This window comes from Uranotaenia lowii, chromosome 2 (genome assembly GCF_029784155.1).
Source record: "Uranotaenia lowii strain MFRU-FL chromosome 2, ASM2978415v1, whole genome shotgun sequence".
NCBI lineage: Eukaryota > Metazoa > Arthropoda > Insecta > Diptera > Culicidae > Uranotaenia > Uranotaenia lowii.
The window spans coordinates 285,662,518-285,723,465 of record NC_073692.1 but is presented as its reverse complement, the minus strand read 5'-3'; the positions used below and the strand labels follow the sequence as shown (position 1 = coordinate 285,723,465).

The following is a 60,948-nucleotide window of genomic DNA, read 5'->3' as shown; positions in this document are numbered from 1 at the left end:
AGTATACTACCCTGAGGGACACCAGCTCTAATGGGTGTCCTTTCAGAGCATGAATTTTGATAGCTTACTTGTAAGGTTCGGCTAGTCAAATAATTTTGAATAATTTTGGTGAGATATACAGGAAAATCAAATCGAGCTAATTTAGCTACTAAACCTTTGTGCCAAACACTGTCAAAAGCTTTTTCAATATCAAGAAGAGCAACACCAGTTGAATATCCTTCAGATTTGCTAGCGTTAATCATATTAGTTACACTCAAAAGTTGATGTGTAGTAGAATGTCCATGACGAAAACCAAATTGTTCATCAGGGAAAATAGATTTCTGATTAATGTGAATCATCATTCTATTCAAAATAACTCTCTCAAATAGTTTACTTAAAGAAGGGAGCAAATTAATTGGTCGATAACTCGAAGGCTCTGAAGCATTTTTTCCAGGTTTTAAAATTGGAGTTACTTTGGCATTTTTCCATTTATTGGGAAAATAAGACAAGTGAAAACATTGATTGAAGATTTTAACTAAAAAATTTAAATTGCTTTCAGGCAACTTTTTGATAAGAATATAGAAAATCCCATCTTCCCCTGGGGCTTTCATATTTTTAATTTTTTTGCAAATCAATTTAAGTTCATCAATATTTGTCTCATGAGAACTTTCAAATACATTTTGTTTAGAAAGAATATCATCAAATTCAAGGGAAATTTGAACATCAATTGGACTTACAACGTTTAAATTAAAATCATGAGCAGACTCAAATTGTTGGGCTAATTTTTGAGCTTTTTCTGCATTCGTTAAAAGAAGTTTATCCCCGTCTTTCAAAGTAGGAATTGGCTTCTGGGGCTTTTTCAGAATTTTAGTTAATTTCCAAAAAGGCTTTGAGTAGGGTTTTATGTCCTCTACTGCTTTGGCAAAGTTTTCATTACGAATGAAATTTAAACGACGTTTGATCTCTTTTTGAAGGTCGCAATAAATAAATTTCAAATAAGGATCCCTAGTACGTTGATATTGGCGTCGACGAATGTTTTTCAGTCGTATCAAAAACTGAAGATCATCATCAATTAAAGGTTGATTAAATTTATGTTTAACTTTAGGTATTGAAGCGGCTTTAGCATCGACTATTGAAATTGTCAAATTTTCTACAGCCAAACAAATATCTTCTATTGAATTAAGTGGAACGTTTACATTCAAATTACGTTCAATAAAATTCATATATCGCTCCCAGTTAGCCTTTTGAAAGTTAAAAGCTGATTTTGAAGGGTTTTCAATGGGACTTTGGGATAAAGAAAATGTTACTGGAAGGTGATCTGAATCGAGGTCCGCATGAGTAACTAATTGACTACAATGCTCGCCTAAATCCGTTAGAACCAAATCAATTGTGGAGGGATTTCTAATTGAAGAAAAACAAGTATGCCCATTAGGATATTCAACAGTATAATAACCTGCAGAGCAGTCGTTAAATAAAATATTCCCATTTGAATTTGATGAAATATTATTCCAAGATCGGTGTTTTGCATTTAAGTCACCAATAATAAAAAATTTAGATTTATTTCTGGTGAGTTTTTGTAAATCTCCCTTCAAAAAATTTTTCTGTTCACCGCTGCATTGGAAAGGCAAATATGCGGCAACAATTATAATTTTCCCCATAGAAGTTTCTAATTCAATTCCAATTGTTTCTAAGACTTTTGTATTGAAAGAAGGAAGAAGTCTAAATTTGAGACGACTATTGATGACAATAGCTACACCCCCACCTTGTCGATCAAGTCGATCATTTCGTAAAATTTTAAAGAAAGCATTGCTTTTCAAGTTATTGTCTGGCTTTAAAAAAGTTTCAGTGATGGCAGCAATATGTATGTTTTGAGTTTTCAAAAATAAAAAGAATTCATCTTGGTTAGCCAGCAAAGATCTAGCGTTCCAATTCATAATATTTAAACATCTATTTGGATCCATGAGGGAATCGCAAAGTCATAATAATTTTGTTAGCATAATTAAAAGAAGTTTGGAAAGCTTCAAACATTGAATTTGCTTTCAACATAAGTCGCATCATTTCCATTAAATTTTGATGCAAAAATTTTAATTTTTCCTCAGTAATCTCACCCAAATCAACAAAATTGTTAGGATCAGAAAAGGAAGGAGAAGAAAAAGTATTTGAATTTCGGGGATTTTCCCAAGCCTTCGCATGAACGTTGAGACTTGGTTTTTTTTCCCATTTTTATTAGTTAAACCTGAAGAAGGCAACCCATTTTCAACCACCTCTGAGAACGATAAACAACGAGTCTGTGGCGCAGAATCAGCCCAGGTAACATTAAAATCACTTCGGGTATTACCCAGCCGTGATTCCAATGTAGGCCGAGGCTGACCGCGAACAGGCAGGTTGTTTGCCGGTCTGACGTGTGAAGACGAAAAAGTGGAAGGAGGAGAAGAAACTTTTTTGGAAACTTTGGGGTTTTTCCTAGAAGCAACAATTTTTGCCCTAACGGGACAATCTAGAGAATTCGAGGAATGATTACCTGCGCAATTCGCACACTTAAAAAATTCTGTTTTTGGCTTATCACCACCAAAAAGGCATTTAGATTTTTCATGATCGAATGAGCCGCAAAACATGCATCTGGCATTAATTCTACAATTTTTAGTGCCATGACAAAAAGCTTGACAACGACGACATTGCGTAATATTTTGAAGAAAATTGGTAGCAGATTTACGAAAAGGTTCGAATTTGACTCGACAATGAAACATAAGACGAGCCTTTTCAAGAATTTGCAAATTATTAACCTGATCCTTTTTAAAATGGATCAAATAAAGTTCAGGAGCAAAACCAACACTACTGGTATTATTCGTGTTGGTTCTTTTCCTCATTTGAATTACTTGAATTGGAGCAAAACCTAACAAAGAATTTAATTCAGATGTGATCTCATCCGGTGTCTGATCGCCAGTGAGACCACGAAGTACAACTTTAAATGGACGATCACTTCTAGTGTCGTACGTAAAAAATTGGTGTTTTTTATTATTCAAATAATTTAAAACCTTTTGAAAATCATTAAAAGATTCCGCCAATATACGAGCAGTTCCCCTTCGACCGATCTGAAAAGAAATCTTCACATCCTTGACGGAAGTGACGATTTCTTTTCGAAAGGCATTGAAGTCGGGAATCGTGACCGTAATTGGTGGAACCTTTTCGTTTTTAAGAGTATAAGAAGAAGAAGGTTTCTTAGTACTCTTATCAGAATTAAATATGAATATTTCCTCATCACCGATGTTATGAAGGACATCGAATGAATTGAAAATTTCAACTTTTTTGGGCGATGGACCTGAATTAGGTTCGGCAATCCGTTTTCTACCGGCCCTTGAGCCGGCCGATGACTTCCCCATGCTGGAAAGAAAAGAGAAAATAAGAATAAAAGAAAATGAAAATAATTTTAGCACTGAAAAGTGCTGATTGAAAAACAGGTAAGCAAAAAATAAATAATGTAAAAATGTTCCTGCAGGTACACAGCAACGATACGATGCTCCGGCGTACGTGTTGACGGCTCAACGGTACAGATGGAAGTCCTCTCTTAGACTTAGTTTTTTTTTTTCTTTTGACTTTGAATAACGGAAAACTGAAATATTGTATTTTGTAAAAATCGAATGAAAATATTGAGAGAGAGAAATATTGATTTTAGTCAAGAGTGTCAAATTGACACTCCAGGGACTGTAACGGGTATTTCAGGGACGAATGAGGTTTAAAGAGCCGCAGGTTGCCGACCACTGTTGTAGCTCTCTGGGTAAGTAGTGCCATGCAATATAAGTTTACCCACCGGCTGATCGGTTTTGTTGCACTTTGCTTAGCATTTCCAGTCATCTTCATTGGCCGCCGCGCCGCGCCGCCAAGATCTTTGAGACCTCAACCACGTGCAGCAGAGGCGACGCGAGACGTACCGAAAACTGTTGACGGGGGTCGGTCATGTGGTAGGTTGGATTCAATTTTCGGAACCAAACCACACCGGCAGGGGCCTCTGGAACTCTCAGTCAGTCAAGTCAGTCGCTAACGCGATTTGATAGCAAACAGACGCGAGCGCGCGCACGCTCCCACTAGACGCTAACGACGGTGTGCGTGTGCATGTGCACGTAGTGTGCGCTAAAGTCCGTAAGATTCCTCGAATTATTCCACGGGGAATTCGGTTCAAGGTTTGTGCGTGAACGTTTTGCGGGGGGCTTTAAAGCATCTTCAGCTCATATGGAAATCCTAGGGGAAAATTGCTGTGAGTGATGATGCTTTTGACGGCGCGTTTGTTTTTTTGGCACGGAAATGAGCCGGTCGGTTTGCCGCGTTCGTGCGTAGGCAGAAGTGTCGTTTGATCAGACTTTGCTTAACTCAAACATTTGGCCATCGTCAACATTCACGGCGCCCAGACGACCCAGGTTGTGTAACGGATTTAAAGTTCGGCTATTAAATTGCCCATTTAGGCGATGACTGTTGCAGAAATTCCAATTAAAAGTGAACCGTATTATGTGTCTAATGATCCAGGGTAACAATCGAATGACGGATCGCGATTGGCGGCGCAAGAATGAAAATTACAAACAGTGTACCCCAAACCCGTTTTTAATGTAATGTAGTTTCTTTGGCGACGTCATATGAGAATGTTGCGCACACAAAATAGGGGAATGCATTGCATCGGTGAGGGAAAAGGGCAACCAGCCAGGCTAATATGGCCGCAGAAAAAAAAACCGCTCATATGTGCAATAATGCAACCTGTTTCTGTGAGAATTGTGAGAAGTTTCGTGTGCTACCGGGTCCAAATCTGGTCGTTGAACTGGGAGGCATACATGTGGCTCAAGAATCTGCGCACAAACATTATACCACGATTACTGAATTTTTTGAGCCTGCGGTTGTTTGGTTGATCGAACAAATTTAAATTTGTTTGGGAAAATTCAAATATGTTTCCTAATTTTTTTTTCCAAATATTGCTAAAGTAGTGTTCTATTAATAAAAATTTATCATTTTCTCCAAATTTAAAACAACTGAAATTTTTTTACTTAATTTTTTATCGAACCAACCATTTTAAACTCAAATTTTAAACTCAAATTTTAAAAGTTATTGATGAATCAACTTGAGTTGAAATATTTAATGTTGTAGATAGGTTTTGAATCTAATGAATAGGTATAATGTAACGTTTCGAGAAATTATTATGGATATAGTGTTATAGGCTGCATTTAAGTTGCTACAAAATTAAATACAATCTATTTTGCTCAAAATCAGGAAATCATGTTACTAAGGATCGAAAACATGAAAAAATCTCGAGTACAATAGATGGTAGAGTTCCCATCTTCTACAGTTTGATTTTCGCTCTTCAACTGTTTAAATTTTCGAATAATTTATCAAATTTTTCATACAAAACATTAAACTCTCTTCATCCCTCCCCCCTTCGATTATTGAAAAAAATCGAAGGAATAAAATAAAAAAAAGAATTTGATATTGGTTCCGGCCTAAGTGAAATAATAAATTAACTCTTTCGATGGGGTTCATTAATATCAGCTCAAACCAAGACCAATAACACTGAGTAACAAAAAAAGATTTTTTTAAAAAAGTCCAGGGTATTCCAACTGAATTAGACTAATATTGACGCCCTGAGTCCGAAAATGACCATGGTTTTGTTCAATCAGGTCAAAACCCCTATTACTAGCATATTGAAACGTAGTTGACCTGATACAGCAAAATCAATGTGATATTCTAACTCAGGACACAAAAATTAGTCTAAATCAGCTGAAAAACTGAGACTATTTTTTGGCTGTCACCCAGTGTAATTATTTTTATTACTTTTTGCCTAGAGACTACAAATATGTTGATCTAACAATTCATACTGATGAAAATTTTTTGACAAGCAGTTGCCAAAAGTTACTAGAAATCTTTGGTCCAAGTATTTTTCAATATAAAAAAATAAGATTGATAGTAAGGTCTAAGAGTAACCAGCATTCTGCAAAAAAATATTCTAAGTTTGATAGGATAGATAAAACATGACCCTCGTGAAAAGGACAACAATTTATTATTTTTCGCTTGAGCATTCATAACGTCGTTTGAAAATAAATGTAAACAATGAGTTAAGATGTTTTATACGAAGTAATGAAAGCTCACGCGAGATATACTTTACATTTAAAGTGGTGTGCGAAAAATTAGTGGGTTCTATGCATCCCTAGTAAATATGATTAATTGTTATTAAATATTATGGATGTGTGCCACTAAAAAAGAAAAATTTCAGGGAATTGTTTTTGAATGGCTTGGTACACAAAATTACTGAGGCCGGAATTCAACAAAATTTTGCTCAAATTTTACCAGCTAAGAACTTAGCAATCAATTTAGCAATTTTTCATACTAAAAGCTTAGAAAAATACCAAATTGTGCCAGACTAAATGTTTAAAAGTAGTTTTAAAGTAATAAAACATTCTATTCTTAAATTTCGGCAAACAAATTTTTTCCAATAATAAGTAAAATTTTAGTATATTGAATATTTTGAATCATCCGTTGATCTTATAGAAAAAAATAAAATTTGGATTGTGATCTGTTTTTAGCAAATAAAATAATACCTTTAGTATTTATTTTAATTTTATTTTACACTGTTCACCGCGAATGCACGGTTTAGAACACCAGATAAAGCTTGAATTTTCAACCTCCTCCTAAAGTTTTTAGAAATATGGTAAATGATGGCGTTCCGTGAATACCGTAAAACGGGGTAACATTGATCGCTTTGACCAACATTAAATTTTTCCACATAATCATCAATAATTAAGTCTACAGATAAAATATCTTAAAACTTTTTTCTACCTTTCAAAATTTATAGGTTGGATTTCAAATTGGGAAAAATTGGGTTTGGTTTTGAAAATTTCAAATGTTAGTAACAATGTAATATGAAAATCTTAAAATATCTATTTTTTAAGGCTCGCAAACCAACACCCTTCCTGATGAAATCAAAACGTTTAGAAGCAGCAGGTTGATTCATGTGAGAGGTTAACATTTTTCCTTCGTAAAAGTTTATTTTTAGTGATGTTTTTGTTGTAGTTTGAGGTAAATTTTTGATAATTAGAAAATAAGGACATTTTCCCAGAGTAAGCTAGTCTAGGACAAAAGGCTTGAAACCCTATGAAATCGTAAAGTTTGAAGAAAAAAAATTAAAGGAGAACGGTGCGAGGGCCTAGGCAATTTAATGAAGGCAATATTATTTTTTTTGGAGTAAAAATTTTATAAGAAATGTTGAAAATTTAAGCCCCTTAATTTATGCAGCCTCACTGTCCATCTTTCGATTTCAATTGTTGTTCGGCCTTGACACATTAAAGACGGCTATGTTGTTTTTTTGGGCCGCAAAAAAATCTAAACCAAGAAACATCGAAATTCAGCATTGTATATCTCAGAATTCACTAGTTCAAAAGTTACAAATTAAGTATCTTTGAGCCACCGAAAGTGTTGTTTTCAATTTTGAAGAGTTTCGTGATTAATTTTATATCATTTGAGTTTGATCCGATCGGCCTTAGCAATTGATAAACTTGCATTTGTAAATATTATGAAGGTGTTTTGTATCTTTTATGATCCAGAAATCGTTAACACCGTCAAAATAGAGACTGATCAATATACCCCAAAGGATCAAATTCTAAACAAAGACGAAATCGATTTTCAAATCAAATTTAATGTAGTCTAATAAATTTCTGCAACCATGTTTTACATTCAAAGGAGTCCAGTACTGGTTTTAAAAATATGAAACATGGCACATTCTCTCTACAGAAAAAAAAATAATCGAAAAATATTGAAAAAATAGATCAATCTTACCCTGGATTACGGTACATCAAAACGTTAAGCCGCCGACCGTGGCCTAGAGGATAGTGTTCAAGTGTTCCGAGCCAGAAGTCATGAGATCGAATCCCGGTCACGGCATCTATAGAATATTTCTGTGGGTTGGTGGTTTAAGCATTTGTAAGATGCTAGCCATCTTATCTTTGGAAGAGAATCTTAGAGTTAAGTTAATTAGATCTCTTCAAAGAATCATGAAGTTTTACTGAGTGCTATATGTATGTATGTATGTGTCCGTTTTTTTTCCTTGAATATTGATGATTTGAATCCTGAATAATTCCGTCAAACGGGGCATCATACAGCAGCGGGGTTAGATTCAAAATTTGAAAAATCCATCAATAAACGTACAATTTTTAACATTTTTCGATACCGTAAAAAACTTTACCCAATATGATGGATTGGCTTAATGATAGTACCTACAAACTTTTTACTCTATAAATCATTTTTATCCAACTCTCTTAGTCTTAAAATATTTTTCGAACAATCACCAATTTTTTTTAAATATTTAAATATTTTTATAATTCAGTTACTTGGGGTAAGATGCAGATGCAACAAAATGCAAATAATAGAGACACCATGTAAATCTCGTTTTCATACATCCAAACATTTATTTTTGTGATTTCAGCTAGTAGAATTTTTTGTAGTATTTTTTTCCTCTGAATGTATGCAATATATTTTTGTTCACAAAATGTAAAAATTAGTTTCAACAGAACTAGAAATAACTGTAGTTGATGTTTTTATGCGTAATGGCTTTCATGGCATCAAACATTTATCTAAAATTGTCCATTTACATACGTTTACATTAGATTTTTTATTAAAATAGAAGTTTGTTGAAAGAAACAAATATTTTTTCTGACTATGTCAGCTTGATGTCCACTAACCTTAAAACTTTTGATGCATATAGGGTATGATTATCTGTGGACGTGAGTTTTTTTAGAAGCCGATGAAGTTGAAAAGTGTTGCAGTTGACCCCCCCATTTATGGTACCTTATGTTTGCCGTTGCTAACTTGAAAATTGGAATATTTTCCTGCTTTTTGGGGATTTGAACTCCTGTGCGTTTTCTGTACCGAGATAAAGGCATATGGGTATTTTTTCAACCAATTGAGTAAATTTTACCACAAAATGGGAAAGTGCTTACTAATAAGTAAACAAAAATTTTGCTAACGCGAAGAATCGACCTTTTCTTTGCTAAGTTGAGGCTCAGAAATTTTATGTGTGCATTTCTAAATGGTTTTGAGGAAAAACAAATCTTAACAGTTTTTTTTTAAATATAAAAACGAACACACACATATAGGAATCTCAGTAAAACTTCATGTTTCTTTGAAGAGATCTAAATTCTACTTAAGACTAAAGCGTACATCTTCCCAGGATATAATGGCTAGCATTTTACTAATGCTAACACCACCAGCCCACAGAAAGAGTACTATGTATGCCGTGAACGAGACTCGATCTCATGACCTCTGGCTTGGAAGACTTGAATGCTATCCTCTAGGCCACGGTTGGCGGCCAAAGTTTTTGAAACCATAGCAGTGCAGAATAAAAACTTAACAAAAAACTGAAATTGATTTTTTTTTAATTTTCTTACTATCATCTTTAAAAAGAGTGGAAGAATTGTTGAAACAATATTGAAATAAAATTTTGAAAAATCTACAAAAACATACAACGTTTTCTGGAAAAAAAACTGGTATTATTTTTACTTTTATCAACTTTTTGGTTAGTACATCTGTTGTTATAAAATGATTGTAATAATAATTTCATTGGAGAGATTTCGTACAAAACGCCACGTCCATGCTCAATTGATATGTTTCCAGCTATCCAAAACCAATTGTTGTTTAAAATTCGATAGATACTTGCACCGACAAAATTAAAAATTAGAATTAAAAAAATTTCCCCACATCCTTATATTTTTTTTATAATGGATTAAATTAATAAGAGCTAAAAGCTCTTAGTCATATACCTGGCGTTAAAATTTTTACGCACACTACTTTAAGTTGATATATCTCAGTTCTTTGTAATTCAGTTTCAACTAAAATTATACAAAAATGCTGCTAGGAGTCAGTCAAAATTCAGGAAAATATAGTTGTTAGTTGGGAAAAAATAAAACCGAAAATGTGTTTAAAGTCAAGTAACTCGGCCCATGTGGTATTGCAATTTTTTAAATGTCAAAATATAATAATACATTTGTAAAGTATTGGACCATGCCATTTTCACAATTCCGTTAAATTGATGATCAACAGTTCGTTAGCATAAAGTAAAAGCTTAGTTTGAAGGACAAGTTTTAAACGAATCTCATCAAAGACAGTGATGATTTGGTCAACATGTTTTGTTTTGTATAAAATCTCGTATTTATTTCAATTGTCATTTTTATTGTTCACTAGCTGACCCGGTGTGCGTTGCAACACCTTCCAAAAATAAATGAAATTTGAAGAAACTATTTAAATATTGTTTATCATAAAAGTTCGGGTTAAGCCAAAAAACTTGTATGGAAGCGCCCTTCCTACTCCCCATTCGCAACTCTTTTTTTCGTGCTCAAAAACTCTCATGTTAAATTTGGTTATATTGTTATATTAATAAGTTTCAAGAAATACATCACCATTTATATGGAATCCCCTCCCCCCCCTCTCCACACTGGTAGACAGAAGGGTCTGTAAAATTCCATAGAAATATATCATTTCAAATTTGCTTTTTTTTGCTAAACAACTTCCATACTATGAAAATTGTATTGGACCCCCTCCCCATTTCTTATGTACACACTGGAAAAGATTGTGTTTAAAATGATCATTGAACCATTTATCGTGCCCAAATGATTTTCCATGTCATATTAGGTTCCAATTGTTAAATAAGTTTTAATTTTATGCAAAACAATTTGATGTCAGTTCACCTCTTCCCTAACTTGAAGAAGAAAGGAGTCTCGAATAAGCATATAACCATTCATCGTATCCAAATGCTCTCCAATGTCAAATTTGTTTCTATTTGATCGATTTGTTCTCGAGTTATGCAAAAAATTGTTACGGAGTCCCCTTCTGGAAGGAGTTAGTAGTACCAAATATTCATAGAAACATTCCTCGTAACTTCAAAAATACCAAACGAAATTTGTTTCCGTTTGCTGGATAAGTTCTCGAGTGATGCAAAGAATTGTATAAGTGCACCCTCCTACCTCAAAATTTCCCCATTAAAAAAACAGAGGGTTCTCAAAATATCATAAAAACATTTCCCGTATTCAACCATCTTTCCAGGCCAAATTAAGATCCATATGATTTAAAAGTTTTCAAATTATACGGGAAAATTTAAAGGAGCCCCCTCCCTCCTTTCAATCTCTCCATGAAAAGGAGAGCAGGGTATCAAATATTAATAGAAACCTTACTCGTACCCAGATACTCCTCCAAGCTAAATTTGGTTCCATATGCTCGAATAGTTCTCAAGTTATGCTATAAAAATGTATGGAAGCCCCCCTCACTCCCTGTGTATATCCTCACTAAAAAGGAAGGGGTCCAAAGTGACCATAGAAATATTTCTTGTGTTCCAATACCCTCCCATGTCGAATTTGGCTCCAATATATTGATTAGTTTTCGAGTTATCCCTTCCCCCTTTTCTATCTCCCCACTGAAGGAAGGAGGAGTACCTTATATTCGTTGAAACATTCCTCGTACCCAAATACCACTCCATGTCAACTTTGATATCATTTGTTTGATTGGTTCTCGAGCTATGAAAACAATTGTCTTTTGTTTGGGAAGCCCCTCCCCCCTTCATGAGAGAGGTCTCAAACCTTGATAGGAACCTTCCCCTGCCTCCAATACCCCCATCTACCAAGTTTCTTGCAAATCGGTTCAGTAGTTTCCGAGTCTATAGGGAACAGACAGACAGACAGATAGACAGAAATACATCTTTAAATATATACATAGATTTATAACAACACAAACAATGAAAAAACGGAAACGTTTCTGTAGTTTTTAAGTTTAATTTTACGAAATGTCTTGTGTTCGTTTTCCTTTTGCAGTTAATTCTTCTGTAAACTGTCGTCCAAAAGTTGTTCAAACAAAAAGGAATTACTAACACGTTTTAAACATTCAATTATCTCTGTTTCAGGGTATTCATCTATTTTTAACCAGTTTAATGCTGTTGCAGGGTAATTTTCTTGTATGGAAATCTACTTTTAAACTAAGCTTTTGAGCATTTTACAGCAAAAAAATATTGGGGTTAAGAAGGTTAACCATTAAAAAGTATACATTTGATTGAATATCAGTAATTTTAAATTGAACTGTTTTCCTTTTCCACATAAGTATTGTTGTCTGATAACATTTCAAAACACATTAATTCAATATATTCATGCTTATATTTTTGATTTGGCTAATAATTGATCCTAGATTTTTTCCGTGTGATTCGCTTTGCAAGTCGCGTGCACTATGGCCGGCCTTCCGTTCTTGCGAAACTCATCTGACAACTGAACATTTCACTTTGCTTTTTGCATCACACCTACTATGTTCGTACCCTTACATCTTGAGTGTGAATTAGGGTGGCCCAAAATTGTACTATGTCTGGAATTTTGGGGGCTCAAGCTTCAAATGAAAGCTTAATGTGTAAGAAACAATATTTTATATGGCGGCGACTCAGAAAAATGATGTTTAGTAGCCGCACTGGTTCGATTTTTGGAAAAAGGCAATTTTTTCGACATTCTGTCCTAATAACATTTTCAGATCTTGAAAAAGTATCAAACATGTGTCTCTAGTATTTTTTTAAATTTTTTATATAATGTATATTTTAAACTATAAATTTATTGAGACTGTTTTGGACTGTATGAGTTTTGTTTGTATGATTTTTTAAATTACGCAATACTATGAATTTTTGTAATAAAAATAAATAAAAATAAACAAAAAACTGTACTTTAGATTAAGATTTGTAATCAACATTGAATTCAAAAAATGCGCGACGTTATGACGTGCAACTTTCCAGAAGAAAGTGTATAGCTATGACTTGTAGTTTCAAATTAATTCAAGTTTTACTGTGGAAAAAAGTCAAACTTTCAATTTTTTTTTCTTAAAATTGTTTTATATTATGCTGTGGATGAGTTTCGAGCAATCCAAACTTCTGATATCAAACTTTTTTATCCTTTTATCGATCCTTGAATCAGCCTAAACAAGCATGACTAGTTTCTAGATTTTAATTTTAAATTTATTTAGTGGTTGTAGCCATAACACATTCCTAAAACTGTTACCCAAGTATGGGTAACACGAACTTCAATCAATAAAAAATCTAGGAACTTGGAATGGTTATTTCTGGTGATTTAAGGATCGATAAAAGGATGAAAAAATCTGATATCAGGAGTTTATTTGGTTCTTAGATTGCTCGAAACTCATCCACAGCATAATATAAAGCAATTCTTAGCAAAAAAAAATTGAAAATTGTGAATTTTTTCCACAGTGAAACTTGAATTACTTTGAAATGACAAGTCATAGCTATACACTTTCTTCTGCAAAGTTGCACATCATAACGTCGCGCATCTTTTGAATTCAATGTTGATTACAAATTTGAATCTAAAGTACACTTTTTTGTTAATTTTAATTATTTTTTTTTACCAAAATTCATAGTATTGAGTAATTTAAAAAGTCATAAACAAATTGAGAGTCCAAAACAGTTCCAATAAATTTATAGTTTAAAATATACATTATATAGAAAATTTAAAAAATATTAGAGACACATGTTTGAAACTTTTTCAAGATCTGAAAATGTTATTAGGACAGAATGTCGAAAAAATTGCCTTTTTCCAAAAATCGCACCAGTGCGACCTCCAAACATCATTTTTCTGAGTCGCCGCAATATAAAACATTGTTTCTTACACATTAAGCTATCATTTGAAGCTTGAGCCCCCAAAATTCCAGATATAGTACAATTTTAGACCACCCTAGTGTGAATACTATTTACGAATGTACAATAATTTACATCTTGATGTTCATTTTGCGTTTGTAATAGTACAGCAATATGGAATAAACACCAGGTTAAATTTATGTCATTGCGTCTCTTGCAATTTACGTTCTTAAAATTTTATCTTTTTTGAAACATCTACTTGTTGAATTATATTTCTTTAAAATCATTAATTAAAAAAGCATTTATTCAACTGTTTACATAAAGTGATGAAAACAAAACAAGGTTTAACTAAAAGGTAAACTTTGATATTCTATAAGTAATGCAACAACACAAACATCAACTACGAGCAAAGTAAGAAAGCTTCATGAAATGAAAAACTTAAAAAAATAACTTAATAACTTAATTTCTTTTCATTCCTAAAATTTTTGGATTTCAATGAAAATCCAAAGTATGTTAAAATTCGATATCTATCATTATCACCAGTAAAGGTCGCGATACACCTCAGGTGAAAATGAAAAATCTTATTTTATCAAAAACTCAAAAAAAGTGACGCAAACTGGCTTTGTAACATGGTGGAATCGTTGGGGAATAGTTAAAAGCTGAATTTTGAACCGGTCTCAAAGTTTAAAAATTATTAAAAATGTTTTGATTTCGATTCCCCCATGAGGAAATTTCCGCGGTGAAAATCAGGAGAATCGAAAATAAATAAAAATTTTAAAGAGGTTTTGAACACCGAGACCAGTGCAAAATTCATCTTTTAACTATTCCCAACGATTCCACCATGTTACAAAGTCAATATGTGTCACTTTGTTGAGCTTTTGATAAAATAAGATTTTTCTTTTTCATTTTCACCTGAGGTGTACCGCGACGTTAAGTAAGTACCTACTTGATTTTACAAGTGTTTTTGACTTGGTTAATACGAAGGCTATACAAGGTAAACAGTGTTGATAACTGTTTTTAGTACCTACTATTCAGTTTTATATTAGGATGCTTAATCGCTTGGCGCACTTTACCCTTCCAAATAAACGCAATTCAATCAATCAATTAGTTTTGAATCGAATTATTTATTCTACTTCACTGGTAGAAATTTTTCAATACGAGGGTATTTGGTTCCGCACTGATGAAGGATATACATAAGATCCTACACCATAGTTTCAATTTCCTATTCAACGAAAACAGATATGAAAGAGACACCAAATATCACGGACAAAGAGATCAGTATCTCTATGTACCTGTGTAGAAAATGACGCAATTTGACGTTCTCAGGATTAATTCTACTCAGTGCAAATATCAACATGAAGTTCCTTTGGCATTTCACTTCTTAAAATCGCGAAACAGCGGCCCACCAGGTTTGTAACCACATTGATACTGGTGGGTTTCTCATTGTGGGTCCACCAACAACAACGAGTTTCAATGATTAATTAGACCTGTTCTGGGACCGTTAACACCTGTTTTGTTGGGCCGCCGATTGCCGATCTCGAGGCTGCCCATACTTATCTACAAGTCCAGCATCTAATGCAATCTTAGTCGGTAAAATTCACCAGCCGTGTGACACTTTCTTGAGAGGGAAACGATCGATTTCGTGCGATCATCTAATCTATCTCTGAAGAAATTGCCTCAGATACATACATTCACTTGAACCTCAATTAGACATTTTAATATATTATACCTCATGATTGCACCAGTCTGAATTCATTCACAAAAAGTTTCTGCTGGGTTTCTGAGTAGAAAGAATAAGAAGTTGTGCCAGTAATTACTGGCCAACGAGCGGATGTAGTTTGTATGATTCACTAAATGATTGATTTTTTTTGTCAACTTTTTAAACCTTCCGTCGATTTTGGAGACCAGTTTTGAACGTCACGACCATATAGGCTAATAACGATCTTGGTCAATACATGTAATGTCTCATGGGAATTTCTTTGCTCTGAGTAATCGATAGGTCTTGTGGATTCAGTTTAATGTTTTTGTAGAAGGTTATTGGCATGCTGCTCTATTGATTTGTGTGTTGAAGTTGGTTATATAGTGGAACATTATTCTTCCTCTGTTCGATAATTTTGTCAATATACTTGAATAATGTAAATTAGTTTCTATCAATACATAAGAGCCATGAATTTTTTAATGTTCTTTTTTGCGTTTGTCATGCACCATATGCAATATGCATGGTATATTTATGACGCATCACATGGACGAAAATATAGTATGTAATGAAAATGCTTCTCATAAATTTCTTTTTGCTCATTTCCAACATTATCATTTTCTTCAAATCTAATAAGAACCTTTTCCTGGCAAATTCTTAACTATTTTATCTTTAAACCTGACAATATCCAGATGCATGATTTTTGAATTTAGGCTCTCAGTGCGGGCAATATCCGAGCAGATTTGGCTAAGCCAGAAAGTATTCAATAAAAATCAGTTTGAACAGTGCTGTTTATAAAATGAACATTTCGAATCCGATTATTGGCTCTGTAAGCAGTAAACTGCTTCGTATCTTGTTGTTTTATGGATAGTCATATTTTTGTTTTGAATACTGTGGAAGTGTGGCCCAAAATTGCATTATATCTGGGATTCTGGGATTCTTATGCAAATGATAGCTAGGTTAAGTTTAGTTAAGAAAACTGAAATTTTGTGACTTTTTCAAACAGTAAAACTCAAATAATTATTTCAATTGATTTTCACAATCTTGCTCTTCTATTGAGTTGGTTGTTCATTGAAAAGTTTCATCACAGGGTAGCTTTATTGTTAATTGAGTTTTCTTTAAATGTCCAAACAAACCCTCACATCAGCTCCAAATAATTTTCAATTTGGAACTCACGTCAAAACAATTTAAAAATAATAAAAGAAGTGCAGCAGGAGATTGCAGGTTCAAGTCCTGTTGGTGAGCCGTTTTATATTTTTCGAAAAATTCATGATATTTACGGCTTATGTTCTTTCCTTCTTTGATAGCTCATGTCTCTTATTCTTTCCATCACCTACGGAAATGTGATTATTTTCAGGTACAAAGATGTACCAAGCGATTTCATAACATCACTATTGATTGAAATTCTTCTATAGCTATGCTTTAAAATATGTAAAAGGGACTGAGATTTTTTTATTACTACATATGAAAAAGAAAGGATTATCTGACCATCACGAATATTTCGAGTCACACTTTGAAAGTCTAAGTTGGGCAATTTCAAAATATTTTTCAAAAAGGCTGACTTTTCAGATTGAAGATTAAAACTTATCAGTGATGAAAATATTGAAATATGAAATTGAAGATAATTTTTTGATTTAGTTTTTTTTTAATCCTTTTTCCAATTCAACATAAGAGATAACGACTCTTACATTCAGCTAAGCTTAGTTTAGCTTGATTAACTACTCACATCCACCTTGAACCGTAAAACTCGAAATGCATGGTTGTAGAAAATTTCTGAATTGCTTGTTCCACCAAAAACATATTATGATAAACATCACTTCGAGTTCCACGATCGCTGGCGTGGCTCAGTAGAACAAGTTCCACATCGCCAATGGTTGCTACTCTGTGATTGACCGAGGCCATCAATTTTTTTCAGAGGTCAAATGAATGGTGCTTGGGATTAGCAGCTCATTCACACTGCACAAAACTGATGCTCTCTCTTTCAACGTCAATAACGGCGCCGGCCACGTCCTAGTAGTCAATGGATAGATTGGAAGAAAGAGGAAAGGATGAAAGATCTATTTTGTGCTTTAGGACCAATGTCTGCATTCTAGCAAAACTATTTTAGTTGGGAGAGTTTAAGGAATTGATTGGGAGACACTTTTGACTAGTGTTACGATGAACCATAAAAATTATTTTCCGAACTCCTATTAGTAACTCCTATCAAACTTAAATATGCTTTCATAGTTTTTTCCAACTCAAGCAAAAAACGTTTGAGCTTTAATACAAAAAAACTTGATGTGACTTGAATCGAAGTATGATTCAAAACCCCACAAAGTTTGTAGAAGGATCTTCTCAATAGCTTTAATGATATAAAAAACGACAATGATGCTAAATAAAATGCACAAACGAAAAAACGAAAATCACAGTTTTCGAATATATTAACCGTGCTACCAATATTTCAATTAACATGAAGTTCTCATCCTGCACAATTTCTGATTCCTACATTATTCAATTCATTTCGAACATCCAACTTTTAGTGTTTGTCTGAAATTCTCTAAAATGCATAAGAAATTGGCCGTACCATCAATTCTGGCGCATGATTCCCAAAAAGCAATAACAAACGCCTTTTCCGTTACTTCCGGGAGATGCTTGACCACGCAAACATTATCCCACTACATTCTTACAGTTTTTTACGAGCGACAAAATTTCATCTCACAACTACCTACCGCCTACCATTCGACAATCTCCTATGACTAGTATTATAGTTGAATGATCAAGCTTCTATGATAGATTCAAAAAAAATGTAGACCATTTTAAATTTGAAATCGAAAACCAACCAACTATGTTCATCATCGAAAAATGTGCCTCTATTTGTTAAAAATGTAGCTATAGCTTCAATTCAATTTCGCCCACAACTCTTTTATGTTGAGTGAAGGATAAGTATTTCAAGTTCTTAGAGATAAAGAGGTACGAACGCATGAAAGCTTTTTTGAGGAAACACGCATGAAAGTTTTCGTGATGAGTGATTCTCCATAAACATGTTTCTCAAAAGATCCAGTCATCTTTCGATTAAAGTAGTAGTACATTAAAGCCTTAAAAATCTATAATTCGCACCGGAGAGCCAGATACAGATAAATAAATCACAACCTTTGCCATTAATAACATGAAATCAGTTACCCATGCGTTTGTCTTCATTTGGTTTCTTTAACCACTATTATACAATGAGAAGTTGATATTGATTTAAAAAAAAAAATTCCAAACACTTACCTTTCGACGATCTAAAAAATAAATCAAACTTAAATTAATCAAACAGACTATGGGGCCGTTCACTAATTACGTAAGCACGATTTTGGAAATTTTCAACCCTCCCCCCCCTGGTAAGACAAAGTAAGATTTTTCAAAACCACCCCTCCCCCCCCCCCCCCCCCTAGTAAGATCTTACGTTTTTTATTCTTTGAGAAATTAACACTTTTTTAGGTTTTATTTTTGACACTTTACCAGCATTAAGGCATTCGTGTCAGAGAAATTGACAGGTGTTTTTAAAAATAGCTTGAAAATATTAAAAATGTGACATACATACTTCTAAGCAAAGCACTTTTTAAGTAAAATTAAAAAAACTGTTTTTGAAAAGTACAATCTATACAAAACAACAGAAGAAATGTCATAAACGATTATAGAAAACATTTTTCAAGACATGTTTGGGGTAACAATAATTTTCAATAAATTTCCACAAACGATTAAACGATAGAAAATCAAAATTCCGATTTCAAAAAGAGAGATCAGGTTAGCACATTGTACCATTAAAAATTGTTATGTTTTTAAAATATTTAAAATATCATTCTATACTACTAGAATTGGGGCAAAAATGTTTAACGACAATCACGTTGTCAGTCAACTAACCTAAAAGCTCAGACTCATTCAGCGGTAAGCGATAAAGTTTTAGGATTTTTTTTGGAAATTTTTTGTAAAATTTAGAGTTGGTAGTAGGGGAGAGTGGGGATACTTGATCCCCTTTTCTTATTTTCACCATATCTTTTTGGAAAAATTTAGTAACTCGCCGTCTTTGACATTTTCTGACAGCTTGTAACTTCAAGTTTCTATGCTTCAAAAATTAGGACTATTCTTTAACCCGTTGATGAACTAGAAGCATTTTCGTGGGAGTAAAAAAATTGCGATTTTTCTGAAGTTAGGGGAGACTTGATCCCCTATTGAAGGAGACTTGATCTTTTATTCAGGAAGCCCTAATCCTTGTATAAAAATCAAACAAAACCCCAAGACAGAATGTTAATTGACTATTTTGGTCATGTTTGTTCTCATTTCACAATTTATAGCAGACATAAGAAGAAAATTCTATAACTTTGTCTCAACGCTTATAACATTGCATACTTCAAGGCGCTATTTTTTATAATTAAGAGATAATTAATTATTTTTGCTCTTTTCTTCAGACAATTGTTTGATAAATATTAGTTTTTGGATAAATATTAGTAATTTCGTAATCAGCAATCATAACGATCAATTCAGAAGAAGAATATGCCGTTTGGAAGGGGGATCAATTGTACCCATAATCAACATTTTAGAAAACTTTTTCTTAAAAAAGTTGAGAGTTTTCCATTACTTTTAAAATATGGCATTATGAAGTTCATTTTACGCTCGAACGATTGATACATTGGATCAAATATTTTTTTCATAATTTTCCCATGTAAGGAACATTTTAAAGTGATGAAAAAAGATCTTCAAGTTACATTTTGTGAAATTTTTCAAACAAAGTTCAATTACTCAAACAATTATTTTGTTAAAAAATGTTAAACTACAAGCATTGTTATTTTGCTCATTTTGGCACATTTTTCTAGAACATTTGATCTTTGTAAGACATTCCAGTTTCGAGATATAGCTAAGGAATCAAGTATCCCCAGGGATCAAGTATCCTCATTCTCCCCTAACTATCACTGAAAAAACTGTCTAGAAATTCATTATTTAAAGCGCCTTATATTGATTATTAAAGATTTTTTCTGAATGAAGTCATATTCGAAATATGATGGATTCAAATCGTGGTGTCACAACGCGCCATTTTCCTTGTTGTTTCTATAAATTCCTCAATTGAAAAGATTGTTATGGTGAAAATCGAAAAGCGACGATCTTTTGTAATAATGTGATTAAGTGTTTTTGGTTTGAATTGATTCTCTTTAAATTTTGTAGAACCTGCAATTTTTTTTTATTAATTCAAAGACTTTAAAAGATAAATTACTTAACATCAAAATTAACCAACAAATAGGTAGTGAGTAAAATAAAACCTTAGTAATATGGTTTCGTATGGCTGTGGCTGTGATGAATTTTTATGTAATATTTCTTACGTTAGATTTTTGGAAACCCCCCCTACCCCCCTAGTAAGAGATCGTAATCAAATGTGAAACCCCCCCCCACCCCCCATATGTGCTTACGTAATTAGTGAACAGCCCCTATAGAGCAGCACATTTTCTACACTTGAAAAATAACTAATAATAATGTTTGAAAGTTTATATCTTTTTTGTTACTCAAGGTTTTTGAAAAATATCATTAAATAGTAAATTAACACACTGCATGGTTTATCAATGAAACAAAACAGAAACAGCTGTTGCACAGTGTTTAAAATCAAATGATTTTAAAATATAATTTTATAAAAAAAAATCACCAGCTTCATCCACTATAAAGTATATTTTCATTTTTGATTTTGATTTCAGTAGAACAAATAGTTATAAAAAAAAGCAATTCTATAAAAAAAACGCACTTTCAACTGAAATAATTCACTGATTTGCTCACTGAAATCTAACAATATAACAAAGATTAAACCAAACAATATATAAAGGAAAAAATAAGTGCTTCAGAAAATGTGCTGCTAAATTAACAACCAAAACCAATTTGTTTGATGTGGCTCCTGTTAGCTCCGGGTCTAAAGATAATTTCCTTTTTCACCGATGAGACCTATTCCGGCTTCTCAATATGTTTAACGACCTTTTCCTTAACTTGAAGATGCAATTTTCAGTTAAGTTTCTCGTTTTGAGAGCTCTTGAAGTTTTTCGGAGAAAAAAAAACACCCCCTTCAACAACGGCCATAACCTGCCAAATTTCAGATAACTACTCTTACATTCCCATAAAAACTTAATAACTCACTTTAATTGGATGAACACTATATAGTTGATATTTTAAATGGTTTTATTTAAAAAAAAATCTTATAATTACTTTAGAGAAGAATATTTTGAACTGAAATCGATCTTTTGTGTTTAGTACAATTCTAAAAAATAATGTGTTTAAGCATCGTCTCATCATTTTCAAAGGAGGTTTTTTTATGTTACAAAATGTCAAAGTTTTCTCGTAAAATTGAAAAGTTTCCACTTTTTGTGAAGTGAATTCACTCATTTGCGACAGTTTTGTTCGCTTTTTAAAGCAACCCCATTGGATATAAACAAATATTCTATAAATTCTATTTTATTTATTCATTTTGTAAAAAATTTCAACATTTGAACTTTTGCAACAAGTTTGATTTCAAAAATTACATAAAACATGTTAAAATTGTTTTCTCTTTCTTCCGTTGATTTTGTGTGATTTGGAGTATCAAAACTATTAACAAGCTTGAGATTTTTTGATACGCGAACGCATAGAAATTCAGGATTTGGATTTTTTCAAATTGTTTCCTGTTTTCTTGAATTTTATTTTCTTTTCAGAATCAATTCATTTTTTTATTAATCTGGTTATAATTGTGGAATAGAACTTCAAAATTCATTCTTGACTAATCTGATAGTTTTTTGTTTTATGTATAAAATTTACACTTTTTTTTTGATGAGTCGGGGATTTCAGTTCCTTCCATACATCTGAGTGAAGATTTTAAATTGACTTAATTTTAGAAGATCTACCGCAGAGCGTTTTATCTCAATTAACCTTTTTTTAAATCTTGAAATTATATGTTTTTATGAAAACTGGAAATCAAAACTCAATTAGTTAAATTCGGATCAAGAAACAGCAAGTTAAAAATGTTTCTCCTTATATTAAGAGAACAGACGTACAAGCAAGCCAACGAAACTTGTGTAAAGAATCCTACAACCAATTTGAACCCATTTTGTTTTGTTGCTGGGGCATCAGTTGTCTCCAAATACACCAACGAGAAATGGCAAACCGAAAACTGAGAAAAAATAATAAACTTTCAGTCAGTTTTAAACAGGAGCGTATGAGGCATGTAATAAAAAATCGCATGTAAGTTGCGTAGCACATTCGTCATGCTACACAATAAAGAAATATTATAAAACGCATTCGCTATTTCCTTCAAACTTGTTAAAAGAACTCAATTTTGAAAGTTGGGATTCAAAAGTTATACCGCTTTGAGATGTCGAGAATCAGTTGGGTGAGACTTATCGTCAAAATTGTAACCGTTCAATAAGTTCAAAAACTAATCCGAAAATTGTTCACGGTGTGTTTATAGAAGATGTTAAAAAGAAAAAATACAGTAACTCTATTTTTTTCAGAAATGGAAAATTTAGCCTTTTCTGAATCATTTTCAGGCGAAATTAAAATATTTGATCGGTGAGTCCCAATACGTTTTGTTTTTTTTCTTTTGAAGATTTGTAGTCCATATTTTAAAATTATTCCAGTGCAATGGAATAGTATGTTTTTTTATTTTTATTCAAGTTTTTTTCATTCTGAAACACTGAAAAATGTCAACGTCTGGAAAGATAAGTGATTTGGATTTTCTGTTAAATTTATTTTACATCAACATTTTATTTAAAATTTTGATATTTGGAATATCCTTGTTATAATTGGTGTTATTCAAATGTAACATGAATTTATATTATTCATATGTGTATATCTTGGAAAAATAATTCTGGTTAAAACATATTTATGATGCACGGATAAGAACAGTCCAACACCATTTTATTGGGTCCCAACAAAATATTCAAAATCTTTTCTTTTTTTTCCAAATTGTTCTTTGGAATATTTCCACAATATTTGCAGGCTCTAATGCATATGGATACGCACTTTTAAAAGTAATAATAAAATTTTTGATAATACCACTCGTTTATGAAATTTTTGAATTTGGTTTACCTCAGATTAAATTAAAACATTTCCAAGCAGACCAGTTTACAATAAAATTAAAAAAATTTAATTTAGTTGAAAGTTAAAATACTTGCACTGAAATCCGTTTATCTTCGGCTACATTAAATTTATTTTAAATTTTTTTTTCTCATATTGAAGGTGAATAAGTTTTCTATCAATCATTTGAACTGCATTTTGTTATTCATGATCAACAAAACGATGAAAAATGATTTTTTTTTTTTCATAGAGAAATTTCAATTTCTTCGACGGTTTTAAAACAGATTTATGCGTTTTATTTTTTTTTTGTTTTTGTGGATTTCTATGGTTTATTCAAACCAATTGTTTTTATAGTTTTCACATACTTGGTATAAAATTGTAGAAGTTATGATTGTTTTACTGTAACATTAATGTTTCATTAAGGTTCCATTTAATGATAAAGAAGAATTTCAGTGTACAGTAGAATAACTAATACAAGTAAGGAATGAACAATATATGATGAATATTACGCGCTGCAGGCCAGCTAGCTGTCGATCATTCACAATTCACTTTTAATTTTTGTAAATTTAAGATTGACGAAAAAATTTAAATGCATTTTTTTTAATTCAAATTTATCAGAGTTTTAGACTAGGTTCATCCATTAAATAAAATTATTTCCCAAGAAAACTATAAAATTTTTAATTTTGAACAAAAAATTCAAGATATAATTTAAATAATATAGTGGGTTGGAAACCGTAGAAGCTAAGATTATTGAACCTTAACAGTAATGCTCTTTGAATAAAATGGAAGAATCACAGAGTACAGCAGCGTTACAAAAATTGGGCTAGAAAATGATGAAAATAAAAAGGTCAAAGGAAACTCCAGGCTTAAAATGATCATTGCATCAAAATACAGTAAAAAGCTAAATTTAAGCTAGATTGTTTTGCTGTAGCGATTTGCAGTGAGTCTGTAGTGCAAATGGAGTTTTGAGACATTTAAATCCGGAGAAGTTAAAAAAACTATTTTCTCATCAAAAATTGTTTTTAACGAATCGTTTAGTTTTGAATATTGATTTTCCTTATTTTTAAAAGCTTAAATTAAGACAAACGCTTCTACTTCAGATCGCATCACGATAAGCGTTATAATAGCGCTTCCTAATGTTAACTGGTTTTCTTAATCATTGAGCTTTTTTTTTAATAAAATTTCTTCCAGTTGTCACAATCAGTAAATCTAAAGACAACGAATTAAAAATGAATTCATATATCAATTCATATTATTCTAGATAATTCTAATAATTTCAGATTATTTGACCCTCTCAGACTGTTGACAGGTTTTGCCAGCCAATATTTAAATTTTAAGATTAGATGATACTTTTTAAGCAATTTTTTACGTTTACGACAGCTCTGTAAATAATTTTAAAACAATTTGAAAGTTTTTCAATGTTTTTAATGACATTGTTGAGTTATCAGCTCAATTTAACAGTATTGAAAGTTAAAATTAAGATAATAAGCACCTCTGAAATTATAAAACACTAGAAATATATTATTTTTTTGAAAAATTCGAATAGAAAGTTTTCAAAACAAAAATTTTTGTATGGGAGGTCACCGACAAAATATTTTATATTTTGGTGAAAATGAACCGGAAAAAACTCTATTTTCTGCCCATGCAAAAGTTGGCGTTACAATATTTTTTTTTCTTTAAGTCCTCCTACGAAACACACCGTGTGTTAATTATTTTGACTGCCTCAGTAGTGTCAATAAAAAAAGTAAAATTTCGTCCCGAAAAAAGTTAATCTAATTACATTTATCAAACAATAAATTGAAGCCGACTTTTAAAATTTAAGTGAAGCATTGGTTTAATAATTTATGAGTTCATATACAAACAATTTCGCCTTTTCGAAAACTGGACACTTTGAAAAATGATTTGCAACTCTTGAACGGCTCTATAGATGGCAATGATTCAAGTCAATTTTTATTGTATTTTTCTGGTGATTTGATTTTTTACACACTTTATTGAAGATTTTTTGTTCGAGCTTGTACGTCTATTCTCTGTGGTATACAGACGATTTAGAAAAAAAAAATGGGAAAATTTGAAAAAAAAAAACACATTTCTGGACTCCTCGTAGGTTTAACCCGACACTGGCTTAAAGTTTTTAAGGTTAAATTATGTTATTTGAATAAGAAATTCAAAACGTATTCAAACTTCAAAACTCTATCGCAGCTGTTAATTTGTGAAGTTTAGATTTTTTTTCCAATTTGGAAGTCATCTGTATAGTCTTTATTCAAACTTCACTTCAATTGAAATATATCCGGCTGTGAAAGAGATCAAGGACTGCCAAATGTTTGTTTTGTATAGTTCAAATCGTACGCATAAAATTTATCCAAATGCATTTCACGTACGCACTCAAATCCAACCTATGGACTCGGGTTGAAAATTAATCTCAATTATCCAACGTCAATTTTCAAGTGGGCGTTTATTGTTATTGTTCGTTACTAACCAAGTCTCAGTAAGGGGTTTGTCGGGTTGTTTGTAAAGTAAGTTTGTACAATAAAAGTGAAAGATAAGTGCCAAAGATGGATCAACAGCTGCGGCGTTCAAGTCGAAATTACTCGTTAAACAACAAACAAATCGCATAAAGATGGCGTATAAGCATGATCTTCAACTTACTCTGCTGCGTGTGATCTTGAAGATTCTTTTTTCACAGCATTACTTTTCTCGCAGTTGGTAAATCGTATCGAAGTAGCGGCTACTGAGCAAATTTTATTGATGAATGGAGGCATCATGTAGGGGATGTGTTAGGGGCATTGCTCAAATTCGGACTTGATCACGATTGTTAGCCTTCGGTACCAAGTGCAATTATGATTGATCTGCAATCTTTTCAACGATTCGCGAGTGTTATTGTTCAATTCAATTATGCCTTATTGCGATTTGGTCTCCTAGGTCTTGGGAAAATATTTTCACAAACCCATGCGATGCAGCTTTGAAAAGATACTTTATATAACTAATCGTTGTCACACAGGAAAACATAATTTTTGTCACACCTTCACAGCATCTTTAGTGAATTAGTCTCAGTGAGCCAAATGGTTATTGTGATTCAACTCCAATAAAGCTGGTATCAAGTGAGAAAAGTTCGCGGGATAAATTCGGTAATGCGGTGACCAAGACCAGGTCATACAGGGGGAAAAAAATGTGGCTCAATCAAATATCGCTCAACATTCTGCTGATCCTGTTGCTGCTCATGTGCCAAGAGAATAAAGTGCATCGATGGAAGGTGGATGGCCAGATAAATGCCTTTCGCCCAACCGTGTTCGATAGCTCCCAGTGGCGGATGTTGTTTCACATGTATCGGAACGTCACGATGCTAATGGCCGGCCGGACCGGACGCGTGGCCGTTTCCTGCAGAGGCGGGTCCCTGAGAAGGTGCCATTCCCCTGTGACGTTTCGCTCGGGAGGAGTCCAGAGCCACCCGTCAGCGTCCACAAACTTAGGCCAGGTAAGTTCAACGTCCAAAGTTTGACATTCTATATTCTTTTATAAATATTGAAATTCTTAACGCCAAGTTTATGATTATTTATAATATCTTTAAAATATGCAAATTTGATCAAACTTTATTGACACTTCGACACTCACATGTTTTTTGAAAATTATAATGCGATCGGTTAAAAATGATGAAAAAACAGAATGGGAAGAACATATCTGGTAACATCGACAATAAAAGTTTAATTGATTTAGTAGATAAGTAGACTGAACATGCTGATTAATAATTTCGTTTACAAAAAAAAATTGCAGCAAATTCCCTTCTTACACTTAATGATTCTATTTTTATTAGTGAACTTTGTAGCATGGTAATTGACTGTGAGATCATCCTAGATTTTGTAAAGCAAATTTCGCGGAAGCTGTATGCTAGATCGCTGTTTAATCGTGCTTTTTGGTAAATTTGACACTGCACCACTAAGGAAGGAGGGAGGGGTTTGACGGTCAAACCCCCCCCCCCTCCCATGAGGGTCCAAATATGATTCAAGAGTAACTATCTTGACTCAAAACTAGAGCCAGGCAAGCCGGCTAGGCTTCGCCGCCACGAGTTTGTGAGTCTGCCTCTTCTTCGATGTCCTTCTGGATTCCATTCAAGCGCCTCTCTGCAAATCTCGTTCTCATCTCTTCGCAGCGTGTGCTCAATCCATCTCCACTTATGTTCCCTAACCTCGATTTCTAGCATCCTTTGATGACATGGCGGTGTAATTCCTCATTAGAGATCCAGTTGCCAGGCCACAAAGCGCTGATGATATTCCGCAGGCAGCGATTAGGAAATACTTGCAGTTTTCGCGTCTTCACCGCATTCGTGCACCAAGTACAACAATACGGATTTGACGTTTGAGTTGAAGATTCTGATTTTCGTTCGTAAAGAGATCAGGCGTAACCGCCAGATGTTTCGGAGACTCGCAAACGCAAATCGGGCCTTTCTAATCCTGGTTTCGATGTCTTTCCTGGTACCACCATCAGGCGTTATCTGGCCACCAAGATACTGGAAGCACTCCGCTTTCTCAACTTGTTGCCCAGCTACCATGAAACTGGAGGGATTTCTTGTGTTGATCTCCATCGACTTGGTCTTTCCGACATTGAATTTGAGACCTGCTGCCTTGGAACTTTCGGTGAGGTCGTCGAGTTTTTTCTGCATATCCGGTTGTGTTTGGGCGAGCAAACAAAATCGTTAGCCAAGTCAAGGTCGTTCAGTTGCTCCATTGTTGAAGGATTCCACGGCAATCCTCGGTTCGGTGCACAGTCGATCAATCCAATCAGAATCTCATCCATTTCGATTACATACATAAATACATCCTTGTCTCCCTCCAGCAGTTACCGGAATTGGTTCGCACAAGACACCTCGTATTGTGCTTCGATGAGATGGACTAGTTTCTCAGGGACCCCTCGTCGCCTTTTATTCATTTATTCCGCCAAACAATGTAGGCTACATATATATAATAACTTGAATCTAGAGATTACAATTTTCAAATAAGCTTAATAATAATGGTTCTTCTTTACATTTACAAAGTCAGGTTCTTCGGTGCCTGTTACCGTAAAAACCTTTTTTCAGCTGCTGTTTTGACATAGTTAAGTCTATGTTCTCATAATATTTATTATAACTATACATTAAACAATTCATTGGACTATATTTTCCATAATCAGTTCGAGTAGAGGTTATAATGAAAAGATTTCTTGTTCTTAAATGACGGCAAGGACAATAAAAGTTTAATTGATTTAGTAGATAAGCAGACTGAACGCGCTGATTAATTATGTCGTTTACGAAACAGATTGCAGCAAACTCTCTTCTTACACTTAATGTTTCCATGTTTATAAGCAGGCAACGTGATTCATAGCTAGGTAATTGGTTCTGAGACCATCCTAAATTTCGTAAAGCGAATAGAACAAATTGTTTCTGGACTGATTCCAAACGGTTTTTATGTAAAATTTGAAAAGGCGACCACACAACGCTACAATACTCCACGGTGTGTTTCTAGAAAATGTTTAAAAGAAAAAAAAACAGTAACTCTATTTTTTTCAGAAATTGAAAATTGAGGCTTTTCTGAGTCATATCCAGGCAAAATTAAAATATTTGGTCGGTGAGTCCCCATACGATTTGTTTTTTTGAAGATTTATAGTCTATATTTATAAATTTTCAATATGAAAAATTATTCCAGTGCAATGGAATTGCAATCTTTATCCTTCGTTCGTTCGTACTGCAAGTTTCCGCTTGTGGGACGAACCACGCTAGGCCTACTATTGTGTGGTGGTTGCTACAATTCTATCTGTCTCAACCACTGCAAGGTAGTAGGCCCGTGAGGAACAAATCGATGAAATGTGATGAAAAGTTTTCAAATTAAAATTACCCTTCCGCTCAATTTTCAACATCTTTCATCTTATTCTAATCTTCTATCCGTCTATAATCTTTCAATTCTTGAATATTCTTTCTCAAAGAATATAAATTTCACCGATATAGCCGATAAATAATTTCACAAAATTTATCCTTAAAACATATTTTTTTTATTCAAGTTTTTGTCATTCTGAAACATAAAAATATTTCAACGCCTATTAATATTAGTGATTTCGACTAAAAAACTTATTTTATATGAACATTTTATGTGAAATTTATTATTTGGAATATCCTTGTTATAATGGGTGATATCCAAATGAAACCTAAATTTACATTCATATGTGTATTCTTGTAAAACTATTTCTTATTCAATGAAATTTTAAGATAAATGAATAAGAATAGTCCAACATCCTTTGATAGGTTTCCCAAGAAATATAAAAAAAAAATTTTTTCAACCTTGTTATTTGAATAAATTCCAAAAATACTTGTATGCATAGAAATACGCATTTTAGAAAAAAAATTATGTTTGATACCACTCGTTTTAGTATTTTTCAATTCCTTTTACCTAAGATTAAAATTTTAACAAATCTCAGCAGACCAGTTTTCAATAGAATTTAAAATACGAAATTTAGTTAAAAGTAAAAGTAATTGCACTGAAATCCGTACATCTTTGGCTTCAAAAAAATCAATTTCAAATTACTTTTCCTCATATTGAAGGTGAATAAATTTTCTATCAATCATCTGAACTTCATTTTTGCGTAAGACTTTATACACTGTTGATAATTTTGAATAAATGGATTAAAGATGAAAAAAAAGTTTTCTGGAGAAGTTTCAATTTCATCGACAGTTTTAGACCAGATTTTTGCACTTTATTTTTTTTAGTTTTTATAGATTTCTATGATTAATTAAAAATTATGATTTCTAGAGGTTTTTACCACAACTGGTATAAAATTGAAGAAATTTTGATTTTTTTCCTGTTTCATTAATGCTTCATTACTGTTTTTTTTAAATAATAGAAAAGGACTGCAGTGTTTAGTAGAAAAACTAAAATAAGTATGGAAAGAACAAAACATGAATCATTTACTTTTGAATATTGATTTTTTTCTATTTTTTTAAAGCTTGAATTAAGACAAACGTTTCTACTCCAGAGCGCAACACGATAAGCGTTATCACAAAAAAGTTATAGCAGTTTCTTGTATTACCTGATTTTCTAAATTCTTTTAAAATGAAATACTCTCCAGTGTTTCCACAAGCAGAATATATAAAAATAATGGATTCAAATAGATTCAAATTATTCCAGATAATTTTTAAAATTTCAGATAATTTCACCCTCTCAGACTGCTGACAGGATTTGCTTGCTGTTTATAAATTTCAGGATTAAAAGATATTTTTATGCAATTTTCTTCGTTTAAATAGCTGTGTAACTAGTTTGAAATAATTTTTAAAATTTTTCAAAGTTTCCGATACGATTGTTGAGTTTAATTTAAAAATATTGAAAGTTAGAACTAAGGGAATAAGCACCTCTGAAATTAAAAAACACTAGAAATATATGTATATTTGATAAAGATTTCAAATAGAAAATTTTGAAAAAAAAAATTGTATGGGGGGTCACCGACCAAATATTTTAATTTCTGGTGGAAATGAACCGGGAAAAGCTCTTCTTTCTGCCCATGCAAAAATTAGCGTTACTGTATTTTTTTTTTCTTTAAGTCCTTCTACGAAACACACCGTGACTCAAGAATAGATCTAACATAAGCTGTGTACAATGCTTTTATTGTGTATGGGTCTTTAAAATTATAACTGAAACGTTTTATAAATGCTAACATACCGTTTGATTTCTGAATTATTGAGTTATAGTGATCTACAAAGGTAAGTTTTGAGTCCAATATAACTCCAAGGTCTCTAATCGAGAGTCAACAATCTCGACAGGATCATCTCCCAATTTGACAATTTCATATGACTGACATTTTTTCTGGTAAATGCAATATTTGAACATTTTGCCACGTTAAGTTTGAGCAGACTTTTAATGCACCATTTGTTAAATACATTAACTTCGTTTTGAAAGATTCTAAAGTCTTCTTCGTTATTTACTTTCATATAAAGTTTCATATCATCAGCATAAATTAGCACATTTGACTGCTTGAGAAGACAAGTTATATCATTTACGTATAAAATAAATAACAAGGGGCCGAGATGGGAGCCTTGAGGCACACCAGAAGTAACGGAGATACTTTTCGAAAGTGAACCATTAAATCTAACAACTTGTGAGCGGTTCGTTAAATAGGACCTTATCCATTTCAGTAGGTGCAAACTGAAACCCTGTTTATTTAATTTAAAAATTAACATGGGGATGTCAATTCTGTCAAAAGCTTTAGTGAAGTCCGTGTACAGAAGCCTGTACAGAATTACCGCGATCCATACAGCTAATATTATAGGTAACAAACTCGAGTAAATTAGTGACTGTAGATCTTCCTTTAACAAATCCATGTTGCTTTTCAGTAATGAGTGTTTTAATTTGGTTATATATTTTTCTATTCACTATAGCTTCGAAAAGTTTTGGTATGCACGGTAAAATGGCTATGCCCCTGTAATTATTTATGTCAGATTTTTTTCCTGACTTAAATATGGGTACAAGAAATAAGAATTTCCATACTTGAGGAAAAACACCTGATTTCAATGAAGAGTTAAATAGAAGAAACAATGGCATACTCAGTTCATTTACTAGATTTTTTAAAAGAAGTGGAGGAATTCCATCAGGCCCGGGCCCTTTAGTGCTGTCTAAGGAGGAAATGGCTTTACATATTTCTTCAAAGGAAATTGATTCTACTACAGTTAATGCCGTTGAATCAGAGAGATAACTAAAAAAGGAAGTATCACGATCTTCTCAGAAAAACTAGTGTAAACAGTTTGGAAAAAGTCGGCGAATAGATTACAAATTTCGTCGGAATTTTGACCTTCTATGCTGCCAAAGTGCATGCGAGATGGAAAACTATTGTTTTTTAATTTTGTATTGACATATCTAAAAAAGTTTCTTGGGTTCGATTTTATGTTTTGCTCAATTTTTATATTATAGTCTTGGAAAGAAGTATTCAAGCGTATTGCTAGTCGATTACTGGCTTCTTGGTGTTCTAACTTAGTGACTAATGACGGATTCTTTTTCCAGTTTTTATGTGCCTTCTGCTTTTTATTCCTTAAATGCATAAGCTCTTTCGTGAACCATGGCGGATTTTTGTTATTATTTGTTCGTCGCTTTAAATATGTTGGAACGTATTCATTGAGAATTTTACCAAGAATTTTGTAAAAAAATCTCCACTTGATTGTCTGTTGAGTTTTCAGCTCGGAATATTGTTTGCCAATCAACAACTTGTAATTTTGTTTTAATCATATTATAGTTAGCATGAAAAAAGTCAAACGTCTCTATAAACTCGTAATCATCTGGTAAACGTTTTTGATCAGGACATATGATTGAGAATTCGATAGCAGTGTGGAAGACCTCGTTTTTCCAAATTGGATCTGAAACTTCTACAACACAAAAATCATCAGTCAGATTTGAAAATAATAAGTCCAGATATCGACTACAGGCATTTTTTACATGGTTTATTTGATTAAGACACAAAGAAGCCAGATTATCAAAAAGAATTTGCAGTGTTTCATTATCACCACAGATCGGCAAGAGAATGCTTTCATTATCTTCATCAATTAAGAATTGGAGACTTGATTGATTAAAGTCGCCATAAAGGTGTATTTTAAATTCGGGCTCAAAATTTGCGAACATTTCGGTAATGTCAAACAGAAACTTTTGAAAATATTCTTTAGTAGCATATTCTGGCGGAAAGTAAATCGACCCAAAAATATGCGTTTCATTGAAGATGCGGGCTTTGACCCACACGTGCTCGAATTCTTTGTGTTTAGTCGTAGGAATGAGCTCAGAATCGAAGACAGAGCTGATTGCCACAACCACACCACCGCCAGATTTCTTGTCAGAAAGAAAAAAATTTCTGTCATCTCTAAACACGTTGAAACTAGAACCAAAAACTTCTTCGCTGTTTATATTTACATCCCAGCTTGTTTCTGTTCCCAAAATTATAGTATAACTACTAGCTGCTAAATTTTTATAAATTATATTCAATTTCGATGCACTTCGCATTCTGTTAAAATTTTGACAATAAGCCACAATTTCTTTATTATTTACTATAGCGGATGTATTCAGGGCTGCAGATGTTGTATGGTCGCGCGAACGAATTGTAACGCGATCCGCTTGGTCAACATTAATCAGAGAGCTAGTACCTATAGTGGCACGCGTCGATGGGGCAGAAAATATGTATACATTACCGGGTTGTTGAAATCAAATGCATTAGGGCCATGGTGGTAGCAGGGGCCGGCAAAGGGTGCACTGAATGAAGTGGGACACGGATTGAACGTTGCATATGGTGGCATGGAAGTCGATGGATGATGTGTGCACATATTTGCTTGGTACGGTGAAGTCGTTGCCGCAGGAGTAGTCGGGAACCTAGCCGGTAGCCTATCATGATGTGGTGGCGTATTAGGTGACACAGAAGAGAGTCCAGGGTCCAGTGGTGGTGTATTTGATGATACAGTAGAGGGTCCAGGGTTTAGAGTATCTCCACGTTGAAAATTGATGAAGGTCGGGATCTTTGTTTTCGGCTGAGGTTTCCTATTAAACGTGACCTTGGCGGCAGCAAGCAGTTCTTTGTCAGTGGAAGGTGGAGATCGGCTTTTTGATCGGTTTGATTTTTTCTTTTGCCGGATGGGCACAGGATTCAACGCAACAGCACGTTGACGTTTTCTTCGTTTTTTCGCTTTATCAGCGTTTTTTTGTTGCTCTCTGCGGCGCGACTGTCGAATATCGAACTCTGTCCAGTCAGCTTTCCACACCTTTTTTGTACCCAGAAGTCGCCAACCTGAGTCATTTAGAGCCTTAGAGCCGCCCAGATGTTTTCATGGTGAAGTCGGTCGAATGCTATTTCGAAATCAACGAACACCAGCAGAAGAGAGTCTGAGTTGCTTTAGCGCTGCTCCCCTACACTTAACACGTTCGTCGCCACGTCACCCATATATGGGTGACGGCTCTCTCAAGCAAGGTTGCCGCTCAGTTCTGCCACGCGTTGTAAATCTGAAGCTCTCTCGCTTTACTTTCATGCTCTGAGATTTTTTTTGGGCGACGAACGTGTTAATGTGATGATTTTTTTTCTCTTGATCTCACCCTGGCGAAGCCTGCTCTGCTCCTAGATTGGGTGTGCGCCTGGCGTCTTAACAGAGCAGGGCAAGTGTTTCAGAACGAAAAGTTCACTGAGTTGCACTTTTCAAGCCGCTCGGGGAGGAATGGACAATCATGGACTCCTTGCACCACTGAGGCGGCGAGAAATGTCATGAAGTAATCGGATACCTCCATTGGCGGCGGCTCTTTCTCCCTCTTCGGCTAGGGAGTTTGTCCAGGCTCTCTTGTCTCGTCCACAAGCTCCGCGTATCGTAAGCGGACGGCTGCTTTGGCTGACCCGGTGCATGGCTGCTCATTTCCGACTTTCGCATTTCTCCGATCATCGACCATCCTTCAAGTTTCATCTTCCATTCACTTCTTCTTCCACAAACCTTACCGAGAGTACCATGGCTCGTCGTGATAAAGGCATTCTTGATTCCACGCCACTGTTCTTCGACTGTTCCGTCTGTTGGCAGCTCCGAGACTTGAGATTCAAGCTGTTCAACGTATGCTCTTTTCACCTCTGGATCCTCCAACCAGCGGACGTCGTATCGACATCCGACTTTCTCCTCTTGCCGCTGGACACGCGCGACTCTCAGTCGTATCTCACATGTTGTTGTTGAAACAAAACTGTACAAGCAGCTCTCCGTTTTCACTCATCTGTCCTAGACCATGGCTCCCCATGATGCGCTCAAAGTTCTGATTATCGAAGCCAATCTTTGCGTTAAAGTCGCCTATGTGGATTGGAATGTCACCCTTTGGAATTTTCTCAACCACGCTGTTCAATTGACTGTAAAACTGCTCTTTTTCCTGCAAATAGGCAACGTCAGTTAGCGCATAACACTGGAATTTTCTGAATCTGGCTACCATTATTCTTTTGTTTATCGGTTCCCAACTAATGACGGCCGCATGGGCCTGCGGGCTTAACAGGAAACCAATTCCTCGTTCCCGAGTAGCATGTTCTCCTTGTATGTCAGAGTAAAGCAGGACTTGCCCGGACTGTGTCTTGTGTTCTTCAGCGTTAGGCCAACGGACTTCGCTCAGGCCCAGAATTTCAATCTTGAGGCGGCTAGCTTCTCTAGCAAGTTAAGCCAGCTTGCCTTCTTGGGCAAGGGTTAAAACGTTCCAAGTTCCAATTCGTGTCCGTGTTTTCATGCTTAAAGTCGTCGCCAAAGTTCCAGGTCGGTCATTTCTTCCGGATTCCGTTACTATTTTATAAGTCGGGAGTAGTATGTTGTTAGTCTAAGGCCCCTGACCCGAGATGAGGCTGCCATCTTAGATTTAGCTGGCGGAAGCCGCATTTCGTAAATTCAGCCGCTCGCTGCGAGACAGACGCTGTTTGAGTCGCCTCTGACCTTGAGTACAGACGCGTGCGGCCATCTTCTCAGTCTGCATGCGACTAAAGCATCCACCGGGGGGTTGGGTACCCGATCTCCGCTTAGGTTACTCGCATCTCAACTGGTCCCACGGGGAGGTTGAGATAGGCTTTGTGCATAAGAGATGATATGACAATTCGGGGGCCTCGTGTTGTACATTATCCACCATTTGCCAGTTACTAGGGGAAACTTTAATGAAAGTGTCTTAAATTTACATCAAAATGATGAAAAACTAAATTGTAAAATTTTCAACTCAGGGGCATTTTTAAGAAAATTTTAAACATGATTTGGATAATCAAAGCCTTCAAAAAATGGTAGTGTTTACAAGTCTTAAATTGTTACAGCGTTCCAGTTTCTTGAAAAGACGAATGGCGCGTATTAGGTAGGGCGTTACGTTGACACAAAACCAATTTATGGACTCAGTAAAAAATCAGATAACCAGAATAATATTTGTTTGTACTTTCCCCTTAACCTATTTGCAGGAGATTTCAATGTGATCGCAGCGATCGGCGACTCGGTGATAACGGCCAGCGGTGCTTCGGCCACCAGCTTCCTGGAGCTGTACACCGAAAACCGGGGCCTGTCCTGGTGCATTGGCGGTCAGTGGAACTGGCGCAATGCAACTACGCTTCCTAATATACTAAAAGTATTTAATCCTAGGGTGAGTTGTAGATTGTTTGGTAAAATATCCGAAATTAAAAACCATCCACTTTTTTCCAGTTGGTAGGTTACTCTTACAGTGACAGCTATAGCTTTCACTGGGACTCGCAGTTCAACAACGCGGAAATCGGTGCCATCTCCAAGGAACTTCCGCACATGGCCCGCCAAATGGTGACCCGGATCAAATCCGACCGGCGGGTTAACTTCAAAAAAGACTGGAAGGTTCTGACGATCACGATCGGTGGAAATGACGCCTGCGCGTACGTCTGCACAATGCGGGATCCGGAGTCGTTGCCCATCAAACATCGGCGCAATTTGCTGACGACGTTGCGCTACCTGAGGGATAACTTACCGCGGACCTTCGTTAACATCGTTTCGATGCCGGATGTTGAAAAGGTGGTTTCGATCGCTACGAAACCCACCATTTGCTGGATTCTGCATCATGGTGAATGTCCCTGTTGGGTTGGCCCAATCCACAACTCCACCGAAGGTTCCCGGGCACGGTACGGAAGCTTTGAGAAGAAATGCTAGCTGATCTTTAATTGAATTATCACATTTCTCCCTCGACAGATGGGCTCGAATCCAACGGCAGTACAAGAAGGTGGAGGAGGAAGTTCCTCAGATGGAGGAATTCCGCGGTCTCGACGAGTTTGCCGTAGTTCACCAGCCATGGACGAAACGCCTCACTGTGAGATATTCAAATCAATCCTGCACAAAACTTGAAACCAAATACGCATACAACATAACTCATCGAAAACTTTTTTTTTCTCCCATTTATACTTCACAGCTTGATGCAGCCGATGGCTCCGTTGACTTTAGTTTGCTATCTTACGACTGTTTTCATCTGAGCCAGAAAGGACATGCGTAAGTTTCATGATACATATTGGCATGCAAATTTAACCAAACGATAATCTTAAGCAGTGTTAATCCCATTTATGCTTGATAAACATAATCCATCGAATAGAGTGTAGTGGACCGCTTAGGATTTAACAAAGAATATTGTGTCGGTAAAGTAGATTATATTAAATACCTTGTAAGACCAGTTAAATCATTCGCATTAAAAAGTAATTGCAGTTTTTTAATTCCGAGAACTATTCTATTGAAAGAATCAAACTTTTATCAAGAAGCATTTTTCTTAGGCCCCACTTAAAATGGAAAGCAATATACACTTTGTAGGTGATAAGCAGATCTGTCATACTGGGTAAAAATTTTAACGGCAACGGAAAAGTGAAAAAAAATACATTTATTGCTCGAATTTAAACATTTTCTATGAGAATCAAAAAACAAAAAAAAACTATCTTACGATGTGAGTATATATATATCATCATCATTCTGCTTTTAATAAGTGATAACTTTATAACATTGAATTAAAATAAAAATATAAATAAGTGTTACATCTTATCCTGCTATTGCATGATGTCCCGTTTGACGGTATTTGAATTAACATACATACATATTTCTAAAATAATTCTAATGCATTGGGACATTTGAATAGTCCCGCGTCGATTCAACGGCGCATAGTGCCGTGGTAAAATACCTCAACTGTTGACGATCCGAAGCTAGCGTCTTCATTTAGTCCCAGTCAAGACTCTCGTTGACAGTTTGTATTTCGGCAGCTAGGATTCGCCACCACGAGTTTCTGGGTTTGCCTCTTCTTCGATGTCCTTCTGGATTCCATTCAAGCGCCTCTCTGCAAATCTCGCTCTCATCTTTTCGCAGCGTGGGCCCAATCCATCTTCACTTACGTTTCCGAATCTCGATTTCTAGCGCCCTTTGATGACACCGGCGATGCAGTTCCTCATTTGAGATCCAGTTGCTATGCCACCAATCGCGGATAATGTTCCGCTGGCAGCGCTTTACAAACACTTGCAGTTTTCGCATCGTCACCGCATATGTGCACCAAGTTTCGCAACCGTATAGCAATACGGCATTGACGTTTGAGTTAAAGATTCGAATTTTAGTTCGTAAAGATATCTGACGTGAGCGCCAGATGTTCCGGAGACGCACAATTGCAAATCGGGCTTTTCTGATCTGGGTTTCGATGTCTTTCTTGGTACCATAATGAGGCGTTATCTGGCTACCAAGATACTCCACTTTCTCAACCTGTTGCCGAGCTACCATGAAACTGGAGGGATCTCCTGTGTTGATCTCCATCTTTTTTTTACAAGATGGAATTTTGACACCAAACCATAACAGCCGGGTGATTGCTGCCGTGAGTAGGTTCGTCCCACATCAAGGGGTAGGATGTGCTCAGGCACTTATACATCTCACCCTTTTCTTTTCCCTCTTTCTCATTTTAGTCTTCCTCCATTATCTTCTTTCTCCTTTATCCTCTATTTCCTTTTTCCTCCGTCTCCTTTTCCTCTTTTTCTTTTTCTTTTTCCTCTTTTTCTTTTTCCTACGTAAAGCTTTTAAAGTAACTCGCGACCTTCACAGCATCCACTGCCGTAGGATTTCTAACCACCAAGGCATGGCCGATTGAGAAACTACCAAGCTAGAATCCCGTCTCGATCACCCCGAATGGTATCTCCGCTAACTTTTGCTGCAGAAAAGTTCGTATGAGTCCAGATAAGGGTTATCCCGCGCCCTAAGATGGCGTTGCTTTCAAATTGTGGTGTCATACAAGGCCTAAGACCTTCCATTTGCTCGTCAAGTTTGGTTCGCTCTCTCCGTTCATCATCTTTCCTGGTTCGTATTAGGTCGCGCATGATTTGCGAGATTTCGTCGACAATAGCACGCCACAACAGTTCGTCGCAACACGATTCACTCACAACATTTTCAGCGTTCAAATTTAGAAGTTGTTGACACCTTGAAATGAACCTGGGGCAGAAAAAGCTGATAAGCTTGAACCGATGAAGGTATTGCTTAAAGCACCCATTGCGTTGTTCGATGCGTCCTATTGCTTCTGCAACTTGAGCATTGACGCTGCTCTTTAAAGTTTACGCACTCCTCCAACGGCTCTTGCTTCGTAACACTCCATATCCTCCGCCAGAGCTATGTCGATGAGAATCATGCCCGCGATTACAAAAGCTGTATCTGCTGATATAATTCTCGCATGGCTCGCTCCGTAATTTGGATCTGTTGCGCTCTACCTCTATAGTGGAGCTCCAGGCCGCTCTTCCGTATCGTAGTTTCGCAATGGTACGCTCGCAAGGAGACGTCTCTTGCTACTCTTTGGACCATGACAGTTCGGCATAATCCAGGCCAACGAGTCGATGACTTTCGATGCACTTTTACAACAGTATTTGACATGCGCATTAAAACTTAAGCGATTGTCGACCATTACTCCAAGGTATTTCAACAGCTGATTCGAAGATGTCGTGTGTCCACCAACAGTAATCTCCATGTGCGACACAACTCTTTTGTTGGTCACGAGCAGAACTTCGGTTTTATGGTGAGCTATCTGAACCTTAACTCCCTCCATCCCTTTCTTCGGACACCGTTACAAGGTTACAAGGTGGGGTACCTCCTCGATTGTGTTGATCTCCATCGACTTGATCTATCCAACATTGACTTTGCGACCTTCTGCTTTGGAGCTTTTGGCGAGGTCGTCGAGTTGGCTCTGCATATCTGGTTGTGTTTGTGCGAGCAAAACAATATCGTCAGCCAGGTCAAGGTCGTTCAGTTGCTCCATTGTTGAAGGATTCCACGGCAATCCTCGGTTCGGTGCACAGTCGATCGATCCAGTCAGATTCTTATCCATTACGATGAGAAAAAGTAGTGGTGATAAGATACATCCCTGTCTCTCTCCAGCAGTTACCGGGATTGGATCGGACAGGACACCGTCATGCAAGACCTCGCACAAAAATGCCTAGTACTGTGCTTCGATAAGAGGGAGTTGTTTCTCTGAGACTCGTCGTCCGCTTAGAGCCGTCAAGATGCTTTCACGGTTAAGTCGGTCGAATGCTTTTTCAAAATCAACGAACACCAGCAGAAGAAAGTCCTGGAATTCATTGAATTGTTCCAGTATGATTCGTAGCGTTGTGATGTGGTCCACACATGATCGTCCGGATCGGCTTGTTGCCGTCGGATTATAGCGTCTATTTTCTCCTGGATTCTGTTCAGGATAACTTTGCAAAGTATTTTGAGGGTTGTACAGACCAACGTTCTGCCTCGCCACTGACCGCACTCTGCCAGGACTCTTTTCCTCGGGACCTTTACAAATATACACTGCATCCAATGCCGGGAATGTTGCAGTACCCCAGATGTCAGCGAAAAGACGGTGCACCATTTGTCCTGACAAGGCAGGGTCGACTTTCGCCAATTCAGCTGGGATGCAATCGATCCCAGGTGCTCCCCAGGATTTCATGTCTTTGATTGCCGCTTCTATTTGAGCCAGCGAGGGCGCTTCCGAGTTGACGCCATCGATGCGACATACCGTTGGCGCTTCGAGCTGCGGGTTCTGTTGGCCATCGTCATTCGTGACTCGGAAGAATTGTTTGAAGTGCTCAGTCCATCGTTTGAGTTGATCTGTTCGATCGGTCAATAACATACCTGCTCGGTCTTTGAGCGGCATTCTAGCATTAGTCCTTGCACCACTAAGATGGCCAGAAATGTCATGAATAATCGGATATCTCTATTGGTTGCGGCTCTTTCTCCCTCTTCGGCTTGGGAGATTGTCCAGGCTCTCTTTCCTTGTCTACAAGCTCGTTTAACTGCCTTTTCCAGCTCCGCAAATCGTAAGCAGGCGGCTGCTTTGGCCGACCCGGTGCATGGCTGCTCAATTCCGACTTTCGCCTTTCTCCGATCATCGATCATCCCCCAGGATTCATCCGACATCCATTCACTTTTTCTTCCACAAACTTTACCGAGAGTACCATGGCTCGTCGTGATAAAGGCATTATTGATTCCACACCACTGTTCTTGGCCTGTTCTGTCTGTCAGTACTTCCGAATCTCGGGATTCTAGCTGTGCATAACTTGAAAGCTTCAAAAGAAATTAAATGTCTACTTAAAAAAAAGAAAATGCTAACCAAAACTCTATCTCTATCCAGAGCAGAGTTATACAGGTTTTATCTTGAAAGTTATTTAAAAGTTTCTTTAAAGAAGTTTTTAAATCTCATCTATTGTTAGATGAGGATTTACAGGAATAAAATGTTCCAAACATCTGCTAAGACATTAAATTCACTCGCTTTGCACAAGATTTTAACATTCTACGACGTTTCCCAGCTAGTTTATTGCAACTTTTTCATGATGATACAGCCCAAACAGTAATCCGGGTGTATTTGTCTCTAACAATCTAAATTGCAACGCAGAAGGAAAGTTTTATTTTGAAAGTTATTTAAAAGTTTCTTGAAAGTAGTTTTTTAACATGTATATATTTGATGTGATTTGTTTGTGTGTTTACATACAAAAATTAAAATTAATTACTGTGCTATGCAGAATTCTGCCTTGAGGCAGTTGAAAATTATTATTGTTCGGAAACATGCCGAACACATCAAATTTGTAGTCTAATTTGAGCGCGTGGAGACATGGTGCAAGTTTCGATGTGTTTTATTAGTTTTGAAATTTCTTTTACACGTTTTTACAATAAACGCCCATGAAGTTGATAAAAAATAAAACCTAAAGTTGTAATAAGCTAACTAGAAAACGCCGTAGAATGTTAAAATCTTGTGCAAAGCGTGTGAATTGAATGTCTGAGCAAATGTTTGGAATATTTTATTCATGTATATCCTCATCTAACAAAAGATAAGTTAAATAAAACTACTTTGAAGAAACTTTTAAACAACTTTCGAATTAAAACCTGTTTAACTTTGTTCTAGAAGAAGATAGAGTTTTGGTGTTTCCAACGAAGTTTCTTTTTTTGTGGTGTAGGGTAAGTGAGCCCTATTTTGGCATGGTCCATTTCTTGGCATGCCAACATGTCTTTTCATGTTTTTCAGATCCAAATTGGGCTAAATAAAATTTGAATATATTTTCATTGCGAAGAGAATAATTTGTTTCAAGTCTGTGCATACCGAATTTTTTGATTGTTTGTACTTTATTAAAGTAGTTAATTTTTTTCGATCTGGAGCCGAGGCAATTATGTTGGAAATCACCGTATGAAAATCAGATGAACTCACCTTTCTAGTGCAACTGCTAAATTCACATGCGATTTCAAACGCGGACATTCATTTGTAAAATTTGCAATAAATACTCATGCCTACAGTTAAACTCGGCAAAAAATAAAAAAATACTAGAATGACAAAAGAATGTATATTTATTTAGGTTTTTAATAAAAATTTAAAACTAATTTTGTTCCTTTTCTTGGCATGCAACTTGAATCGAAATACACCATCAGTGTTGGAAGCTGGAAAAAATACATGTTCATTAAAGAGGTATTTTTGGGCTGATGTTTTCCCTTAAAATTCATTTAAAACTACACACAAATGTTTTCATACTAATTGGGTTGAATGATAAGACCGTTTCTATCAACTTAAGCTTCGAAATAAGTTGGAGAACATAAGTGATTCGACTAACTAAAAGTCATATCCAAGAATTTTAAATGCAAAAATCGCTATTTGGGAACCATGAATCGAAGGTACATTGGTATGCGTGCGAACAGCATTTGCATTGCAGTCTGCCGAGCAAATACCACGTGGTCACCTACAGAACACAGTGGTTCGAAATAAAAAAAAAACTAAGTGAAATTAAGCAACTCACAAGACTAAAGATGTTTTTCTTATCTAAAAACTGTTAGATCGATGGCAATTTATGACTTTATTATACAAAATACATAATTAATTGAGTTTTGGAATCGTTTTGTATTGCTTGGGAACCATATACTCAGATTTAATTTTTTGAATTTTGTTCTATTTTTTTTTGGAAACAGAAGTTGGAAGTTCACAAAATATCGTTTTCTTTCCAGTTATTCCTTAAAATTTAATATTTTGTGTCGAATTAAAAAAAAAGTTTTAGCAAGGTTTACATTCTAACATCTATTTGGCGTGTCAAACCACTGCGCAACGCCCCGGGCATTCGAGATGGCTCTTGCTAGAAGCTCATAATCTCAGCTAACAAATTCAAAAGAGCAAAATTTTAAAATACCATTCAAGGAATTTTTCAATTTCTTACTTTATGAAGCCAAACTCCACAATATGAAGATAGTTGTTTGGTAGTGAAAATAACGCTATGTGTCGCAATCTCAAGTCTCCTAGAGTATTTTACTATCAACTTATAGTCTATAAAAACTCAAAAGGAATTATTTAAACAATGATATTAAATGACAACACATCATGATGCACAGAACCATAGAAATGAAACTGTCGTTAGGCTTAGCATTCCTGTATTTGTCCAGTTAGTATTCAAGTCAGGAAATTCTCCAAAAAAAAAAACCTGAGAAAATCTAAGCAGTTTTTCCAATATTTGGAGAAATCTAATCGATGAGAAAAGTTCAAAATAATTTCAAGTCAACGTTACAATACCACTTTCACAACAACCACGTTCAAGTCGTTTTTTTTTTCTATAGTTCGTTTATTTGACACGGCTCAAACCTTTTAGTATTACTCCCGTTCAAGTCGTAGGGGAGGAGCGGGCTATATGCGCCTTTTAAGCAGAACACTGATTTAATCAAATATCACATTGAATATGTGTACAAAAACTATATACACGTATGCAGGCTTCTGTTTTCTATACATTGGAGTAATTTTTATGTTAAAATTTTCTTCTGTTTTCAAGAAAATGATTTTATTGTAAGTGTTGTCTAAAATGCCGAACCTCAAACCGTGCAGGCTAAATGCGCCTATTTATGTTTTGAACAAAATTTCTGTTTTTTGGGCAATATTTCCGTATATATTCAGTGAAACTGATAGAAAGTAATAATTTCCGTTCGACAAGCCTGAAGTTTTCTAAAAATCTATGTATATTATTATTTTATGGAATAAAACCAAAGTTAGGGTTGCCATACTATGGAGGCAGTTCATCCATGAGAAAAACTTTATCAAATCTGTTTTTAGATCTTCAATTCTCTCTTAAGATGTTATTCAGAGCTTAGATTTGAAGGTTCAATGATAAAAATCATTTATTCATTCTATTTAACCTGTTATTTTAGGATGGAGGCATTTTACAAACATGATGGGGGCATACAAAAACACTCTATTGTTCCACTATACAATCATTATTAAACTTCCACAAAAGCTGAAATATGTTTAATTTCTAGAGTTCATTTGAGTAAGAAACAAAAACTATCCCAGTTTTTGTTTTAAGCTTTTTTACGTATAATTTTTAAAAGTCGAAATATTACATCAAAATGTATCAAAACCTTGTATGATTTTTTTAATTTTTTTGAGTTTGTAAATTCATAAAATTCTTTCTATCCTTATGTTCTAAGCGTATTACCCTCAAAATGCATTGATCAGATAAGCTGTCTAGTCAGCCATTTCATCAAACAGCCGTAGGGTCATTTAACCCGATAGGCCCATTTAAGAAACCTTTCCCCTATTTGATTTTTATTTTGATGAAATTGTCTCAAAAAACTTCGCAAAAATGATGAACTGTGAAATCTCTTTAAAAAATTTCAAGGAATGTGAATCAATCGGGGCCAGATACGGATATTTTACCTCACTATTCTAGCAGCTGGACCTCACCAACTTTTTTTTTAAAACTCTACGATGAAAACCTGGGCTAGTCTAGATAAGCCCATGCCATCTGAAATGCCTTTCCTAGGTTGATTGGCTTTATTCAGGTTTTATCAGTCCTTCATAAGTTACTTACTGTATACATATTGGAGAAATTTTTTGAAGTGTCCAGTTTAAAAAGTTTTCTTACAAAAATGTTAGTTTAGATTTCATCAAAGGGATTTAATTTTCACAAAAAAAAAAAGAAAATTCAAACCACTCGTGGACATAATTCGTTTCTGAATCGGTCCCCCTGATGAAGGTTTGGTTGTCATTCATAAATCAATAAATCTTGTTCATACACAAATATTCTGAAGCAACCTGAGGTGATTATAATCATCACTTTGTTTAAATGATGTTTGCTGTTTTCATCGACTTTTTTCGGCGAGGAATGAAACAAAATTACTTGCCAGTTGGTCCAAACGTTTCGAGCTACTTTTGGCTGTTCGCTCCTCTTCAGTGGACCTTAAATAGAATTTATTTTCAATACAATTTTCCATTTTACTAGATTATATAACTTACTTTATCTAGCGATCGTCTAACTACTGTTTGTTGTCTGTTGTTTGTTTTTGATGTTATGTTTACATTTATCTGTCAGTGTTCTGATCTTGGGTAAAATGGAGTTGTAGGCTGATTTAAAATTGATTGAGTCTTTCTGTTTGTTTACAACGTCATTGTCTCCTCTTATTTTGATGTGGAACATTTCTGCACAAATTCTAGTGTTGTATTTTGAGACTTTTTCTAATATAGTGGTGTTTTTGAAATCGAAAGCATGACCGTACTCTATACTATGTTGAGCAAGTCCTGTGCCTCCAACTTTTTTGTTTTTTACATCATTCTTATGCTGTTCTAATCTTTTGTGTAAAAATTGACTAGTTTCACCAATGTAAGATTTTTCACAACCTCCACATTTTATGTTGTTAACCACATTTGTTGTTTTTTCTTTTGGTATTTTATCTTTAGTTTTCGTGAAAATTGTGTTCTTTACTTTGTTTAAGGATTTGAAAGCTACATTGATGTCGTACTGTTTAAAATATTTAGCTAGCTTCTCACCTAAACCTGCACAATATGGAATTGTGATGAAACTTTTGGATTGTTCGATTTTACTATTATTTAATGTGTTGTACATTTTATGAGTCCGTTCTGTAATAATTTTTGTTACTAGTTGTTGAGGGTAGTTGTTTATCTTTAATATATTCTGTACAGTTTTTAAAGTTCCTTCTCTATAGCTAGCATTCGATAATTTTAAAGCTCTGTCAACTAGTGCCACAATAGTGTTTAATTTGTGTGAAAATGGACTAACAGATGCAAAATCCAAATAACGGCCTTTCTCGTCCTTCGGGAACCACTCCGTTGTTAAGCTGCGCTGCTCCCGTCGTACGATCATATCCAGGAATTTGATTTTGCCATCTACCTCATGTTCAATAGTAAATTTCAACCGTTGATGCATACTGTTGAACATATCCATGATGAGCTGTTGTTCCTCCACTTTTGCACACAAGAGGCAATCATCCACGTACCTCTTGTAGAGTACCGGAGTGATATCCTGGACCAGTAGAGCATCTAGAGCAGCATTCTCAATCCTCTCTAGTGCAATCGACGCTATTACCGGACTCAATGGACTGCCCATCGGCACGCCGAATTTCTGTGCGAAGATTTTTCCATTGAGTTGAAAAAAGTTCGATTCCAATACTATTTTCAACATTTCAATAAAACTCTCCTTCTCAATGTCTGTGTATTCCGCTACCTCTGACCAACGCAACTCCACCGACTCGATAGCAAAATCCACTGGAACATTTGTGAACAAAGAAACAACGTCCAGTGAAAACAAAACTGTGTCCACTGGAGGGGTGATTTTGTGCACTTCATCGGCAAATGTAAAACTATTGTGAACATGATATTTAGTTTTACCTACAATACCGTTTAAAATGTTCGCAAGAAACTTCGCCATTCGATACGTTGCTGTCCCGATAGTTGAGACAATCAAGCGGAGTGGGACACCTTCTTTGTGTGTCTTTGGGAGACCGTATGCCCTGGGGGGGTTGCAGTGGAACAATTTCAATTTTCTCCCAACAGGTTGTTCTATATATTTATTGCTGACCCATTTGTCGATGACGCTGTTTATCCGTTTTAACGTTTTAGATGTCGGATCTTTCGGTAACTCAATATACGTTTCGGAGTCATTTACGAGATCATTAATCTTTAATTTATAGAGAGTTTTATTGAAATGTTGAAAATAGTATTGGAATCGAACTTTTTTCAACTCAATGGAAAAATCTTCGCACAGAAATTCGGCGTGCCGATGGGCAGTCCATTGAGTCCGGTAATAGCGTCGATTGCACTAGAGAGGATTGAGAATGCTGCTCTAGATGCTCTACTGGTCCAGGATATCACTCCGGTACTCTACAAGAGGTACGTGGATGATTGCCTCTTGTGTGCAAAAGTGGAGGAACAACAGCTCATCATGGATATGTTCAACAGTATGCATCAACGGTTGAAATTTACTATTGAACATGAGGTAGATGGCAAAATCAAATTCCTGGATATGATCGTACGACGGGAGCAGCGCAGCTTAACAACGGAGTGGTTCCCGAAGGACGAGAAAGGCCGTTATTTGGATTTTGCATCTGTTAGTCCATTTTCACACAAATTAAACACTATTGTGGCACTAGTTGACAGAGCTTTAAAATTATCGAATGCTAGCTATAGAGAAGGAACTTTAAAAACTGTACAGAATATATTAAAGATAAACAACTACCCTCAACAACTAGTAACAAAAATTATTACAGAACGGACTCATAAAATGTACAACACATTAAATAATAGTAAAATCGAACAATCCAAAAGTTTCATCACAATTCCATATTGTGCAGGTTTAGGTGAGAAGCTAGCCAAATATTTTAAACAGTACGACATCAATGTAGCTTTCAAATCCTTAAACAAAGTAAAGAACACAATTTTCACGAAAACTAAAGATAAAATACCAAAAGAAAAAACAACAAATGTGGTTTACAACATAAAATGTGGAGGTTGTGAAAAATCTTACATTGGTGAAACTAGTCAATTTTTACACAAAAGATTAGAACAGCATAAGAATGATGTAAAAAACAAAAAAGTTGGAGGCACAGGACTTGCTCAACATAGTATAGAGTACGGTCATGCTTTCGATTTCAAAAACACCACTATATTAGAAAAAGTCTCAAAATACAACACTAGAATTTGTGCAGAAATGTTCCACATCAAAATAAGAGGAGACAATGACGTTGTAAACAAACAGAAAGACTCAATCAATTTTAAATCAGCTTACAACTCCATTTTACCCAAGATCAGAACACTGACAGATAAATGTAAACATAACATCAAAAACAAACAACAGACAACAAACAGTAGTTAGACGATCGCTAGATAAAGTAAGTTATATAATCTAGTAAAATGGAAAATTGTATTGAAAATAAATTCTATTTAAGGTCCACTGAAGAGGAGCGAACAGCCAAAAGTAGCTCGAAACGTTTGGACCAACTGGCAAGTAATTTTGTTTCATTCCTCGCCGAAAAAAGTCGATGAAAACAGCAAACAATTCATCGCGGCGATTAAACCAGTTAATTTGTTTAAATGAGTAAAAAGTTTAAAGTTTGAAAAATTTAAAAAAAATTGCGGATATTCTGGACTTCCGACTTTTTGAAATGAAAGCTTATTTTGTGCTTCCCTTCCAACCAAATTTCATCAATGTTTTCAAAAGCAAGGTTGTTGTATGAGTGAAGCCCGGTGTTCCATCGTCGCATAGAACTTTACGCTCAGCTGACGTCATTCTGTCAGTGGCCATATATTCAAAATAGGGAACGATTCTGTTAACTGTCAATTGAGCGTTGTTGGTAAAGATCTATTGCACTTTGCTGGTGGTCAAGAATCGGATCATCGAAACGGATAACAATTGGTACGGCGGCCAAGTAATTGGAGCACCGCAGTGAGTACTTTGCATGCATTTTGCTCACATTAATGAAAGTTCCATAGAGAAAACATATTTTTGTTGAACTATAAGCAAGTTAGCAAGTAAATTCTTCAAAGGATGTTATATGGTGCACTCAACAGGAAGGTTGGAATGTTGAAAAAAAGGGTTAACCATGCCTTAGGTGCCAAGGTCGGGTACATTTACCCTATTCTATAGCTTTGTAGAACAAAATTTTGCTAGACAGATCCCGTTGGATGGTGAGAAACACACCCAAACGCTTAATATTGCCAAAATCAAACACTTCTTCTTTCAATTTTTCAATTTATCAAATAATAAAATTTAAAATGTTAACATAGTTTCATACATTTCTGTACAGACTAATTTTGAATCAAACAAGCGTTCATGAAATATTTGTAAAAAAGCAACGCATCCCTCATTTCCTGCTTGACGAAATTTGCTTGGATACGAATAGCGTCCCATGGCGATCTTAAACTTGAATACATTTGTTCAAACTAATGGGCTCCACCCCGTTAGGTCATGATCATTTGGAAGCGATTTTTGGTAAGTCCTTGGCTAGTCTATTGCTGTCAATCAGTCAACGTCTCATTACCTACCTCCAAATCCGGAGACGATTGTCACCTTTTCGGGTTTATTAGCTCATTTGATCGATACATCATCTTATTGGTTTTGCGAGTGGTGTTTTACTTGGCTATTCCTGACAAATTTTTGTTTATAAATAACTGTTTCATTAAGAAAATGTGTATTTCCATTTATGCAAAAAAGCTAAACTACATTGCTTAACCATCAGTGAAGTAAACCAACATTCACTCTGATATTATCGTACTTTTTCTTCCAACTCATTACAGCCGAGCTGCGGCTGCTCTTTGGAACAACATGCTGGAGCCCCCGGGCAAGAAGCGATTCTCTTGGAATCCACCTTTCGAAAACTTCCGCTGTCCCACCCGGGAGAATCCCTACGTCTACACGTACGACAACAGCTGAGGGAACGGAATGTTGCCAGCCAAGCGAGCACACACCCAGATGACGACACCTTTGAAGAAGCAGTAAAACGAAACCTCAATATGCCCCACATATCAATCAGCGCCCCCAGTGCCTAGTGTCAAAGTGTTAATTATGATGCAACGTGACAAAGGATCCATAAATTACCGACCTGTACGCACAATGTAATAACGATAATAAAACAGATGAACCGCCCAAGGTAGCTCGCAATTGTAACAATTTTATGCAGTTTTTTTGTTGTTGTTTGGGTTGGTAACTTCTGTTCACAAATTGTCCCTCCCGAAACCGATCGAAAAGATTGATGAAACTTTTGCATACAGGTAGGTATAAAATTATCCACCAATTGTTGGCCATCGTTGCACACGCGTTTTGCATACTTATATCAGCTGGAAAATTTCACCCCGACTTACATAATGATTCAATATTCAATTGAACTCCACCGAAGCAGCTTCCCACCACCCTACTGTTCCCACTTAAGAAGCATGCGCCCATCCAAACCTATCCCCAGTCAGCTGAAAGGAAGACATTACGCGCACGTTCCATTCAGAAATTTTCATTCATTTATTCAGGAATGCGGTCACACTGTTTGGGTTCGTTAAGTTTGTTGCGAAAAAAAAAACGGTAAACCTACGACCTTGTCAGATTGGGTGTGATATTGACTCTGAAATTGATGTTTTGAAAGAAGTGCCATCCTCAAATTTCTATTATTTCGCCCAGCCAACGTATTTTCGTCTTGAATCATTAATAAGAACTAGATTTTTTTTACTTTTTTACAATTTAACGTCCATAAAGACCATTAACTGAAGATAGCAAACGGTTCATATGATTAGGTTCCTATCTATTGATTAATTCAATCTTTCGAAGAAGGAAATAGATTTGAAGTAAGACAGAGCAGCAACGATGATTAGGATGCAATATAAGCAACCACTGTTTCGTTTGAAGCTTACATTAACCAGTTGGGAAAAGTCGGAGGAGTATTTTTAGCAACATCTTTATCATCGACTTCTTAAGCCTACGCGCACTGGGAGAAGATAGGGTAAATGTACCCGACCTTAGCACCTAAGGCATGGTTTACCCTTTTTTTCGACATTCCTACCTTCCTGTTGAGTGCACCATAAAACATCCTTTTAAGAATTTGCTTGCTAACTTGCTTAGAGTTCAACCAAAATATGTTTTCTCTATGGAACTTCCATTAATGTGAGTAAAATGCATGCATAGTACTCACTGCGGTGCTCCAATTACTTGGCCGCCGTACCAATTGTTTGCCGTTTCGATGATCCGATTCTTGACCACCAGCAAAAAGCAATAGATCTTTACCAACAATGCTCAATTGACAGTTAACAGAATCGTTGGCTATTCTGAATATAAGGCCACTGACAGAATGACGTCAGCTGAGCGTAAAGTTCTATGCGACGATGGAACACCGGGCTTCACTCATACAACAAAAAGGCTTTCGAAAACATTGATGAAATTTGGTTGGAAGGGAAGCACAAAATAAGCTTTCATTTCAAAAAGTCGGAAGTCCAGAAATTCCACAATGCTATTGCGAAACATAGGGTTATTATCAATACCAAACAACTGCCTTCATATTGTGGAGTTTGGCTTCATAAAGTAAGAAATTGAAAAATTCCTTGAATGGTATTTAAAAATTTTGCCCTTTTGAATTTGTTAGCTGAGATTATGAGCTTCTAGCAAGAGCCATCTCGAATGCCCGGGGTGTTGCGCAGTGGTTTGACACGCCAAATAGATATTAGAATGAAAACCTTGCTAAAACAGCTTTTTTAATTCGACTCACATCAAATATTTTAAGGAATAATTGGAAAGCAAACGATATTTTCCTGAACTTCCAACTTCTGTTTCCATGAAAAAAATTAGAATAAAATTCCAAAAAATTAAATCTGAGTCTATGGTTCCCAAGCAATAGAAAACGATTCCAAAACTCAATTAATTATGTATTTTATATACTAAAGTCATAAATTGCCATCGATCTAACAATTTTTAGATAAGAAAAACATCTTAAGTCTTGTGAGATGCTTAATTTAACTTAATTTTTTTCAATATTTCGAACCACTGTGCCCTGTTGGCTTTTGCTCGGCAGACTGCAATGCAAATGCTGATCGCACGCATACCAATGTACCTTCGATTCATGGTTCCCAAATAGCGATTTTTGCATTTAAAATGCTTGGATATGACTTTTAGTTAGTCGAATCACTTATGTTCTCCAACTTATTTCGAAGCTTAAGTTGATAGCAACGGTCTTATCATACAACCCAATTAGTATAAAAACATTTGTGCGTAGTTTTAAATGAATTTTTAGGGAAAACATCAGCCCAAAAATACCTCTTTAATGAACATGTATTTTTTCCAGCTTCCAACACTGGTGGTGTATTTCGACTGAAGTTGCATGCCAAGAAAAGGAACAAAATTAGTTTTAAATTTTTATTCAAAACCTAAATAAATATTCACTCTTGAGCATGGCCGTAGGAACGGGGGGGGTTTTGGGGGTTAAACCCCCCCCATGAGGGTCCAGAAAATCAAGCGAGGTATTCTAGTCTACATCCAAAATTTTAAATTCATAATCAAATTTTGATAATAAAACAAGATTATGTAAAAGTAACAATCTAGACTAAAAACTAATCCCAAAACCTCAAAAACCCATCCCGAATTCAAAATTCTGCTACAGTTTCTTACAATTTTTTAACTTGTTCAAAGAAATTCAGGTCTGAATATAAAAAATACGATTTCTAACGCAGTTTCTCACTAATGTTTACAACACAAACTAAAAAAATATTAACTGATAAAAAAACTAAATTTTCAAAAAAATGAAGTTTCAAAGTTTCGGTAAGTCATCTATATTTTTTTCGAAATGCTGCTTTTAATTAATTCTGAAACAGAAATTTGTTTCAAAAGAATTATTAAGCAAATTTAAATTAAATGCAAATTTGAAATAAACGCAAATTAAAAATAATCGTCTCCAAAACACAGAGTTTAAAACAAATCTGAATTTTCAAATTAAAATAATTTTTAATTTTTATTCATCTTAATTTCATATTCTTTTTTCATATTTAACTGAAGGGTGGATAGAAAAATTCCGCTGTAGTATTTTGGATTGAAAAAAAAAATCGCGATTTTATTACAGAAAAAATAAATCTATTTTGAACTTTGTAGATTTTATTCAATGGTTGATGGTTGAATTTAATTTTATAAAAAGAAGAATATTTATTATTTTTTCAAAAGTGGCAGTTATAGAAGTCAGAGATAAAACCTGTTATAAAAAAAATCCTCCAGTTATCTAAGTTCAAAATAATACCTTAACTTCATGTTCAAAAAGTTGAAACTATGTTTTGCTAATTAAAAATTTAGATTTTTGGGCCTTTGTTTAAAGGAAACAAAAATTCAGAATTAAAAAACAAAGACAAATTTGTTAAAAATTGTTGTCATTCTCTGATATGTGTTTTGGTCAAATAACAATTGTTATTGTTATTAATATTGCTGTTTTTTTAAAGCACACATTTCAAACAAAATGATATATTTGGTCAAGTTTGCATCAAGCAAATTTGATCCGAAATATTTTTATCTCTTACTTTTATTTTTAAAAGTTAGTTTTATTTTCATCCATGGCTAAAATCTTTCAATTTGCAAAAGAGTTGGGAAGATTGAGTTTGTTTGATTTGAGCATAGAATAAGTTCTTCAAAAGAAATTGAAGGCTCTCTTAAAAAATACTTATTTTATGCCCAAATTAAATAAATTTGATCCACCACACTCTTAAATAAATTCAAAGATTTTAACGAATGATGAGGTTTAGGACCAATTTTCTTAAATTACGATTTAATACGAAAATATTAATATTAAAGTACTTAAAAAAATCATGTAAGAAAATTCCAATTTCTCTATTCGTGCCTTGTTCTGCAAAACTCATAAATAAAAGTCAGTTACCAAAACCCCCCCATGAGTCGGTTCTTCCTACGGCCCTGCTCTTGAGTCTTTCTAGTATTTTTTGATTTTTTGGCCGAGTTTAACTGTAAGCATGAGTATTTATTGCAAACTTTTCAAATGAATGTCCGCGTTTGAAAGCGCATGTGAATTTAACAGTTCCACTAGAAAGGTGAGTTTATCTGATTTTCATACGGTGATTTCCAACATAATTTCCTCGGATGCAGATCGAAAAAAATTAACTTCTTTATTATAGTACAAACAATCAAAAAATTCGGTATGCACAGATTTGAAACAAATTATTCTCTTCGCAATGAAAATATATTAAAAAAATTTTTAAGCTCAATTTAAACCTGAAAAACATGAAAAGACATGTTGGCATGCCAAGAAAAGGACCATGCCAAAATAGGGCTTACTTACTCTAGATGTTATTTTTTGCTGTTGGGTAATATTTTTGTGCTGATCGGGTTAGTCAATAGATCGTGCTATTCAGATTTAAAATTTGATAACTTCATTCATAGTTTTTCATATACGTCTTAGGGGAATCAAGGGTATTGACCTGTTTTTTTTTTTTTTTAGTTTTCGCAAAGGACATTATCATTCAGTCAATATGTGAGCTGTCAATATCAATTTCACGTATTTATTTCAATTTTGCATTTAAAAAACCTGAACACTCCTCATTTTGAAGGTGTGTGTGTAGAATGTTGCTCCTATTTTGATTTTGGAATTCACTCTTTAGTTGTCAAAATGCCGTCCAAGGAAGGAGAGCAGCGTATCAAAATTTTGCTCGCGCATCGCGAAAATCCGAGCTAAAAGTTGCCAAATTAACCGTTACAAATGTAATTAAAGTGTTTGGGGAACGTTTGTTGACAGCCAGGAAGTCTGGATCGGGGGGAAATCGAAAACCGAAGCAGCTGAGACGACAAAGGGAGTTACCGGTAGTTTCAAGCGAAACCCTAACCTCTTTCTCCGAGATGCCGCAAATAAGCTGGGTGTATCGTCTACAACCGTGCATCGAGCCAATAAACAAGCCGGACTATCGACTTACAAGAAGGTAGTGACTCCAAACCGTGATGATAAACAAAATACGACGGCCAAAGCGCGATCTCGGAGGCTGTACACGACGATGCTGACGAAGTTTAACTGCGTGGTAATGGACGACGAAACCTACGTCAAAGCCGACTTCAAGCAGCTTCCGGGACAGGAGATTTATACGGCAAAAGGAAGGGAAAAGGTAGCAGATATTTTCAAGTACATGAAACTGCCAAAGCTCGCGAAGAAATATCTGGTTTGGCAAGCCATCTGTACCTGTCACAGTGGTCCAAAATGCGAAAAACGTGATCGTTGCTTATAACTTTTTTAGGTCACATTTTAGCATATCGGTGTCTTCGGAGAAGTTTATCTGTAAAATCAGCTCTATAATAAAAAACTATTATTTTTCTGATTAATCCCCCTACAAGTGAGATAAAATTTCTAACTTCTCTGTTATAGGTTTTAGCTCTTTGATGTCTTGGACAAACTTGTTTAAAATCAAATTTTATACAACTTTGTCTCAGATGCCAAGTTTCTAAAATAATTATTATCCGAGATATCGACCAAATAAGAAACTTAACCTCTAAAAATCAGTTTTTTAATAATAACTTTTTTCAGTAAATTTTAAGTTTAATAAAATGTTCCACAAAGTTGTTTGTCTTACTAAAATACACCACTTTGTTGAACATTTTAAGTTTGTAAAATGTGATACTGCAGAGCTATGTATGTTAAAAATATTACCGAAAATAGGGCTTTTCAAGCCTTATTTTACAAACACCGGGCAACATCGGGCAGCCCGCTTTAGATGCAAAATAAAGTCGAAGATTTCGTCTACAAGATGCAGGTACAATCGTCAGTATCCACTTGTATCCAAGCGAGATACATCAATTTTACTTTTCCATGTTTGCATTAAAAACAACGATTTCTATGAAAGCACGTACAGCGCATTCTACTAGGTACGTGTACAGGTTATTGTGTGTTCAATTGAAATAGATATCCTCTACAAGCTGGAGATGCTAATAATACAAATGCGCTTCCAAACCTTTGCTTCTGATATCGCGCAGGGAAAAGCTAGAAGAAAACACACGTACCTAGTAGAATGCGCTGTATGTGCTTTCATAGAAATTGTTGTTTTTAATGCAAACATGGAAAAGTAAAATTGATGTATCTCGCTTGGATACAAGTGGATACTGACGATTGTACCTGCATCTTGTAGACGAAATCTTCGACTTTATTTTGCATCTAAAGCGGGCTGCCTGATGTTGCCCGGTGTTTGTAAAATAAGGCGTGAAAAAGCCCTATTTTCGGTAATATTTTTAACATAGCTCTGCAGTATCACATTTGACAAATTAAGAATGTTCAACAAAGTGGTGTATTTTAGTAAGACAAACAACTTTGTGGAACATTTTATTAAACTTAAAATTTACTGAAAAAAGTTATTATTAAAAAACTGAATTTTAGAGGTTAAGTTTCTTATTTGGCCGATATCTCGGATAATAATTATTTTAGAAACTTGGCATCTGAGACAAAGTTGTATAAAATTTGATTTTAAACAAGTTTGTCCAAGACATCAAAGAGCTAAAACCTATAACAGAGAAGTTAGAAATTTTATCTCACTTGTAGGGGGATTAATCAGAAAAATAATAGTTTTTTATTATAGAGCTGATTTTACAGATAAACTTCTCCGAAGACACCGATATGCTAAAATGTGACCTAAAAAAGTTATAAGCAACGATCACGTTTTTCGCATTTTGAACCACTGTGCTGTGGCTTGAAAAGCAGCATTTTCATAGCTTCCGGGACTTCCAACCAAGAAATTTACGTGAAAGAGTGTTTGAATAAACGTCTGCTGCTGAAGAAACACGGTTGTTCCGTACTGTTTTGGACGAATTTGGCATCTTGCCATTACGGTAAAAAGGTCATGGAGTGGTACGCCGCCAACAACGTGCAGGTGGTTCCCAAGGACAAGAACCCTCCCAACACGTCAGAGCTCCGTCCAATTGAGAAATGCTGGACTATTGTCAAGCGGAACCTAAAGAAGACCAAAAAAACTGCTAAAGACGAGCAGCAGTTCAAGGCAAACTTGCTTTCTGCGACGAAGAAGGTGGACAAGGTGGCTGTACAAAATCTGATGGCAGGGGTTAAGCGTAAGGCCCGGAAATTCGGATTTGGAAAAGCGGAAGCCTAACTGAATATTTTTCATGAATTTTTTATTAATTAAACTTGAAAAAGAAATTTAATTTGATTTTTCAAATAAACGATTTTACAGATTTACACGCGTTTTCCCTTGACCAAATTTTGACCGTATCACCCTTTATTCGATTTATGAATTTGAAAATACAGCATTTTTTATTCTTTGATTCTTTTTAAATATGCAATCAAATTTACAATAAAGTAAACTGACTTCGAAAAGTCTCGCATATTCAACTATTTTGTGAGTTGAAAGAAAACAATATTTCTAGATGTTATTGATTGAAAACCTTATATAACAATATTTCCTACAATAGTTTATAATTACTGAATTTTTTGCATCTAAAAAAACGTTACAACCTTACAAATGAAGTCTCCGAATATTTTTTTTCCCGAAGTGTGTGTTACCTGAAGTATTAAGTTTGAATCATAATGTTTTCGATTTAAAATTCTTAAGAACATGACTTTTCCAATTTTCTTGATCTTTTTGTTTTTAAAACACCATTTGAAAAATTAAATTTCAATTGAATACAATATGATTTCAAGGAAAACTTATTGGAAAAAGTGATTATATCACTGATGAACTGATGTACAAGCTAAGCCTTGAAAAGTGTGTAAAGTCCAGACGATCATTTTGAATCAATTTTATGTTTTTTGGTTGAGCCACCAGATGTCTCCAAGGACACCAGAGAGAACTGTCAAGAAGAAAATTAAATGTAAACAAAACAAAACAACAAACTTTTAGTCAATTATGAAAAGGTCGTATCTATTTGACGAGTTTCGATCAAATTGATGTTGAAGATTCGTTACATATTTCTGATTTGCATTATCAAAATTTAACGCTTAACGCTGTTTTTCGAATTGCTTCAAACTAGCATGAAGCACTTAACATAAACAGATATGATGCGTTAAAATGCCCGCTCAGAGAAGCCTAGAATCTGTATTTCTTCGTTGGATTGTCAATTTTAAGCTCAACTGGATAAAATAACTGGTTCGTCTGGCTTGTTCAAAGTTGTTAGTTAGCCTCTTTAGTAAAAAGAATCGAGGTAAAATGAACCAGATGAATTTACCTTGCTGTGAATATATTGAAGCCGTCCATTTTTCTACGATGTTAGTTTATTCATTTTTGAGATCATATACAATTGCGCTCTTCCAAGAATCAGGTACCTCAAAAGTTGATTCGGCTTGTTTAAATGATAGCATTGAAATTATGAATACGTTTCTGGAATTTTATAATTCAAGCTTGTATATTTGTCATTTTGTCAGTCTCTCTAGTGACAATATTATAATGATGCTATTTTTCTCAGCTAAAATTTATTCTTAGTTCATCTAATTATATACATAGAGCAATTCATCTTATTGTATTTAAATTTATTTATTAATGAGTTCAAACACCATTTCGCCCTCTCGAAAAATTTTTACTTGCAAATAGAGCTATCTAGAAACAGTGCCATCTGTTGCGCCGTTCAAAAGTTACAAATCAAGCAATAGATGGCACTGTTTTCGTCACTTTTTAACGGCTTCTTTAAAAGAGAGCACTGGAAATTTTACACAAGTTTTTGAAGATTTTTTGTTCGAGCTTGTACATCAGTTCATCAGTGATTATATTAAAACATCATTCAACGTAAAACGCCAGCCAAATTTAGTTCCATTTGATCGATTAATTCTTGAGTTATGCAAAGCATTGGATAGGAGCACCCCTTTAACCAATCCTCGATCTTTCTCTCACCCCTCTAGTAGAAAGGCTGAGTCTCAAACCTTAATTTAAATATTTTTCATACCCGAATAACCCTACGCTTTTCAAACCATTATAGGAACCTTCTCGACCTCGAAAGCCCCCATCCGCCAAGTTCCATGCAAATTTTCTCAGTAGCTCCCGAGTCTATAGGCAACAGACAGAATGATATTAATTTTTTTACAAGTATATAGATTTTAGAAGAAAAAAATGCGCATATTTACCAGTAAACCATTTTAAGAAAAAATCGACAATGGCCAAGAGGATAGCGTTAAAGTTTTCTAAGCCAGAGGTCATGAGATCGAGTCTCGGTCACGGCATACATAGTTCTCTTTTTGTGGGCTGGTAGTTTAAGCATTAGTATGATACTAGCCATTGTATCCTTGCTAAATGTTTGCTTTAGTCTTTAGAAGAATTGAGAAGATCTTACAAAGAAACATGATCTTTCACTGAGATTCCATATGTGTGTGGTCGTTTTTTTAAACGCGAGAAACTTTAGAAAAATAATATATAAAAGTGGTCAAACCTTAAAAAATGCAGGAAACTAAACTTTTTTTTTGTTTTTTCGTAGTTAAAAATATCGGACGACTTTATACTATTTCTACCCACCAGAATTATTTTTCGTAGCTTAAAGGTTGTTAAGTTTGATTTACATAAAAGGAAAACGACCAAAACTGGTATTTTCATGTCTTTAAAGTTCAAGTTCACCATAAATATGACAAAACAATAGTTTTTAGAAGATTGGATTTGAAATAAGTTGGGTGATCAAAGATACTTCTAAACGTGAAATCGCTTGGTTAAACATTTAGGTGGAGCGATTAAACTTGTTTAAACACTCTGAAATCTATGATGATACCACAGCGAACAGACGTAAAAGTTTCATGGGCTAACTTGTGTAAAAATCACAACATCCTTTTTGAAACCGTTTTTGTTTTTGGCTGGTCCCCCAGATGTCTCCAAACACACCAAAGAGAACTGTTAAAACAAAACTGTGAAAAAATAACCAAGTTTCAGTCAGTTTTCAATAGGTCCTATGAGCTGCATGGCATGCTTGATGAAAATCGTGGTTGAAATTTCGTAATACGTTTATCATGTTGCATAATAAAAAATATCTTAAAAGTTATAATCTTTTTCCTTCAAATTTTTTAGAAAGTCATTAAGAACTTTGTCTTTCTAAAAATTTAGGATGCTGAAGTGATATGTGAAAGTAACCCGCTTTTAGCTGCCTAAAATCAATACTGCTGGGTGAGACTGATCGTCAAGAATGATCCTATATTTGACATAGACGATGCGTTTTCTATCTTCGATTATTATTCAAGAAGTACGAAAACTTATACCAAAGATTTTATTATTTTAGCTGTCGTAGTAAAAAAAAGTAAAATTTCGGCCAGTTAAAAGAAACTCTGATTGTATTTATCTAGCAACTAAATAGCTGAACCGGGTTTGCTTTGCTACCCCTTCCATAGAAAAAATAAGATCGTTAACATTATCTACATATGTATATAAAAATAAAAATCAATGTTTGTCTGTCTGTCTGTTCCCTATAGACTCGAATCAATGTGAGTGTTTTTGGGGTCGGAGATGGTTTCTTGAATACTTTCAAACCGCTCCGACTAAAAGAATGGGGGGGCTCCCATATCGAATTAATAATAATTTGACACAATTCGAACAATTTTCGAAAATTACTGAGCCAATCAATCTGAAATTTGGTGTGTGGCCATTTTCAAGACCGGAAATGGTTTCTATAATGCTTTCAAAACTCTCCGAGTTCAAAAAGGGGGAGGAATTTGTTAAATCTTATTTACAAAGCAACAAATCATCTTACTATGTCAAAACGATTGCGATTACCATTTTTTTTTCAAAAATCCATCAAGTATTGTTGAAATTTTGTTGATTTTTTGTTAATTTTTCAACATGCAAAATTTCCTGTTGATCGGTTCAGTAGTTCCCGATAACCAATCGAACTCTGTCTAATTTTTGGAACGTTTGTTTATGAGCCTCCTTTTTTATATAGTGGCGGTTTGAAAGTATAAGAGAAAGCATCCTTGGTC

General features: G+C 35.0%; 1 protein-coding gene across 1 annotated transcript; it reads left to right on the top strand.

Annotated features, from left to right (window-relative positions):
• Positions 1-4,399: 4,399 nt before the first annotated feature.
• LOC129745882 (phospholipase B1, membrane-associated-like) lies at positions 4,400-50,225 on the top strand. Its single transcript, XM_055739254.1, is given in 8 exon segments — positions 4,400-4,498; positions 26,374-26,704; positions 26,707-26,817; positions 36,267-36,445; positions 36,505-36,947; positions 37,015-37,132; positions 37,232-37,308; positions 49,853-50,225. Coding segments are annotated over 7 exon segments (1,257 nt in total). The 5' UTR covers positions 4,400-4,498; positions 26,374-26,511; the 3' UTR covers positions 49,989-50,225.
• The last annotated feature ends 10,723 nt before the right edge of the window (positions 50,226-60,948 follow it).